The sequence below is a fragment of the Cornus florida genome, unplaced genomic scaffold (assembly GCF_030987335.1).
Source record: "Cornus florida cultivar Cherokee Brave unplaced genomic scaffold, ASM3098733v1 CherokeeBrave_3.0.0_Hap2_Chr10, whole genome shotgun sequence".
Taxonomy (NCBI): domain Eukaryota; kingdom Viridiplantae; phylum Streptophyta; class Magnoliopsida; order Cornales; family Cornaceae; genus Cornus; species Cornus florida.
Genome location: NW_026775580.1, coordinates 106,656,388 through 106,714,168, shown reverse-complemented (window position 1 = coordinate 106,714,168; position 57,781 = coordinate 106,656,388). Strand labels below are relative to the sequence as shown.

The 57,781-nt window shown below is 35.2% G+C and overlaps 6 protein-coding genes and 1 non-coding gene across 8 annotated transcripts; 3 read left to right on the top strand and 4 right to left on the bottom strand.

Annotated features, from left to right (window-relative positions):
• Positions 1 to 7,613: 7,613 nt before the first annotated feature.
• On the top strand, positions 7,614 to 13,704 carry LOC132276789 (E3 ubiquitin-protein ligase SINAT5-like). Its single transcript, XM_059778400.1, has 3 exons — positions 7,614 to 8,142; positions 12,126 to 12,512; positions 13,162 to 13,704. The coding sequence occupies exons 1-3, from the start codon at positions 7,942 to 7,944 to the stop codon at positions 13,522 to 13,524; spliced, it is 951 nt and encodes a 316-aa protein (XP_059634383.1). The 5' UTR covers positions 7,614 to 7,941; the 3' UTR covers positions 13,525 to 13,704.
• Positions 13,705 to 15,505: 1,801 nt separating this feature from the next.
• Positions 15,506 to 16,383, bottom strand: LOC132276788 (uncharacterized). Its single transcript, XM_059778399.1, has one exon. It carries the CDS (start codon positions 16,245 to 16,247, stop codon positions 15,651 to 15,653), a length of 597 nt encoding a protein of 198 aa, XP_059634382.1. The 5' UTR covers positions 16,248 to 16,383; the 3' UTR covers positions 15,506 to 15,650.
• A 1,365-nt stretch (positions 16,384 to 17,748) lies between these two features.
• On the bottom strand, positions 17,749 to 24,030 carry LOC132276787 (phosphatidylinositol 4-kinase gamma 4-like). Of its 2 annotated transcripts, XM_059778398.1 has the most exons (3): positions 23,860 to 24,030; positions 22,144 to 23,609; positions 17,749 to 18,501 (listed from the first exon to the last, which is right to left on the bottom strand). In XM_059778398.1, the coding sequence occupies exons 2-3, from the start codon at positions 23,518 to 23,520 to the stop codon at positions 18,124 to 18,126; spliced, it is 1,755 nt and encodes a 584-aa protein (XP_059634381.1). In that variant the 5' UTR covers positions 23,521 to 23,609; positions 23,860 to 24,030; the 3' UTR covers positions 17,749 to 18,123. The 2 variants fall into 2 exon arrangements, with proteins under 2 accessions (XP_059634381.1, XP_059634380.1); XM_059778397.1 differs by having other exon boundaries at positions 22,144 to 24,030.
• A 986-nt stretch (positions 24,031 to 25,016) lies between these two features.
• LOC132276786 (uncharacterized) lies at positions 25,017 to 30,212 on the bottom strand. The gene is made up of 2 exons (XM_059778396.1): positions 29,291 to 30,212; positions 25,017 to 25,332 (listed from the first exon to the last, which is right to left on the bottom strand). The coding sequence occupies exons 1-2, from the start codon at positions 29,972 to 29,974 to the stop codon at positions 25,171 to 25,173; spliced, it is 846 nt and encodes a 281-aa protein (XP_059634379.1). The 5' UTR covers positions 29,975 to 30,212; the 3' UTR covers positions 25,017 to 25,170.
• A 4,587-nt stretch (positions 30,213 to 34,799) lies between these two features.
• LOC132276785 (dynamin-related protein 5A) lies at positions 34,800 to 48,467 on the top strand. The gene is made up of 16 exons (XM_059778395.1): positions 34,800 to 35,219; positions 37,407 to 37,470; positions 37,603 to 37,707; positions 37,989 to 38,090; positions 40,217 to 40,267; positions 40,398 to 40,459; positions 40,761 to 40,851; positions 42,799 to 42,863; positions 43,889 to 44,083; positions 44,254 to 44,373; positions 44,654 to 44,724; positions 44,834 to 45,059; positions 46,842 to 46,892; positions 47,477 to 47,705; positions 47,884 to 48,023; positions 48,125 to 48,467. Exons 1-16 carry the CDS (start codon positions 35,091 to 35,093, stop codon positions 48,251 to 48,253), a joined length of 1,830 nt encoding a protein of 609 aa, XP_059634378.1. The 5' UTR covers positions 34,800 to 35,090; the 3' UTR covers positions 48,254 to 48,467.
• Positions 48,468 to 49,719: 1,252 nt separating this feature from the next.
• On the bottom strand, positions 49,720 to 49,792 carry TRNAA-CGC (transfer RNA alanine (anticodon CGC)). Its single transcript has one exon. It is a non-coding gene; the product is annotated as a tRNA-Ala (tRNA).
• A 727-nt stretch (positions 49,793 to 50,519) lies between these two features.
• Positions 50,520 to 55,617, top strand: LOC132278340 (wax ester synthase/diacylglycerol acyltransferase 11-like). Its single transcript, XM_059780131.1, has 7 exons — positions 50,520 to 50,774; positions 51,759 to 52,337; positions 52,896 to 52,962; positions 53,118 to 53,230; positions 53,331 to 53,540; positions 55,076 to 55,213; positions 55,450 to 55,617. Exons 1-7 carry the CDS (start codon positions 50,520 to 50,522, stop codon positions 55,615 to 55,617), a joined length of 1,530 nt encoding a protein of 509 aa, XP_059636114.1.
• The last annotated feature ends 2,164 nt before the right edge of the window (positions 55,618 to 57,781 follow it).

The window sequence follows — 57,781 nt, the reverse complement described above, 5'->3', positions numbered from 1 at the left end:
CTATCTTGGAGAACCCCTGGATGAATCTCCTGTAATATCCTGCCAGACCGAGAAAACTCCGAATCTCAGTAGGTGATGTAGGCTGTCCCCACTCAACCACCGCTGAAACCTTGGCCGGATCCACTGCTATCCCCTTTTCTGACACCACGTGACCCAGAAATTTCACCTCCCGCTGCCAAAATTCACACTTCTCGAACTTGGCATATAACTGGTGCTCACGAAGCGTCTGCAAGATTATGCGAAGATGTCTAGCATGATCGTCCTCCGACCGAGAATAGATCAAGATGTCATCAATAAAGACAATAACAAACTAATCCAAATAAGCCCGGGAGACTCTATTCATTAAGCCCATGAATACTGCAGGTGCATTAGTCGTCCCAAACGGCATAACTCGAAACTCATAAGAACCATATCGCGTGAGAAATGCTGTCTTAGGAATATCCTGCTCCCTGACCCTCAGCTGATGATACCCAGAACGCAGATCAATTTTGGAGAAATATGTGGCTCCCCTTAACTGATCAAACAAGTCATCAATCCTGGGCAAATGATACTTGTTACGAATCGTAACCTTGTTCAACTCCTTGTAATCTATACACAGACGAAGCGAACTATCCTTCTTCTTTACAAACAGAACTGATGCTCCCCAAGGTGATGTACTCCTACGAATAAAACCCTGGCTGAGTAACTGCTGAATCTGATCCCTCAGCTCTCTCATCTCTACCGGTGCCATCCTATAGGGTGCCCTAGCAATAGGCGCAGTGCCTAGAGCTAAGTCTATCACAAAATCGATTTCGCGACTAGGTGGCAACCCTGGAATCTCCTGAAATACATCCGGGAAATCCTGTACAATCGGTATGTTATCCAATGACACAGTAATCCCCTCCTCATTTTCCTCCTCCACATGGAACAAATAGGTGCTACCGCCTCCTTTAGAACGTGGCATAGCTACTACATACATATCCTGACCAGGTATGGTAAAAATAATAGATCTATCAAAACAAACAACTTGGGTATGGTAGTGAGACAACCAATCCATCCCAAGTATCACATCATAAGTGTGCATGTCCAGGACCAATAGATTGGCTAGAAATCTGAGTCTGCCAATATCTAGTGTCACAGGCCCATCACTCTCATGTATAATAGCTGTATCACCCAATGGTGTAGAAATACCCTGAGGTCTAGTGCATACCCTCGTCCTCATCCCAGACAAAGCAACAAAAGTCCTAGCTACAAATGAGTGTGTAGCACCCGTATCAAATAAAACACGTCCATGCAAACCATGAATAAGAAACTTACCCTCAATAGTCTGAGGTGCCTGAACATCCTGTGGCATGGGGTTATACACCCTGCCATAGTGCAACTGCTGTGGTGTCTGTCCCTGAGTCTGCGGCGGTGCCGATAAAGCCAGATGTGTCTGTCCCTGAATCCGTGGAACCTGTGGAGCTGGCAGAGGCACTGGCGCCCTCTGTCCCTGCTGCACATACTGTCTCTGTCCCTGTCCTTGTCCTGCTTTAGGACACTGCCTGGTGGTATGACCATACTCTCCACAAGTGTAACAACTACCCTGGAAAGTACCAAATGGCCTCCTCTGTCGGTTAGCCTGTGGCTGACCATGTCCTGCCTGTGGTCCCCCATTCTGTTGCCTCTGAATAGGTGCCCCATTCCAGTGAGCATCTGAACCACCTTTGTGCTTCTTCCAAGGTTGTTGTCCTTGGAACTTGCCTTTGTCATTCTGCCGGTGACCATTGCCATTCCCCTTTTCAGCTGACTGACTAGTAGAGTCTTTATCTCCCCGCTTCTCACCACGAGCCTGTCTGATGTCCACAGTCAACTAATACTGTTGTAGAGCGGCGTCTACCACCTGAACATAGGTAGTATAGGCTGGACTACCTGTAATAGCTCTCTTGATAGACCACATCAGTCCCTTGACAAAACTGTTGCGCTTCTTCTCCTCTGTATCCACCTCCTCCGGTGCAAAGAGAGACAAGCGTGTAAACTGCTGCTCATACTCCGCCACTGTCATGTTTCCCTGCTGCAGACTTAGAAACTCGGTCTTCATAGCTGCCCTGACTGCATAGGGAAAATATTTCTCATCAAAGCGAGCACTGAACTCATCATAAGACAATGTCATCCTCTCCTCTGAGGTGGTAACTGACTCCCACCACTTTAGTGCATCCCCAACTAGCTTGAAAGTAGCAAGCATCTGCTTCTGAACCTCCGTGCACTGAACCAAACGAAGATGACGCTCAATGTCCTGTTTCCACTGGTGAGCTGCTCTCGCATCGGTTAAGCCTGATAAGACAGGTGGACTCCCCTTTGTGAAAGAGCTCTTAGCCTTTCCCCAAGAATCCGTCTGAACCACTGGTGCTGGTACAGGTGCCGGCTGTACCTGAGGCTGATTCCGAAGTGCAGCTGTTACCCCAGCCTCTATAGCCCGAGCAACGAGGTCATTGAGGTGAGAAGGAATCTCTGGATCTCTGACCTGGTCCAGAGTCTGTTGAACATTCTCCTGTTCCTCCTGAAACTGATCCATGTCATCTTGAAACCCAAGCCTTTGCTGCTCTTCCTCCATTTGCTGACGCCGTAGGAGATATTGTTGCCTACGTGCCGTTCTCCTTTTGTTCCTAGTTCCTTGCATGTTCTGTCCATTTCTAGCGTTAACCATCTGTTAACACGAAAAGACAGACGTTAGTACCCTTTCTATACGAACCATAAGGAATACAATGAATCCTAACTTAAGTTCTATTCAAGAGAAAACGCTACGCGGAAGACTTAATATGAAAACATCCTAGAGACACTTGAACCTGGAGTGCTCTGATACCAACTGAGATACCCCTCGGATCCGAGACACGAGTTGATCAGGCCCAGGCCCAAACCCGAGGGAATATCAAACAATTAATATTTTATAATGAACACGGAATACAAAATAAATTAAGAAATGAAATTAAAGCTGGAAGGAACTAAAAATAGAATCCGCAAAATATTATAATTATTAAAATCCATCAAACCCAAACTCCAAAACTTCATCAGTTTACAACTTGGGAATCCATCTCTAGTGGACCCCTATTAAACATCTAAACGAAAGATAGAACAATTATAATAAACGTCCAGAAATAAAACTATAGAGAGAGCCCTACATCGTCGGAAGAGTGAATAGAGATCTCTGCTCAGCACGAACATGTCTAAGCCTGGAACTGTCGTGTACCTGAAAAATAGAAGTGGGTCAGGCCCACGCGCAAGTTCTATACTACTACAATCCAAACAGAGGCCCGATACGCATGTACATCCTAAACAATTCAACAATAGCTAATAGTCCGTAAATATATATATAGTCACACTAAAGGACTCTCACTGGATTACAGGCCGGTCTCAACCTGAATAGAGGTAACATGCTAAAACGCACACGAAGTGGGCATATGTACCTATACCTAAACAGGGTACACCTCCAACCATCGTAGCCAGCTACACATCCCGATGCATATACGCTTCCTAGCCATCGGTCCTGAGACTCAAGCTCATACCGAGGCACCATAACAGTACATATATAAAATCCATCCAAAATCTCTGGTATTGCCGCTCAACAAGTAGTTGCCATGACAATACAAATCTACGGGACTTAACTTTTAGTTAATCCCATCCTTATTCCAAGTAGGTGGGTAATGGTATTGTTTTAAAAACCAAACCCATTCCTAGTATGCCACCGTCCCATACCGGTGCCTATTTTCCAATCATCCTGTAGTCAATAATACCAATAAATCAAGTATATATCAACTAAATTCCAACATCCAACATTCAATGTTAGCAGTAATAAAATAAGCATTGATAAACAGGGTCACAACAACAACATATACATGCCCAATTTAAGTTGTTCCCTTTAGTCTGATATAAAGACAGAATTAATTAAAACTTCCATTTAACACCTTACAAATGACATACAGATATGTAGGGTATGTATCACAAAATCCTAACCTCCACAGTTGATACTAACTGTGATAATGTAAGCATCAGAACAATATTTACAGTATGTATGTAGACATGCTCAAATTATAGTGTTCCACAAAACCGATCTAGTGTTAAACTTAAATCCTCCTAGTATCTAAGTTCCAACAGTTGCTATTACAGAAGTTAAGATAGCTATCATCTAGACCCATCCTTCCAATAATTTATACTAGCAGTGGTAAGGAAAAACGTGAACCACAGAACCACAATGCATCCACAAACATGCTTAGTCTAGGTTGAACAAGCATACAACACTATTGTAACTACCAGTTTCATAGCAAAACAGATATCATTTTAGTTTGGTTTAATCTTCATTAATCCTGAAATCATTTAAGAGTGCAAAGAGTATGAAGCCTAAGGGAAAGAGTAAGGATAGAATCTTGCCTCAGAAACTTTTGTTCAAAGTTTCAACGTCGTCTTCTTAAAAAAAAATCCCGGCGAGTTCCAAAACCCGGTTACTATTCATGAGTACGAAACACTATTCTCAAACTCAAAATCTGATCTCCACCGTTCAGATTGTGCGACACTGAGTCATGAACCTATCCTCCAAATTTCAGCTCGATCGGACCACGGATGAAGCGGGATCGGATGTTTGATGAAATCCGGGCATAATGGGAAAAACCTGTGCGACCCAGTTACTGTTCACGAGTACGAATCACTGTTCCCGAGGTCAAACTCTGATCTCCACCGTTCAGATTGTGCGTCACTGAGTCATGAACCTCTCCTCTAAAATTCAGCTCGATCGGACCACGGACGAAGCGGGATCGGAGCTTTGATCAAACCTTGGCAGAATGTGAAAAACTGCGTTTTTCCTTCTCCACTTCCACAAAACGTGTGCTTTGTTTAAAAAAAACCCTACACAGACGTCTACCTTATACTTATAGAGTTTTCCTAAACCCTAAGTTCATTTAAGTCCAACTCACAATCCTAATCGGCCCATCTAATTAACGTAGAAACCTACGACGGCTATAATATAAAACCCTAATTTATACTGTAATTAAAACCCTAGTTAGATGTATTTACCTAATTACCCTATTCACCATTAAATACTTAACAAATAATCTAATTGAACAAAATAATAATTAGTAAATCCAATTAAACCAAACAAGACACACATAAAATAAGACACACATAGAATAATTAAACCAATTACACTTAAACCATTAATGCCAATTAAATAATTAAAACACTAACAAGTAATTCCAATCAAATAACTAAACCAATTACACTTAAACCATTAATGCCAATTAAATAATTAAAACACTAACAAGTAATTCCAATCAAATAACTAAAAATAAATATCATTTAAATAAATTAAATCACCACAAAAGAAAACAATTAAGCACCTAATAAAAAAATAATAATGACACATAATCAAATAAAATGCACTTAAATAATAAATTAAATATCATTAAATACCAGGAATATCCTTTTTAAAATTAGGGGTATTACAGCATGCCAGCAGGGCAGCTTGCCAAATAAAGGCAGCATGCCAGCAGGGCAGCTTACCAAATAATGGGAGCATGCCAGCAGGGCAGCTTGCCAAATAAAGGCAACATGCCAGCAGGGCAGCTTGCCAAATAAAGGCAGTATGCCAGCAATGCAGCTTACCAAATAAAGGCAGCATGACAGCTTGCCAAATAAAGGCAGCATGTCAGCAGGGCAGCTTGCCAAATAACTGCAGCATGCTGGCAGGACAGCTTGCCAAATAACGGCAGCATACTGGCATAACAGCTTACCAAATAAAGACAGCATGCCAGCAGGGCAGCTTGCCAAATAACGACAGCATGCCAGCATGACAGCTTGCCAAATAAAGGTAGCATGTCAGCAGGGTAGCTTGCCAAATAACGACAGCATGCTGGCAAGGCAGCTTACCAAATAATGGGAGCATGCCAGCAGGGCAGCTTGCCAAATAAAGGCAGCATGCCAGCATGACAGCTTACCAAATAAAGGCAGCATGTTAGTAGGGCAGCTTACCAAATAACAGCAGCATGCTAGCATAACAGCTTGCCAAATAAAGGCAGCATGCCAGCAGGGCAGCTTGCCAAATAAAAGTAGCATGCCTGCCAAATAAAGGCAGCAGGGCAGCTTGCCAAATAACGTCAGCATGGCAGCTTGCCAAATAAAGGCAGTATGTCAGCAGGGCAGCTTGCCAAATAACGGCAGCATGCTGGCAGGGCAGCTTGCCAAATAACGGCAGCATGCTGGCAGGGTAGCTTGCCAAATAACGGCAGCATGTTAGCATAACAGCTTGCCAAATAAAGGCAGCATGCCAGTAGGGCAACCTGTCAAATAATGGCAGCATGCCAGCAGGACAGCTTGCCACGGCAGCATGGCATGGCAGCTTGCCACATAACGGTAGACTACCAGCATGGCAGCTTGCCACATATACGAGCTGCCAATGTGGCACTACGACAAATATACAAACTTGCCAATATACGACAAATATACGAGCTTACCACATATACGAGCTGCCAATGTGATACTATGATCCCCGACTGTATTCGCGAAATGACAATATAAGTCAGGCTAATGGACAAGGCTCTGCAATTTTAACTATATATTATTATGTAATATTTTGGAATTAACGTTCCGGTGGTTTGACAAGCAATCCTCCGAAACGAGGGGCAACTGATGGATGTATAATTTAAATATTCATAATTAAGGGAAGATTGCTAAATTAACGCACTATTGAGATAAGATCTGTAGATTACGATAAGGATTACAGATTGAGATAGGCTTTACAGATTACGATAAGGATTAAAGATTACGATGAGGATTAAGTCTACAGATTACAATAAGGTAATTTTACGTGACATCTTAACCTAAGCCCTATAAAAAAGGGGGGTAATCAACGTTTGGAGGTACGCAAAAAACCCTAACTCAAGTTCTTGATTTCTCTTAAGAGATTAGTTCGCACACTGACTTATTCGTCGGAACCTACTCCACCGGTAACACACCGGTACTTGTAGGATCACCTTTTCTTCTCTCTGTCCAGGAAATTAGATCATATCCGAGTTGCACAGAATCTATCATCAACAATCTCCTTTTTCTTTTCTAAAGGACAAAATTTTTCTCTTTAAATTTCATAGCATATTTACATCTTTAAGAATTTAAAGGATAACTTGTTCATTCAATCAACAAATTTATTGAAAAAAAAGAGAATTATCTTGGAAGAAATAATATTAATAAGTAAATGAAGGAAAATTTTATATTCTTCTACCTATTTGATTAGGATGAAAATTTTCAAGAAAATAAAATTTCCATTACTTGAAAAAAGAGAGCATAATTTCTTGGGTTTTCTACCCGATAAATTTGGAAGAAAATTAAATAGTTATCCGGATGACATTGTCAAAAATAAAAAATTCTTTTCGCTTTCCAAACTCTTAAAAAGGAATCTTTTATTTCTTAATTTTCTTTTTATAACTTTCCATATGAGCTTTTAAACAAGTTTCCTAAAAGAAATCATTAAACTTTTTATTGTCACTACTAATAAATCATAAGATAATTAATAAGTAATCATACCAATGGTATGCAAGAGAAATAGATACCATACATGTCAACATAGTCCAGAGTAATAGGAAGACAAAGTAAGTAGTAACAGCTATCAATTCCTAAGAAAAATTAAGTTCCATAAAAAGTGAATCGAGATCAAAACCACCCTTGCATAGTTGTATATACCTAATCCATCTAACCTCCTATTTAACACACTTATTTATTTATTTTTAATCTCTCTCTCCCCTCTCCTCTCGTCTGTCTCAATTAGGGCAATATAAGAAAAGGGCATCAAAAAGAGCATCTCTCTGGTTTCATTCGAGAAATCTGAACAGTTGAGTGAAAATTACAGCTAAAAGAATCAGACCCAACACAGAATCAACCCATAATGTGATATAATTATCTCTTTTTGCTTGTATAAACATATAGATTTTATATATTGTATGAATGGACATGGATAACATTGAATGCATATCATCCTCGGATGGTTTGGATGAGGATGAGATCCATCAACATCATCACCCTCAGTTTTCGTCCTTGAAGCCTCACAATAACGTTGTCTCTTCCACGATCCATCCAACCACAAGCGTTCATGAGCTTCTCGAATGCCCAGTTTGTACCAATTCAATGTACCCTCCAATACATCAGGTTTGTTCTATATTGAATGTAAATTAATGGGTTCTTGTTTTTCTTTATCCTTAATTGTGCCTTTTCGATTGTTTGCGGTTGGATTTTTCATGAATTGGTTTCATTTGATGTGGAGGTTCTCGGGAACCCTATTTTGATGTATCATGTGATGCAAGTTTGCATTTTTAAAAAATTGTTTACTATAGTTCTTTAATTTCCTCAGGTTGATGATTGGTTGGTTGGGGTTTTGAAATTTTTTGTAAAAAATTAGTTAGTGTCTTGGGGGTCAATTTTATGGAGAATGCTGCATTCTGTTTGAAGACTGTTGTTGCATGAATTCATTTGTGGGACTTTTGTTGATTGGTTGATTTAATTGAGTTAGATTGTTCGGGGTTTGGTTATTTGATCTTATGGTTGGCAGGAAGAGGGCACCATGAGGTAAAGGTTAAGTACTGTACATATGCCCATAGGTAGGGTGAATGAGGATGTTTGGGGGCTTCTTTTTTTTTTAATAGTTTTTTTGGTTTTTTGTGCTGGACCATGTTACATCTTCTTTTAATTACTGGGATAGATCTGATCGCAAACTATGATGATGAATTTCAAAATGGATCTTCTATAAGTGGGAAAATTAGGAAGTAACAATTTGAGTAAGGAGCATATAGGACATCAAATGGGAACCTCACTAATGCAACATAAATTTTGTGTGAGAGGGATTATGAGTTTACATACTCCCCCAAAGAAAGAGAGATGGACTGCCCAACTATCTAATTGTTGTCATGGTTTCTTGAATCCTGACACCAAGAAGAGGCATTTCCAAGTATACAAGGGGAGCAATTGGACCCGACTATATAGGAAGACAAGATTGAGAGTTTGGAGAGAGTGAGAACTCAATTGTAAGATTTGTGGGTACAATTTGATAGTTTGGCATTAAGTCACATAATTCATTTGACAGAGTGGCGATTCTGCCCCCTGCGCACATATTTATGAATTGGGAGTGAATCCGTGGCAAATTTGCGGAATCAATATTTAGAATCCAGAGATTCACTTTTTTAGTACGCACTTCAAAACGATTTCCATCCAGTAGCTGCCACATGAGCATCTTTTAATGGAGCTCTCACCTTTTCAATGCAAGAGGCTCGTTATCCAATTGCCGCGTGTGCGCTTTAGGTTATAAATTGATACATTAAAAGAAAATTAATGATTGAAGTCTTGAAACTGACCACTTTGACAACTCTCCCTTCTGATATGTATTATACTATGACAAATGTTAACTACATTATATATATTAACAAAAACATTATCAAAAATATATTATATTAATTAAAAAATATGCACCAAAAATAAAATTTAATAAATTAATATAATTATATTTCATCTAAGATATGTACACATACATATGATATATAATATACAAGCGCTCTCGAGGCGATCCCACTCTCATTAATTTTGGACTTTGGTGCTATCTTGTTCTCGCTTCGGCTATGTGTGATTACACATAGCTTTTGCAGCCACATTATAGTTTTCTGCAATTGTACAGTGAACTTTATTGATCATCTTTGCTTGTGGATGTAGGCCTTAGTGCTAGTATTTTTTTTAACGATCCTTTGTGAACTGGCCTCATTGACATTACTTCTGAATAACATACTCAATGACTGTGCAAGTGTCATTTATTGCATAAGCCTTAATTACAGTGATTGAATCATATGTTAACATTACTATCATGGCGAGGACTACTTTCTTTTCTTTTGGGGTAAGCTTCAAGGACTATTTTTGCTTTCCAACATCTACAATTACACCTTATGAAGTCACATAACTAGCTGGTGAGAAAGGCCATTGCAATGCAGTGTCGTGTAATCTGTTGGTAGTTGGCACTGCTAATGGGTCTGAGAGACTCTCGCTTGTATATTTTATAGAACAATATCTTCTGCTGCTTTAATATTTGAAGAACAACGGCAAACTTTCTTTTTCCGTTATTTTTCTTCTATTTTATCTTATTGAAAGGGTTGGGGGTGTTCAGGAAAGGATACTAAATAATTGCTTCTTTTTGTGAGAATAAACCGTGAATTGCTTGTGCCTTTTTGTGTGGTGATTTTGTGGTGAAAAGGTTGGACTTAGACCAGCATTACAACAATTTTTCACTTGTTGAAAATTGGCCTCAGTAAATTTGTGACCTTAAAGCACATTGCTGATTCACAACCTCTGATAAAGTTTGATTGCTTTCATCATCCAAAAGCTTCTTTTTTTTTTCTTTTTCCCTCTCAAGATAAGGAATTTGGAGTCTGTTGGTACTTCATAAGGATTATGCTAATGGGAGTTTTGAAGGAGTAGTGATGGGTGTCTGGGGTATTGGGAGGTCATTTCTGTGTTTCCTTTACAATTGAGCAGTTTGTTCTTAGTTTTCTAGTGAGATGATGTGGAATAAATTCTGTGTATAAATGTCACAGTAAGAGTTCGTCCTGCATTTTATTGCTTCCATTCCTTATATTGTACAAAGTTATATTTTATCATTGCTGGTGTTTGATACTCTGATTTTGATATGGCTTCCCAAAGCTGTGAACGAGTGGCTGGGCTGAACTGGACAAAATTATGTGGCCTTTAATCTTTTGACAATATAGGTGAAGGAACAAAAATTTTAGTGCTGCAATACGTTTCATATGCATGTTCATAACCATCTATATGTTACTCTTCATTGTTGCTCCATTTTCTATTTTTCGTTCATCTCTTAATGTAATTTATGGTCTTCTCTGCCATTACAGAATTTGCATGTTGGCTTTATAGGCTTTCCCTTTGATTATTTGTATCTTCTGGTCAAACTGAAGGTTTGAAGAAGAACTCAACTTCAACTTCAGGTTACCTCCTAGCTCCAGTTAGAATTATCGCCAATTCATCATTTCAACTCTGTATAATTGCAGATTTGTCCATGAATTGGGGTCTCTTTTGTATTCTGTAAAGTTCCCTCAATTTTTATGGTTTTTGACTACACGAAAGCTTAAACTTAATATTTAATCTCCATGGGATAGCTGAGTTGGCATAAGGTCTCTGGGCATGACCCAGAGGTCTTGTATTCAGTTCTGGAGGCGTCAAAAACTTCCTCTCTGATCTTAATCCAATATACGTGGTTTAGGGGTGATTTTGGGTATCCGAAGGGATTAGCCCCACCCTCAGAAGAGGTGGGGATGCCCTCCGTTATCTAACAAAGAGAGCTTAAACCAAAGATTCACTCGTTTATTCTCCCTTTGGCAATAGTGAGTTTTTTTTTTTTCCTAAATGGAGGAAATTTTTATGGATATGAACAATATGATACATAAGAAAAGTAGGGGCATACCCCCCACACCAAACAAAACCCTTATAGGGAACACCAAGGATAAAACCTTGAATAAGACTTGGGTAGCTAAGAAAACATTGAAATTACATCTTGCAGGAAAATACCCAATATTACTAACACTTCCCATGTTATACATTTGGTTATCTCCTTTGGACAAGAAAACTTGTTGCTGTGCAATCTATCATTCCTTTTCTTCCAAATGAAATATAGAGCATCCCTAAGTTGTCTTTAATAACTGTTGAGTTACATGCATAAATACATATACGCATTTATATACTTAAGCTCCTGCATATATAAGTACATTGGTGCTCTGAAACACTCTGGACCTGTGGTTTTCCCATGGTATTTGCTTTACAGTGTCGTTTTTTATTTTTAGATTTCCTTTCACGCAAAAACAGCAGCTTTCTTCCTTTGGATGCTGTTCTTCGAGGACTTTTTTTTGGCTTGCAATTGGCCTTAAATAGTGGTGCCTAAACCACTGTCCTTTTCTCTCATATTAACTATATAGTTAAAACAGTTACTGGGTAAATCTAATTAAGGAATCCTTTGTACCTGTGTTCTTAAATGGAAAGTCCTTTTGCGATTCCATTAATAAGTGCATATATTACCTTATGGTTGATTATATTATTCCAGCTTAAAGATTTTAGATGATTGCTCTAACAAGTTTTGATTAATGCAGTGTCACAATGGGCACACACTCTGTTCTACCTGTAAAACAAGGGTACACAACCGGTGTCCCACCTGTAGACAGGAACTTGGCGATATAAGGTGTCTGGCATTGGAAAAAGTGGCTGAATCACTTGAACTGCCTTGCAAGTATTGCGCCCTCGGATGCCCTGAGATATTTCCCTACTACAGCAAGCTCAAGCACGAGACTTTGTGTAACTTTAGGCCATATAACTGCCCATATGCCGGATCGGAATGCTCAGTTGTTGGGGATATTCCATGCTTGGTTACTCATTTGAAGGACGATCACAAGGTAGACATGCACTCTGGATGCACATTCAACCATCGTTATGTCAAATCTAATCCACGTGAAGTAGAAAATGCCACATGGATGCTCACTGTAAGTTTTTTTTTTTTCCTTGTAATATATTATTGTCTTATTTTATAAATGATGCTAATATATGACTATGATGGTCCTCAATAATAAAGTACTCATCTTTTTGGTCATCGCGCAAACCGTAATATAGATTATATGAGCCAAATTCTCTTTGTTAGGTCACAGCCTCCCCAATGCTAATGTAAACTGTGAAGGCATCCTGAAATTTGGTCCATGCATTAAATAGTGTACACATTCATAATTATTTACTGCTCAAGTAATAATAATAGTAGTAGTAATAGTTACCAAAATATTTTTAATCATAATTGTAGTAATAATGATAATAGCAATAACTAGAGTGATAATAATAGCAATACAACTACAACAACAGTAATTATTAATAGCTCTTTCTCATTTTTTATATCTTTAATACTACTAATAACTAAAATCCCAAACTTTGTTATTAAATATTATGAATGATGGAGAAATTAACTAAAATTATAAATTTGTAATCCTGATATGGACATTGGAGCCAATTAAAAACCACATAATCCCTGCAAGATACTGACTTTATTGTGGTTTATTGAAAATCTCTTTACTGCTCTAGAGTTCAAATCTTGAGCATCACAGACGAATACATCGCACATCTTTTTTGATTCTGTCTCTCTTTCAGGTCTTCAATTGTTTTGGACACTACTTCTGTCTTCATTTTGAAGCTTTTCAGCTCGGAATGGCTCCTGTTTATATGGCATTTTTGAGATTCATGGGTGATGAGACAGAGGCTCGAAACTATAGCTACAGTTTGGAAGTTGGGGGAAATGGGCGGAAACTCATATGGGAGGGCACCCCACGAAGCATCAGGGATAGCCACAGGAAAGTTAGGGACAGCCACGATGGGCTGATTATACAGCGTAACATGGCACTTTTTTTCTCTGGGGGGGACAGGAAAGAGCTAAAGCTTCGAGTAACAGGGCGGATATGGAAGGAACAGCAGAACCCAGATGGCGGGGCATGTATACCTAACCTCTGTAGTTAAGGCTGCTGGTTGGTTCTTTCTGGATTGCTCTATGTTGTGTGGAATTTATCTGCTAATATTATCAGTGGATAGAGATGTTGATATTTTTTGAAATATGTATGAAACTTGCTGCAAGTTTCAGCTTTTATACATTGTTTCTGAAGGTTCTTTCCTTGTTAATATCATCAGTGGTTGGCTCTACGTTTTATCTGGAGCCATCTCTCTCCCTCTCTCTCTCAGATGGAATTCTGGCCACGATGTATTTCACTTCATGCTGCTAAGTCTCTTAAACAACAAATAATACAGAATACGATTTGACAGTTGGAAGTGCATTATGTTGTAAAATTGTGGGTCATGCAAAGGGTACAATCTTTTAAATGCAATAATTTTCGGTGGTTGTGAATGCAAATGATCAAGTTTGTTGGAAGTTGCAATTGACTTTTAAATTCGAGACCCATTGCGAGCTTGAACTTTGATATCACGAATTTTGGAATCTGAAGATTGATTTCACCTAAATCTAATGGGATAATACTTGGGTCCTACTAGTGAGATCTACAACATATTCACCGCTGATGTGGATCAATAGTAAATTGACACGTCCTATTTAATTAATAAATAATAAATAATGAGTAGACATTGTCCAATCTAATGATAATATATATAGTCCTTCCAAATATGGACAAGGGTTGGGATCTAGCTCTCAATCACCACATTCACTGAGTTAGACGAAAATTCAAGTTATACGAAATAAGAATAAGAGCAAAAGCGTCCTTGGAGCATGAAAATTTCATCCGTTAAGAATAATTATGTGACTTAGGGTTTGACCTAATTTAAAATTGTACTATGTATTAGGAAAGATTCCAATTTCTCTCCTCCCACACTGACCCATCTTCTCAAAAACGTAATAAGTCCGTTAATAATAATAATTATACTCTGAATTAGAAAGACTTGAACTTCTCTAACAACTTCTATCTGTTGATATCTTCTCCTCCCACGTCGACCCATCTTCTTAAAAACATAATATGTTGTGGAAAGATGAAAGGTATTGATAATTTTAAGTTAAATAATTTTTGACAAATTATGTGTCAGTATCACCAATGCGAGAAATATATTTATAATTTTAAAAAATAAATTTAAACAGGTATATAATTATTAGATATTTCAAAACATTTTTTTAACATAATTTTTTCAAATATTATATCATATTATAAATTTAAAGAAAAATAAAAATTTCTCCCTGAAGAGTGGTGAGAATAATAAAGAATGTTTTATGATTAATTTAGTCCAAAATTTGTCAACTTATATACCTCTCAATGCTTAGTTTATTTGTCATAATCTTCCTGACAAATTTAGTCCAAAATTCAACAACCTTACATACCTCTCAATTTTTAGTTAATTTGCCATAATCTTCGGGACTAATTTAGTCCAAAATTCATTAACCTCGTGTACCTCTCAAATTTTAGTTTATTTGTCATAATCTTTTTCATAAAAGAAATGTTAGTAACTTTATTACTCCTCTGTCTCAATTTAGAAGTCGCTTTTGGTGAGTAAGAATTTTTAAAAAAACACGTAAGACATGTCTTATCTTTTTAAAAAGTTACTAATTTACGCTTCTAAGTTTTAAATATTTAAGTTTAAAATTTTAAACTCAAAAGGCATATATAAAAAAATTAAAATATATTATTTGAAAAAAAAAAAATGATAAATATTTGAGGACAAACCAAAAAGAAACCATGACATTTTTTTTTTTAGGACTGAAAGGAGTATTATTTTCACGGCATACTATTATTGTTTTATATTTACACAGATAAGGACACATATTTTAACTTTTACAAAGTACTTAACAAAATTATTAAAAGTAGAGAGCGTCCTATATGGTTTTTTTTTTTTTTTTTTTTTTTTTTTTTAAATGATTTAAATAAGTTGTTTAGTTTGGAAGAAGGGATTAAAATCCGGACCAGGCAACGATAATGATGATTAACCATTAAACAGTGATGGTTGATTTTTAACAAAACACAACGAAGTACAGTAACAGCGCAACAGTTCTATGCACTTTCTCGATCCAATCCACAGTTCATACCGATCCAATCTCAGAACCGAATATATATATATTTTCAATTATAATTACAATTCAGCACACATAATTCTCAGCAATGGAATCCCAACACAGACCCATCACTCACTTCAATCGCCACACTGCATCTCATCCTCGTCTCCACCCTGTGCGTGAAAACCTTCAAAACCCTAACCCTACCCACCAATTCCATCCTCGACTCTATCTCCATCGTCGGTCCCACAACACCCATCCCCACCCCACCGTCGCCGATCGCCGACGTCGTTACGCCGGACACCGCAGACTTCAACGGGAACGACTCGACGGCGAACTTGGCCGACATTCGCTGTGTGTGTCCGGCGTCGATCTTGCCGGAGGGGATGAAGGCGAACCCGACTTCGCTCCCTGAGTAGACGAGCTGGAGCGAGCTGTCGTAATGCGTGAAGGCGTCGCGGTTAGGGTTTCTGACGGTGACGTTCTGGAAGAAGGTGAAGTTGACGGTGCCGTTGGCGACGGAGAAGGTCGGGAATCGTACAGCTTCGACGGTTATGTTTGGTTCCTTGGGTTTGAAGAAGAAGAAGAAGACGATAACAATAGCGGCGACTACGATGAGCAAGAAAACCGTCGCTACTATACATGAAGCTAGGTTTGTTCGACCCTTTGTGGATCTATGTCTATAAGGGTCGTACATGGTTAAATTCCACTGTTTTTCACCTGTAGAGAGAGAAAGGGGAGAGAGAGGACCAGCACACACAGTGGGCTGAAATGAGAGAGACAAAGGAAAGGTAAAAGACTGAGTGAGAAAGGAAAGGGATATAATGACTATTGGTTGGATCTGCACATCATACTTTTGTCTGCAATAATACCAAGAGCAGTTATGATTTTGCCACGTCATGATGCGTTCTTAATTTTGAGCCTAACCACCTTAATTAAAGGGTCAGATGTTTTTAGAAAGCAGTCAAAAGTATTCCGCCTAAGTTTGGTGTGAGTGAATGAAATCAAATGAAAGTAGTGTGAGTGAATGAAATCAAATGAAAGTAGAATGGAATGTATTTATTTCCATTTTCTTGTTTAGTGGGTTATATTAAAAGTGAAATGGCCATTTGAGGGAATGCTTATTCTATCAAAAAGGTGGAATGCCCATTCCACTTCTTAAGAGGTGAAATGACCATTCTATTCCCACTAAGAATTAATAAAGTAATAAAATAATTTAAAGAGATAATTTACGCATACACACAACAATAAAAGGGAAAGAGATAATAGAGAGAGAAAAATAAACGAGATAGAGAGAGGGGAACAAACAACATATATCTATTATCTCTTTCCCTTTTATTTTTGCAAATTAATTTTTTTAGTTAATTTTTTTTATTAATAATAAAATGTAATTTAAAGAAACAATATAAATTCATTTTATTCTAACTTCCTTTCCAAACATAGGAATTAGAATAAGATTTCATTTTTACACATTCCATGTCTCATTCCATTCTCACCCCATTCTCATTCTATTCCAATACATTTCACCACCCCCAAATATGCCCTCAATGTTACAAAGAGGAATGCTTTGTGCAACTGTGATCTTACAGTAAAGACCATCTCAATCTCGTTAATAGCATGAGTTTAGATTTTAGATATTACCATTCAACTATATAAATTTCTTCTCTTTGTTTTGGCAACGGAGACCTCTATTCATAGGAAGATATTGGGTGAGCCGGAGCGTACCTCAATAAATGAACATGCACCATTTTGATTAGTCAAGAGCAGTTTTTGAGTGAGACTAATTTGATTGAATTGTGTTGAAACTGAATTTAAACTAGTGAGAATCCGAATTCCATCCGCATAGGTTAAACAATTGGGACGGGGACTGTGTTTTGAGTACACACAAAACTTTGCTTTGATGCCTTGTTTTGGTGTAGAAAGCTGAAGCTTTGAGTAAGAGATACGTTTGGCATAATCGCATGAATTAAGCTCCAAGTCAGGATTAGAGAAACAGAATGTGTGACCCACAACACAACTACCCACCATATGGTAGGTCCAGTTCAATCCAAGTACATTCACGTGACCAAATAATTCTTCTTCTTTTTCCAAGACTTTCAGGTCACAACGTTGCGAGAACAAAAGATTAACATTAGGAAGCAATAATATTATAGATAATATTACTACAAACCAACTTGTGTCCAACGGAAAATTCAATGTAGAAAACAGCAGGTTTATATATCTCACTAATGCTTGTTTATAGGATATGAATGTTCCTATCAGTCTAGAACAACAATGAAGGATAAAAACACAAGAATTAGCAGAATCCCATATACCGTACAAGTTGTGTTATTCCTGTAACCCTTAAAATTGAAAGAGCATGTTATTCTATATATTATTATGTAAATCCATAATTCCCAAAGTCGATTTCAGCCAACTGTTAAAAGACTTGGGAATGACAGAATCAAATAAATTGTTCTTGGAGTTGAAGTACGCGAATAGAAACTCACATTTGCCAATTGCCTCACATTCGCATATAATACGACATTATGTGCATATAGACACTTTTTGTGTACCAAGCTTCTCCATAGACCTTATTTGGTCATCTCATCAAGACGGCGATCCATGATCTCTGAGACCGATTCAAGGAATGCATCTTCACTTGTGCCAGGGAGCATTGAGTCCAGTGCTGCTTTGACAATCTCTTCAATCACCGATTCCTTCTTCAAGGTCTCTCTGCACATTATGCTTCCAATGGCAAAAGGAGTAAGTCTTCTCTCTGCCCCTTTCTTCAGAAGCATGGTGGAGATGCGGAGTATACGGGCACATTCAAGTGGCAATTCCCATCCATAGAATTTCAGAAGGGTAATGTCTGCTTCAGCATCCAACGACTTTATGTACTCAATGGTGTCTGGGCTGTAAGGCTGGCGAGCTTGTGGCCAGTATAGCCAGTCAAATGTGCAATCTTCAAACTGCAGTGATGACAAAAAGTGAGACATCAATCAAAATACCGAACATTTTACTGACAAAGCAAAAAGCGGAATGCTCAAATTATAGGCAGAGAGATGAAAGTAATAATTAAAAGGCTTTCAATGACGCAACTCTATCATGTATCTTAGATAAATCTCATAAAATATAGAATTCAACCACCATCCCAGTAGGTCAGGTGGTAACTAGTTGATTCTATTTCTCACAACCTTTAATGTCAGGCAATATGAAATTGATCTCACAACCTTTTAATGTCAGGCAATTTGAAATTGATCTCTGAATCTTTCCATCTAAAAGAAGTGGCCTATGCAATAACCCAGGACCTCAACATAAATTTACGAAAATGGGTGCTGCATTTTGGTTTGGACCCTAATTATGACAGCAAGAGCTAGATTAATTGGACCTTGTTCTCGTAACTTAAAAGGACCACAATATAATCCCCACCAATAACCTGTTAAGACTTCTTAAAAAAATTCTTCTCTACAACTAAGATGCTTAATTGTCTATAACATTTTTTTTTATAATTCCTGTTAAGTACTCGTCTATAACATGTTAAGATTTACAAGTATCCTTTTTTGTAGTTATATGTATTTCTTATAACTGTAACACTTATTATACTTGCATATATATACTAATATTGCGTTTGGTATACAAGAGCAGAATGGAATGGAATGCCCATTCCAACTATTCTTTTGTTTGGTAGGAAAATTAAAGTGGGAATGAGAAGAAATATAATAAAAAGAGCACATGTTAATATTACAATAAAGGAAACTAAATAAAATCAGTGCATATTCTATGTCTAGACATATGCGTAAATAAAGTCAAATCCATGATTTGTGGCGATCATATGATTCATATCTCAGATAATATCACATCCCATGATTTGCGTCTATCATATCTCGGCTATCACTCCCCCTCAAGTTGGTGCATGGATGTCTGAGACGCCCAACTTGGACAATGCATCCTTAAACCCGGTCTTGCCAACACGTGCAAATCTGCAAATATGATTAGCGATGCTTTTAAAGTGCCAATCAACAAATCAAAGTGTCCCAAAACAACCAACCATGTCTCCTCAAACCCAAAACAACCAACCATATCTCCTTAGGCCCAAAACAACCAACAATGTCTCCTCAAACCCAAAACAACCAACAATGTCTTCTCAAACCCAAAACAACCAACAATGTCTCCTCGTACCGTTTCCCTTCATACATATGTAGATAAAATCATAGAAGAATCAACAATGTTTCCTCAAACCATCCCCTTCATACATATGTTTAAACAATGTAGATGAAAGAATCAACAATGTCCATCTCAAACCATTTCCGAATGGGTGGTTTCGAACTTACAATGCCCTCATTAAGGTCGGACAACCCTGCCAACTCGACACCTCCCGGATGGGGGATGTCTCCTTAGAGCATTCTCGAATGGGTGGTGCCGAACTTGCAATACCCTCATTGCAGTCAGACCACCCTGGTTCTGATACCAAGAAGAAATATAATATATACATCTCATTCAAACCTTTTACATATTTCTCCTCTTTCATCATATACTTGTATAAATCTAAATAATATATAAAAAAATATATATATAGCTCGTATGCAGATTATATGATGAGACTTAAAGAAATTGTGATGAAAATTGCTCCAAGATTTACTGAACTAGATCAAGCTCGTGAACATGTTTGCTAGAACTCGAACTCGATTATAATATATATCTATATATCATATGTCTTACATGTTATATATAGATAGTGTCAAAGATTCAAAATATCTAAGCAATTGAATTATTAAAATTATTTAGTGGTGGCTTCCCAAGTAAGCTTCACGCCACTCAAAGACTTCAATCTTCCACTTTTGAGCCTAGTCGTTAGAGTCTACTCATAGGAGTACTATTCTGTTTTGCCTTTCTCACACACTCCTCTCAACTCTTCAAGCTTGCGGTCTCTAGAATTCACACGACACCAACCACTTTCTAGTTTCAACAAGTGAGTTTCTCTCTCCTTTTTCTCTTTAAATCTCTCAATCTCTCTCTCTCTCTCTCTCTCTCTCCAAATTTTCTATGCTATTTTAGGGTTTTTATTTCCTCCTACAAGTTTTACTAAAATCAATTGAATGGGGTTCTCTTTTAAACTTCGCAAGTTGAAGTTTATGCTATGATCCTTTGCGCTCTCATCTTTCAATGACACCTTTAACGTTCACCGATCAACAATTGGCAGTAGTCTTTCTTGCTAAGTTTCAAACTCCTCTCTCTCTCTCTCTCTCTCAATTTCATCTCTCAAAATTGTCCGTAAATTATGGTTTCACTCACTAATTTCTGTTAATTCATATCTCTTTGTTGAATAGTTGGTTGTGACATACATCATGTATATCATATTCAAAAAAGGAATATATGTATGTAAATTATATGCTATGAGACAGACTTGAAGAAAGTTTGATAAAGATTGCCTAATATTTATTAGACTAGACAGAGGAACCCTAATAATCAAAATAAGTTACAAAAACCTATGCATGATACCTAATATATACAACAAAAAAATAAAAAGTATGTAAATATAAACACATTTTTCATTAATTTGAATTTTATATAAAATCTTTGGGTTAAAGTACTGCAAATGATACCAATACTATACACTTTAATTTGAGGATTATGGTAAATAAGTATGTAAAGTGTTATAGTTATAAGTGATGTATAACTATACAACTCGTAGTATTATTCTTACAACTTATGAATTATAAATTTCATCATAAAAATGGCTATCATAAATGATAGAGATTGTAGATATTTTACTCTTTATGTCTCAATTTCTCAAAGACACTTCATAACGGTTCCATTATAATGTAATAAATAAACAAATAACAACTAAAAGTAAGATATCCAGCTATTATTGTAAATAATGATTTTTGTAAAAACAATACCCAAAACAAATTAAAAATGGAGTGTCAGAGATCTTTCGAAATTTTGAGAGACCAAATTCTCGAAAATTCTTCAATCATGTTCCATATCATAAATAATTAGTATACAATAAATAGCTAAAAGAGATAGATTTGAGCACTTGAGAGTTAAGAACAATGAGAGCTTGGATATGGAGTAATGAGCAAGAGAAGAGAAACTAAGTGAGTTGTAATGTGAAATAAACCACTTGATCCTATTTATAGGTTTTTTCTCCAATGCCATTTTTGATAAATTTTGGCTTAAAAAGGTCAAATGACCAATAGGAACAGTGAACCAAACAGTCAAACGATCCTTATTCACATTTACATGGTTCAACCCCTTCTTTAATGCCTTTTTATATAATTTACTAATAACAGAAGTTAATCCTAAACAACTGCAAAAAAACAAAATGAAGTTTGCACCATGTCACCAATCAAAGTACATTCCCAGATATTCCACTCCATGAAACTTCATCCCATTTCAAAAGGATCGTTAAAATGATTTTAGTGCAGAGAAGATGGATCACTTAACCCTAAAAACTTATGCATGGCAATAAATGAAAGAAAGTAGTCAAAATAACAACATTACTCTAAGAAAAAAGCAACCAAGTACAAATATAACAGCATTTATGCAATACATAAGGTTGCAATTAATGCAGCAGTTCAGCAAAAGTGTAAAATAAGAAGAACACTTACACTCTCAGGCAAGCAGTACCCATGATCAATCGGAACCAGCACAGTCCGGCCATCTGCCCCATCTTTGCTAACCAAAATATTCCCTGCATGCCTGTCTGCATTTGCAATTCTTATATCCAAGACAGAAATTTTGTGTACCTCCTCCATGGGGAAAGTGCTAGGCCCCATATCCTCGCAACTTCCATTGTTTTCCATGAACATCTGCAAGGATCCAATCTTGAAATTCAAACCCTCTGAATGATTAAATCCTCTGTGCAAGCACTTGACCATCACTGTAGGGGGGACCCCAGCAAAGCCCTTCTCCTCACCTGAAAATGAACGGTGACCACTCTTTGGATGATCCAAAATGTAAGCAGCAACTTCCCTTAGTGCACCTTCTCCAACTCTGGTACCCTTCTTCAATCCTTCACCATCAACTGACAAGGGCAACCCCCGAGGGTTGTTCACAGCCATAGGTTCCTCATCAATGGGCTTAAAAACAGAGATATACTTGCTCCCTGATGCATCCAGCATTAGATATGCTCCTCCTGTACCCTCGGAGGACCTGATTGGATACTTCAATCTATCTAACCCTTTAGAGGTAGAGTTAATCAAATCCCAAATAGCCAAAGGTATTTCGATTTTTGGATTAACAATCACAGGTTTTATCCAAAAATTTATATCAGGAGGCTTTCTAGGTACAACAATATTGTTGTCAGTTTCAGACTCACTCTCAATTCCTCTATTCACTTCATTAACTATTGGATCATTCAACTGTGATGAGTCTGATGCCACAATAGACAACTGGAAGTTTTTGTCAACAGGTTTAGCCCTAATTTTAGCAGATTTCTGGACAAAAAAGTGAATCACAGCATCATTGTTTTTACAAATATCATTAATCAATCTCTGATCCTCCAGCTGCTCACCATTGCATAATACCTCTTGATCATCAAGATCAACCAAACCATTCTTCTTTTTAGCAATCTGACGTTTGACGTACCTAACGTCTCGGCACCGTTCAACATGAAATGTGAATTCTTTTCCACAAGATGTCCTCACATTGATGACACGAAGATCAGAGAGACGGAGAACCAAATGCAAAACATTCCCATCAGTGACCCCATAATCCCGAACGAGAGAATTGCTCCGTGACAGTTCTCGTCCTCCACAAACCAACTTCTGATTTTTCACAACAAATCCTTTATAGGACTGAATCTGAAGCTTCACTGACTCGACCGAATCAGACTCCAATACCCGCATTGGAATCATATTACCCGACACAGCCACATAAATTAAAATGGATTCCCTTGAGGGATGGTTATGTATGTAATCAGGAGAAACCACAGATTCATTTTGAATGGGAGTAATTGCAACACCAGAAGACGACATTTTGACCATCGAAATTCAAAGAAATTCTTAAGCCTAAAATTTCAATAACCCAATTGACGAACTATCAGATTTCAGCCATGATTGAACGGACAACGGTTCTGAAATCCAATACCCAATTAACAATTAATATGCACAAATAATTTCAAACGGACCAACAAATGCAAACCCTAGAGATTCATATCGTTCAACAACAATTACGGTTTAAAAATATAACCCGAAACGTTTCGGAAAAGCTACGTCTTTTGGAGATTGAGCACTAATCACAATAAAATCATGAATGTGAATGCAATAATTACGGTTTGCAATGAGGTTAAAGTGTGGGAGAGAGAGAGAGTAGGGGATTCTTACCAGGTTACATGAGAGCAAGAACCGGAGAAAGAAGATAAGATGGAGAGCAAATATATTAGCGATGAATGATTAATCGGCGATGAGGTGAACAATGTACACGCTTTTAACGGGTTGGACCGTTGGAATTTTTTTTGCTCTGGTATCATAATGGCAGATGCAGAGAGAGAAGTGTTGAAGAAGACACGCTTGCATGCAATATTTCAATTTTTTAAAAGGGGGAAATTATTACATCATTCGGCCAATTACAAGTCGCCACGGAAGCGAAACTATTGTGTAAATTTCCACCTATTTTGTTCTTAATTTGATAATCGAGTATGAGAGACATTTTTTTGCGAAAATAAAAAAGAATAAAAATAAATTTTACTAAAAAGGGGTGCCACTTCAACACCAATCCTTTATTTAAGAGTAATAAGTGTGTCACGTGACCACGTCATTATTTTATAATTATTCATTGTGTTCTTATAAGCAAATTAATCCAAACAACAGAGTAACTATAATTATCCATCGTGCTCTTGTAAGCAAATTAATCCAAACAAAATAGTAACTGGTGTTAATCCAAATAAGATAATGACAGTGGTGTTTTTTATATCCTTAGATATAGGCCAGTAAAATTATTTTATTATTTTTAATGCACTAAAATTCATTTCCCATTAAAAAAGGCAATGTCAAAAGACTATTATATATTTCCTAGAACATCTTTGAAAAAAAAAAAAAAAACTAATTAACTTAACTGTTAAATTTCAAATAAATAATTTAGAAATTTTAAAGGCTAGGTGGTGAACTCCGCCAACCGCGCCGAACAATGACTAATTGCTGCTGGAAATAATCTTGATTTTATTTGCCAAAAACATTGTTATTTGCCAAGCCTCAAAACTCATTATTAAATTTCTCAAAAGCACCTTAAAAATAGAACAAAGAATTTGTTACAGAGTTTACAAGAAGAAGAATTGTAAGAAAAAAACATAAAACAAAGAAAAAAACATAAAACAATGAAAGAATATTAACGAAGCTCACCTATATCCCTCTCATGTTATTACGATTCACGAGTGGGGTTTTTTTTTTTTTTTTTTTTTTGAAACTGCAGTAGACGTTGTCAAATTAATTTATTATTGTAAAATTGGTTCCGATTGAAATATATCAGTCTGAGTTGGTGAAAGTATCAGAAAAGGGTTAGAGATCATGAAATCCCATAACTTTCATTCACATTATAGAGTTTTGGGGGGTAAGAATACAATCCAATAATTCATCAGTTCAAATGTGAGACTCAAGTATCGTTCACATGGGCTTGGTAAAATTATCTTCAGAAGCGGATTACATAGCAACCAACGAACCCTGACAACAAATACAAGCAACCACCATGCCGAGCAAAGCTCCGGCAAAAACCTGGGATGGAGTGTGGCCAAGAAGTTCCTTGAGCTTTCTTTGACTGATAGGATGCCCTTGAAACAGGTCCTCAACGATCTTATTAAGAACCTGAGTTCATCAGCACAATTTTAGGAAGCAGAAATACCACAATTCAACAAAAATAACACAATATTTATACATATATGAGATAAGCCATGTACCAAGCTGGCTAATGTAATTTCAAATAACTAAAACTCGCTATCAGATATAATGTTGCATGAGTTGTAACGAATTAGGGAGTAGGAACCAGATAGTTTGTAGATCCCACCCACAGTACCCTGTGGCAACATATTTGCATTGGGAAACTAGAAAGACCAGTTCAAGAGATAAGCATGTGAAGCAAGGATATAAGCCCTAAGCCCCCATAAGTGACTTATAATTCAAAGCTGTGAAGCTTTGGCACAATGGTAAGGTTGCTTCATTGTGACTTGGAGGTCACAGGTTCACAACCGGAAGTAGCTTTCTCCATGCAGAGGTAAGGCTGTGTACATTTGACCCTTGCCAAACCCTATAATGATGGGAGCCTTATAAGACAATAGCAACTAAAAAAGATTCATGAAATTAGTAAACACATATTTTTTTTTTTGATTAGTATGAAATTAGTAAACACATTTACACACATAAAAATAATAAAATCAAGACCGATTCACTATTACAAGGTCTAAACAAATTAACAATGATGTAACAAGCAACCAATAAGATTAGCCTTTAATTCACATACTGTAAAGTCTGTAAGTGAAAATTGACATTCACAACTTAGATTGCAATAAATAGACACAAGGCAGTTGGAGATATAAATTGTATATGATCTAAAAACAATTAAAATATCAAAAGAGCACTTCATGTGAGGTAAAACCAATTTTAACTTTCCTTTCCAGCTAACACATTAAAAATAGTAAATTTTTATCTCAAAATTTCAAAGCAGAAGAAAGGAGGGGAAGCTGCACCAAAATGTCATTCCCCAAAACTTCGCCTAGATGCAAGTGTCAAGGTTAAAGCCAAACACACCTTTAAACACTACAATTTAAACCATAAGGCAATCACTTTGTTCTGGACATTCTAAACCTCATAAGACAGCAGAACAAATGGGTCAAAGAAACAAAAAACCCCTAATGTTTGCACCGTAATTACCACTACACAACCATCTAACCCACTCATTGGGCCATATGATTCCTCCACAAGCAAAACACCATAAACAAAGATGCATACATATTTTTTATAAATGAAATAATTAAAATGAAAAAGAACTAAACAAAGGATTTCAACTAACAAATATTTATGCATCATGCAACATACCGGGATCTCATGCAACTCAGATTTATCTTGTTGATTCTAAACTACAGAAACTTGGCAATTGAATCATATGGGTTTAAGCAAGTAAAAATCATTTCATCTGACCCTGTACTCTATAACACTAAGGTATGCCTATAGAGTATAGACTGATTGAATTTGACAGGATGTGGTGATCCAATGATCCTAATTTGAATCAAAATCAATCTTTGCTACAAAGCGTACAAACTAAGAGCATCCATATTAATAGATAATCAATCAAATTGAAACTTGCCTTAGATGATAATAAAGACAATATGATTTACAAATAGATAACAAACATATGGTTTTTGGCAAAAGAGGGAAAAAGATTTTGATAAAGTAGGATGCAAGAAAGGAGAGATAAGTATGAAAATCCAAAAGAGATAGGCTGTCCTTGAGAAAGCTTAATTCAGCATGAGAGAGAGAGAGAGAGTGCGATGGAAAATCCAAGTAATTGGTTTTATGTATATCAAATGAAAAGTCAGATTGTTAAAGATTTAACAGCAAATATAAAAAGCTAAAAATATAATGTTAAAATATAATTACTTGTAGTTGAATCAGATTCTTATCAGATCATATTATACCCCATCACTGATTTCTACACTATCAGATCACTAGGTTCATAGTCAGATAACTAAATTCTGTAGGGAACAAAAACCTACCTATTGATTGGCTAGAGCAAGGTAAAGCAAATCACTTGTTGAAAATTGTGCAGGTTAGAATCATTTTTGACCTTGTACCTCAAAATAGTAACCATATTCCATATTTAACGGCCGACCCCATTCGTTTGGGATAGAGGCAAGGTTGAACCCTCATCCTCGCGTATGGGGGGAGGAAGAGGAGATATCACTTGAGGTAAAAGCTCGGTATTTATTTGTACATCATACCTAGTTTTGAAACCAACACATTTCCCTCATTACAGGACAATACACACACACACACACACACACACACACATATAAAGAAGAAGAAGAACAACAAGTCATTTAAGGTGAAGCCAATGACAAATTTGTTTCACCTCTATTTAAAGCTTCTTATGAACATGAGGTTATATAAATAACGGAACATCTAAAGCAAAGTGACCAAAATATTCAAAACTAACATCAAAGCTCTTACAACCAACTTCAACAATTTTGAAAGCTTGGAGATGGTGCAATTTAAGAATTTATGTTTACCAAAACTACCCACCATATATGTGCTAGACGCGAGAATCTATTATAATTAGGGGTAGATTACACTAACCCCCCTTCATCTATATACACTGACCTCCCCCTTATTTGCCAAATTACACTTACCTCCCTTCAGATTTGTATGTAAATAATACATACATGCCCTTCGTTAACTGTCAACGACGAAAACTGTTGCTGTCAACAATTTTGTAACTTTCAAAATCCAATTCTGTCATTGGAAGACATGTTTATTCAATATATATATATATGGATAGAAACGTAATTACAAAGCTGACAAGTCTGATTTGGCAAACAAGATGAGAGGTCAGTGTATATTGACGAAACCTCAGAGAAGTCGGTGGATATTACCATTATAATTATTGTGGAAGTGTTGTTATTCAAAAACATAACCTGCAACCAAACATTATGTTGACGACGGACGACTCTAATAAATAAAGCTGTTGGAAAGTGCAACTTTTATAATATACCATCAACAACTAATCTACTCAAAGTTAAGAAGTCGTTATATAGGAAAAACACAATATTGAACCTGAACTCGTAAGCAAATGCTGAAACCTTAAATAGCACACCATGTCATCAGCATACTCCCATCAGTACACTGAATCGCAGTGACCCAACAACAGATAGGCATAATAGCATAAAATGAAATCTTACTGATAAATGAAGATTTCTAACATTACCAAGGATATGGGTTAAAGTCTCCATAAGGGACAAATGCGGGTGCATGCATGTCCCCCCCCCCCCCCCCCCCCCCACCCCCCCCCCCACCCACAAACATCTCTTTTTATTGAGAAGGCTACTGAGAATTTATTCAGCTTATACAGTGGATTATATTTACAAAATCCACGCAAAAATGCAAACCTAAAATTTGCATACCCCAACTTTGCCCCTGACACATTTGGTCCGGCAGTGAACGGTTCTTGTTTAATTCATCAACAAAATTTAGGAACTCCGCGAGATAAACTAAAATGACATGCCATCAAATCGCCAACATCTAAAAGCATGTACTGAGTAGCGAAAGAGTTTCAATTTATCATAGCCCCACAAAAATGTTTGTGCTTTTTCCTTGAATGGAAGAAATATAATTTGGTTACCAAACATCCCCCAAGTCTTGCCACTTAATTAATACTGCATTGATCACAATTGAACACTGGGTTTCAGACTTCCAGGTTATTAAGAGGGGCAGTCGAGCTGCACTAAGGTTACCTAAACTACAGAAGCAACTACGATTGTAGCCTAATAGTTGACACCAACCATCTGATTAACCCATGTTCAAACCATTGAATCAGTAACTTCAATAGGTATGGAAACAATAAAATAAATACCCATATTTCTTCATCTAAGGTTCAACAAACCTACTAAGAAAAGAATCATCTAATGTTCGACCAATCTACTCTACCCAATAGTCATAATTATGTGTTTCAACAGGTTAATTTGGTGTGCTAGCTGTAAATGCACATTCATAAACGAAATCAAACATTACTGAAAATAAAATAATAAAATAAGAAGAATAAGCAACCAATTACCTCTGCTTGCATCCCAGCATGCCGACGAACACCGATAGCATCATACATGACAATTGAACTAAATCCCAAACAAACAGGGAATAAAGAATCAGCCACTCCATGACAGATTGCAACAGAAGTTGTCAAAGCTGTACATAGTGCCGAATGCGAAGAAGGCATTCCTCCAGAGGCACATATGATCCTCAAGTCCCATTTTTTCTCTACAAAGAAATTCAAAACCACCTTCAACGACTGTGCAATCAACCAAGCCAACATTCCAGACACAAAAGTCGGGTTTGAGGCCAATGTCGCTACGAATGGGCTGATTCGGTCCTTAGACGTCGATGTCACCGTCAAAAGTGCGACTCCAAACCCTCCATTTTTCATATAATCACCATTGACATCTTCTTCAACAGTCTCTGAATCTCTAAATCCTCGAATTACAGATACCCATTTGTTCACTGCAACTTTCGCAGCTAAAAGTTTGATGCTCTGTAGAAGTGGAACCAAGATTGAAAAAGAACTGACGGGTTGATCGTAATTTTTGAATTTTGATTCGGGGTTTTGGCGATTTGAACGAGGTCGGTAAGAGACAGAGATCGAAGAGCGTTTGAGTTTACTTAAATGGGTGAATTTGAAAAAAGAGGTTTTAGGGTTTAAGAGGTTGAGACTGATGAATGACGATTTTATTACAACAGATTCCATGAGAGCAGGACTCTATTATTGAATTCAATCTGCATCGGAACAGAGGAAGGAGAGAGAAAAGCAGTCTTCGAAGTTTCTGGGGTTTGGGAGAAAGACGAACTTTTGTGAAAGCTTAGAGTCGTAAAAGTTTATATCGAATATGCTTGAGACCTCCTGTCCTAAACTCCTAAATCCTAATTCCTAATCCTAAGGAATATGCCATTTTGAGACCTCCCGGTCCAGTTCCGGAGAATGTCTTTTATTTATCAAAAAAAATCTAGTCATTAGATTCCCCCAACGCATACCAGCGCAAGACTCCGAAATTGCGGCTCCACCAGTTCATTCGTTTCTTCGAACTCTATCTTACTATACACCATCGAGTAGGCTCGTCTTATACGTAGCTATTGGCGTTATGAAATATGTGGGATTTAAATTATGGAGCTGCGGCATTTTTATTTATTTATTTATTTAAATTGTGGAAGATATATGAATCCGCAGAATATATAGGTTCTAAGTTGTAACACTCCGGGCAATGTCAAATCAAAATTTTGAGAAATTTATTGTATTTCAATTTCCTTCGTACACACAAGGCCGAGTTAGAATTTTAGTTTAAGAGCACAATATCAAGTGTGTGTATATATATATATATATAAATATAGATATAGATATTTAAAGGAGTAGAAGGGAAAAAAAAAAAAAAAAAATTAAAAAAAAAGGTAAGAAAAATGCCTACTTAAAAAGGAAATAATTAATTTGTATAGGTGTGTGACTTGAACAAAACACAAGTTCTGAGCTGTAACACTTCAGGCAATGTCAAATCAAAATTTTGAGAAAGTTATTGTATTTCAATTCCTGTCATACATACGGAGTCAGAATTTTAATTTAGGCGACACAATGTTAAGAAGAAAAAAAATTATTTAAAAGAGTAGAAGGGAAAAAAAATAAAATAAAATAAAATAAAGTAAGAAAAATGCCAACTTAAAAAGGAAATAATTACAAAGAAACTTTAACCTTTTTAAGGAATTTGAAGAGTAAATTAGTAAAAAAATTGAAAAAATAAGAGATGATTTTAAAAACTAATAATTTTATGGGGTCATTATATACAAAAATTCCATATATATTGGGAAAAAAATAATAATAATCAAATATACTTACAAATACAATAATTAAAATATTAATTAATAATATTTTAATTAAAGAAGTGGAAAAAAATGGAACAAAGGCAGGTGCACGTGCCCCTGAACTTTAATTGACTCCGCTCTTGCACGTATACACATATAAAATATATAAAAAAATTCTTTATATATAATGGGCAGGGCCAGGCTAGGGACACTTCGCCCACAAGTTTTGTGAAATTTTCAAATCTATTGGGTCATCCAAAATTTTATCCTATTAATAAATAAATATTTAAAATATTAAATATTAAAATATACGTGACATGAAACAAAACCACTAATATAGTGTACAAATAAGATATTTTTTAGACTTTAAATGATTAAATTTGTTGGATTAATAATATTATTTCGTATTAAAATTTTGCAAAAACTCAAAAATCTTATATATATATATCCTTTAACTAAAATTTAATTATTATAATTTTTTATTTTAAATTTTAAAGCAAGCATGTCAAAATTAAGTCAATACCTATGATACAATAAATCATATAGTTTAATTTTACATAAACAACGTGTAGACCTAAAAAAATATAAAAATGTTAAAATTTCTTATATTTCTGGTTGCTCAAATTAGTAAACCTTAATCAAAATCGAGTCTAAAATAAATTAAGGCTCCAATTTTAATCCAGTCCTAATCTTATGCTCTTGGTAGCAATTCGTGTTTGTGGATCGTGTCAATGTAAGAGTATTATACTAAATAGGTAAACCCAAATCTAACTCATTTAATAATTGTGTCAAAAATTCTCAACATTAACTCAACCCGTTTATTGAATAGGTAAACGTGTTAACCTGTTTAATGACCTGTTTATCAAAACGAGACATTTAATATTTAATCAAATAATAAATAATAAAAAAAATTTACCATAATTAACCAAAATATATATATTTTTTTCATAATTGAACCAAAATATTCAAAATAAAAAAAAAAATCATAAAACATAGACAATGTTTATGTTGAAATGACTTAACTATCTATAATAATTAGGTTTAAACATGTAACACGTTACTTATGTCATATTCACGATTATAACATATTGAGTTAAATGGTCATAAACAGGTTACACAGGTTAAACCCTTCAACCCTAACCCGACACGGTTAAGTAAATGAGTTAATCGTGTCGATCATTTTATGACCTAAACCCATTTATGCCAAACTTAAACTCTTTTAACTCATGTCGTGTCGTAATTTGTCACTCATACTCTTAAGTACCGAGGCAAATAATTTCGGACAAACTTATTTCTAATTTGTAATATAAATACAAAATTATTTTCTTTACTTTATATTTTCTATACAATAATGGTATCGTTTACATTTAGATCTATATTTTAATTATCAATATTATTATTATTTCCTCGTAACTAATATTATTGTTTATTTTTTCTCATAAAGAAAGAGTGTAAGGTTGGAATAGAAGGTGTGAGTACGGGGTGGAAGAGCCACATACCCTCTGGCCTGGCCCCGCCCTATCTATATATATGATTTTTATTTTATTAAATATATATATATTTGTATATTATGCTCTTCCTAAAATTATTAGTTTTCAAATTTTTTTAAAACTTTTTCTCTTTTACTCTTTAAATTTCTTTAATTACTTTTTTAAAAAGGTTAAATTTCCCTTATTTAATCATGATTTAATTTGTTTCCTTCAAAATTCATTTTTCTTTCATTTTTTCTTCTTCTTGTATTTTTGTTTTTAAAAAATTTCCACTATATTCCCTGAATTCAAATTCTTGCCCTAGTGAGTACTACCACATGAGCAAAACCTTATTGCAAATTCTTTATTTCCTGTACACATTACAAGGGATTAACCCACGTGATAGTCATGGACAAATAATCATCCATATTACTTTTATGATGTGAATAAATCACCACATATGTGGAGATATGAAACATGAACTTGTAGCCAATTTCAAAAAAAAAAAAAAAAAAAAAAATCTATATTAGGTTTGGCCCAATTCACTCGGTTGAGTCTTTTGCATGGTTGACGGACTGAGGTATGGTTGGGAACGATGGGCTTGGTTCACTTCTTTATTGGGCCCTTTTGACAATTCACAAACTCTATGTTAGGTCAGGCCCGATTCACTCGGTTGCTTGTGGGCTTTGCACATAGTAGTTGTAAATCGTTTGGGTTTGTTTGATTAAACAGAAAATTTTATAAAGAGTGAAAGTGAAAGAAAGTGAAGTGAAATAAAGAAAAATCAAGTTTTCATTTTGCATTTGGTTAGCATGAAATATTTTGAAGAAAGTTATGAGAAAATATTATTTTATTAATTTGGATAGCATGAAAATTAAAATAAAATGATTATATTTATTGAAAATACCCTTATAATTTTAAATAGTAAAAAAATATATATATGTTAGATAAATATTATATATACTCAATTATTTATTTTAGTAAGGAAATAATGAAATATGGAATAGAATACTATTTGATATCATAATACATTTTTTTGCTTTCTCCTCCCTCTATATATTCACTTATTATTGTGTAAACTTGAATTATCGATCTTTTATTTTTTAAGGTAAGAAAAATAAGTTTTTGGTAAAGTGGACTATCAAAGTTTAAGTATTTATTTTCTTTTTATGTTAGTTTTAAATTTTATTATTTATTATTTATTTGTAAATGATGTAATTAGATACTATATATCTAATTACAACATTATCACTAAGAAAATAAAGTCATGGATTGATTATGTATATTATTTTAGAATCATCAATTATTTATTTCAAGATAATATTTGAAATTAAGTATAAAACAAATTCTATTAAAATAATGTAGACTAGTTTTCACCTAACACTATTGCTATCAACAAATTAGTTATTGATATATATAATAGCTCTTATTCATTATCAATTATAGAAAAAAATAAGACATTTAAAAAAACTGAAAAAAATAATTCAATAATAAATGAAAAAATTAATTAATTTTGGATGCACACATTAAAAAAAATACAAACAATTAAATTAGTAATACATGATTTTATAAAAAAGTAATTTACATAAGAAATAAACTATCCTTTTCAAGGAAATCTATCTAATTAAATAAAGAAGAAAAAAAGATAATTAAAATAACATAGGAAAGTAATATATAAAGTGTACAATTTTTGTGGAAAAGTGAATTTTTTTTCGTAATATATAAATTGCACAATTTTTGTGGAAAAGTGAATTTTTTTTTTGTACGAAAAATTTTAAGGAAAAATTTCAGATGCGAAAATCATACTTTTCCCGAAACTTTCACTTCACTTCTAACCAAACTTCTATAAAAAGTTTAAATATTTTATTTTTCTTCTCTTTTTTGATTATTTGACGAAAATACATTTACACTTTTATCCCAATTTGGACATAAACCCTCAACCACCTCCTTAGGACGTGGACAAAATACTAACCGAGCTAAAAGCCGGCTAGTTAAAAAAAGAGAATTGACTTCAGAAGACTTGTTATACTCCATTTACTTTTCTTTTTTTTTTTTTTTTTTTAATAAAAAAGAAACAAATGTTTTTCAAAAACATTATTAGTACACTTTACTACTCCTACTATTACTTTTAAAAAGAAATAATAGATTTTATATATATTTAAAAAGCAATACTAGATTTTATATATATTTAAAAAGCAACAGAGTAATTCTTGAAAATACAAATATAAAAAACCCATCATGTCTGATTTTGAATTTTGATTGATCACCGAACAAATGATTTTTTCTTTTTAATCACCCAAATCTTTACCTTGTCAGCCCATCAGTCCACACCGCACCGACGGCAACGCGGTTCTTTGTTTGAAACTTCGAGTAAACGATTTCTATCTCGGTTCTTTCGCTTGTCCTCTCCTCTCCTCTCTTTCTTTGTTTCTTCTTCTTTTCTCTCTCCAGCATCTGTGAGGAGATCTACTTCGCCAGCCAGAGATCGGTAGCTTCTGAAAACAATTGTTGCCGGTTTAACGCCGATCTAAGTCGGTCGTTACCGACATGGAGAGCCTGATATCTTTGGTCAACAAAATACAGAGAGCGTGTACGGCCCTCGGCGATCACGGCGATGAGAGCGCTCTGCCCACTCTCTGGGACGCCTTGCCTTCAATCGCCGTCGTCGGCGGTCAGGTCTGATATTAGATCTCTCTTCTTCTGTACTGTTTTAGTTTCTCGTTTCTTGCTCTTTTATCAAATTTATAGATCTTCGCTTATATTCGAATCAATACCTATCAGTCACCGATTTAATTTAATTTAATTTATTTTCAAAATTCGAATACTTTTAGCTTAATTTTTTTGGTGGTTCTTGAACTTGGTTTAACTTATGCCTTTATTGTGTTTTTTTCCACTCGTATGTGTGCAGTAAAACTTCGCTCATCTTTGAATGTTAATTTATTTTTTATTTTTTCAATTGATATCAAATTTTTTTATTTTTTCAATTGATATCGGATTTGTTTCATTGCATCTTCCATCTTCTTAACTCCAATTTGAGCTGAAAGTTACGCTTGAAATGAATATTATTAGCTTTTGTTTTTTTCGAATTTGATATTGAATTTAATTCTCATATTTTTTCTTTATACCTAAATATTAGCAGAAAATAATGGACTGGATCTGGAATATAAGGATTTATTTTAACTACATTTCCTCCTCCGATTTATCAGTATTGGTCCAACGAAATATTTGGTGGTTGATATTTGCGAGGCAAAATTTGTTGTTGATGGACTTAAAACTTTAAGATGATTTTATATATATATTTTTGTATTTGATGGTGGTGTGTGTGTGTTTGTGTATATATATATATATATATATATATATATATTTCCTAGTTGATACTCACCCACCCCCACCACCACCACAACACACAGACACCCAACCCCCCTAACAAGGAATTGTTTGCGCCCAAGAGCACTTGATGCTTCATGAGACCAGGGCCAAGTACCCACTTGAGCCAACCCCTTGGGGTTTAATAGTCCTCGATATTGTCATACTCTTCACTTCCAAATTGATTACTTCAATGTTTTCATTGCATTATTTGAATGGCAATGGGTAGCGGGTCTATTCTGTCACTGCTTCTTTCAAGCACTGTCTCTGCTCTCAAAGCTGGCAGTCACAAATTTATACTGATTGCTGTGTAAGAGAAATGTGTCATCAGTTCTTTTGAAGTAGCAGCATCGTAGAATACACACCAACGAAATATTTGGCGGTTGATATTTGCAAGGCAATATTTGTTGTTGATGGATTTAAAACTTTAAGATGATTATGTATATATTTTTTTTTGTATTTGATGGGTGTGTGTGTGTGTGTATATATATATTTCCTAGTTGATACTCACCCACCCCCACCACCACCACAACACACACAGACACCCAAACCCCCTAACAAGGAATTGTTTGCACCCAAGAGGACTCGATGCTTCATGAGATCAGGGCCAAGTACCCACTTGAACCAACCCCTTGGGGTTTAATAGTCCTCGGTATTGTCATACTTTTCGCTTCCAAGTTGATTACTTCAATTTTTTCATTGCATTGTTTGAATGGCAATGGGTAGTGTGTCTATTCTGTCACTGCTTCTTTCAAGCACTGTTTCTGCTTTCAAAGCTGGCTGTCACAAATTTATGCTGATTGCTGTGTAAGAGAAATGTGTCATCAGTTCTTTTGAAGTAGCAGTATCGTAGAATACACACCACAATCTTATTTTACAATATATCTTTTGGAATGTTAGATATGATTTTTCATGATTCAAGTCAATTGCATTTCTTTAACCCAACATTGTATGTAAAGTCGTAGATTTTTATTTATTTTAACTGTATTTAAATATCACTATCCATTTTGGACTCTTACATCATTAGTTTATTTGCTTTAGATTCATTGTGGATTTTCTAGCAATCTATGATTTTCTAGCAATCTATGTTGTTTTCTCAAGAAAGATTCTAAATGGAGTAGACAAGTGTTGAATTCACTTTCTCACCCTCTCTCTTCCATGTGAAGTTGTGTTCCCTGAGAAAGGTCTTTTTGTCATTAAAGCCGCAACATACCTCTTCTATATTAGTTAATATTAAATGTCTAGCTACCTTCCAAGATATTTATTTGCTATATGTCAAGGATTCTTTGGGAATTTAGAATCATCCCACTTGTCAATGCTTTGCTGATCTATAGTGGAATTAGAAAAATTGACATTCTTGAGGGTCTATACAGTGTAATTTGTTCATTTATTGTTCTTTCCTGATAGTTTATGTGGTGCAACTCTCAGGGTACTCTTTCTTTTTATCTTCCATGCTTAATACATATCATCATCCTATTTTATTCTAATGGTTTGTAGAGCTCTGGTAAGTCTTCAGTGTTGGAAAGCATCGTAGGAAAGGACTTTTTACCTCGTGGATCAGGTAATCAATGCTGTTAATACGTTAACTCTACATGTCTAATTTTACTGCATGTTGATGTTATAATAATTTGCCATACTTATTCACATAGAAAGCTCGTGAACTTTAGAGATGATCTGAAAATCTCATATGCAGGGATTGTTACCCGACGTCCTCTTGTCCTACAGCTTCATAAGATTGATGAAGGAAGGGAATATGCGGAGTTCATGCATCTCCCAAGAAAGAGGTTCACTGATTTTGGTATATTTCTTGTCAAAGAAATATATATTTTAAATTATTATTTGGCATTAATTCACTGTTCTTTTGGTGCTCAGTAACATGTAATTTGACTATTTCCTCTAATGCTAGTTAGTATTTGCTATATGACTGTGATTAGTCCCAGTGTAATGCTGCTTATTTTTCTAAACTAGCTCCCTGTTACCATATCTGTTTGTTTAAGCCTTAAATTTTCCTTTTTTTTTAAATTATATATTTTTATTTTTTAATCTCTGATGCTGAAATCTAGACTGAATTTTGTGCAGCTGCTGTGAGGAAGGAGATTGCTGATGAGACTGACCGAGAGACAGGGCGCACAAAACAAATCTCCAGCGTACCAATTCATCTCAGTATCTATTCCCCTAATGGTGAGATATGATTGTGTTTGTGGATCATGTTTCATGTATTCCACTCACCTCCTTCTATTACGTAATGTTATTGTTTTTGTGTACTGAATTGTTATCTATGAAGGCCAGAATCTTTATATGCCACTGGTTATGTTATTTTATGAGTTATATTGCACTACTGCATTTGAGCATTAAGAATTGCATTTGAGTCATGGTGCTTGGTAACAGCCGTGCAGTTGTTAAGGGACTTTATGATACTTCATGGGACTGTTTCATTTTATCTTTAAATATGTACATTTTCTCCTCATATAAGTTAACACTTTCATTTCCTGTCAAAATAGGAAAAAAATCTGTGTGCTCAAAAGAAATTTTATCTTTGTGCAAAATGTTTTGGTAACATCTAAATTTTCCGTCTGTTTATTCCCAATTTGAACCTATTGGTTCCCCATTTATTGCCTCTGGTTACCATTACTCCGTCTCTCTCTATCCGACAAGTGTTCACTCCACTTCACTTTTAGTGTTTAATTTTAATTTTAAGTTCATATCTAGCAGACAACAAGAAATAAGTTTTGGAAGGCATGATGGATGGGGTTTACAAAAGGGTGAGGATAAAATGTTCTGTAGATAATTGGTTATGTAGGAAAATATAGTAAATATTACAAATGGGTGGATGGGCTTTATAGACTTTAAATCTCAATGGGGAATGATTTTCAGAATATAAAATGTGGGATGATCTTCTTGCAACAAAAGATTGCTTTAAAAACAAAGATATCGATAATTAATAAGTTTTAAAACGGGTGAAACAACAGTCAGTAATGGACAAAATAGAGTAAGAAACGTGTAAGGACCATAATCATGCAAGTATGGATTTCCTGACCATGCAACATAGGATGGTATTATCTGGTACATGTATTAAGAGAATACACAAGGCATAGAACCAAGAGGTGAAAATTGGTGGTGGGGACTTTCCCAGAATTAAAAAAAAAATTAGTGGTGGAGTGATGATACCTAATGAGTACACGTCTCCATTCCTTGAGGACCTTGACCTAACAACCGAGCTTTCCCCCGTGTGGAACCACCATTGCAGTTTAGGTTAAGCTTTCCTTTTGCTCCCCACCATTTCTGTAGAGGAGTTATGTCTACAGTCTACTGACTAAGAGGCGACCACTTCAGTATCGGCTCTCGGACCCTCCCCGGTAGGGTAGGGCATGTGCAAAAAAGAACCTATTCTTGGCACTGATATGGCAAGAGTTGTAAAACATACGTGTGCATCCACACATGTATATACCTAAAAAGGAAGACAAAGGATGCACTTACTGGGCCTAGTTCTACGGCATATCATGTTTATGTCATCAATCAGGCACAAAAAGATTGGAAGGAAGATGCATACAACTTTTAGGAGAAGAGGAATGAAACTAAAGCTTTGAATTTGTCGTAATGGCATGAAGGTGTCAAGAAGATAGGATGGTTGAAAGATTACTCACATTTATTTGTATTATATAGATCGGTATGACATAGTATTTTTTTTGATAAGCAAATTTCATTAAAGGTGCTCAAACTCAGTATGACATAGTATTTTAGCATGGTTAGAGATTAAAGGTAGTTCTTGATCATAAGGTGATCTTCTTCATGATTTAATTGTACAACATAGTTATCTTTCTTGGGGATTGAGAGATAGATTGTATTAGAAAGCATTCAAACGGGGAACGAAACCCACGAAGCTACACAAGGAGGACCAAATAGGCCCCCTAAACTCTCCCCCATGGATTTGCAATTTCTCCCCAGAACCCAACACAAAAGATATCGGGCATTGCTAGATTATTTATATATATTTATTTTTGTGTGTGTAGATGCCCTTTGGACGTAGCAGGAGTTGTTTATTGATAAATGCTGTGCTTCACTTTCAAAGTCGCTCTATAATTAAAGTAGTTGTTATGACTAGTTATTTTATCATTTGGAAGTTATTGTCTCGGTTCTAAGCTGTCAAATTGTCGCGCTGTGTGTATTTTTACCCTCCCTATAATTTCTTGTTCTCTTACCCATTGGCACATGCCAAGCATTTGACCTTAATCTTGAATTTCTACTAATTGCTAGATGTAGAAATTTCTAGTTACTATCTCACTATTATAATTGTTTGACTTCTGCAGTTGTGAACTTGACACTGATTGATCTTCCTGGACTTACAAAAGTAGCTGTTGGTGAGTGAAGCATTGCTTGTCTTCTGCCTCTCTCTCTCTCTCTCCCTCTTGAATAAATTTGGTTGCCTTCTTGTCTCTTTTGAATAAAAAATATAATACTGATGAATGGGTACTATTTTAACTGGAATAGAGGGTCAGCCCGACAGCATTGTGCTAGACATTGAGAATATGGTTCGGTCCTATATTGAGAAGGTAAATTTATTTTCACAATTCTGAATGCTTTCGTTTTCTCTGGAGTTCAAATCTAAATTGATGAAAAATCCTTTTGATGTCCATTAAATATTTTCAGAAATTGTGAGATTTATTTATTTATTTATAAATATGTGAATTTTAGAAGTCAGGGCAGAGATGTCAAGAAAATTGTCTAGGATCTTGTTGTTTGAATAAATGCACAGATGTACTTTTCTTGTTGCTTTTTGGTGATGCTTTGCTTGGAATCAGGTTTTACGAAGTGGCATATTTTATTGGCTTGTCTTTACCTTTTACTTTACAGCCCAACTGTCTGATTCTGGCAATTTCTCCTGCAAATCAAGATCTTGCTACCTCTGATGCAATTAAAATTTCTCGTGAAGTAGACCCCAAAGGTAAGATTTTCAAACACCCTTCCCCCCCCCCACAAAAAAAAAAAAAAAAAAAAAAATTATTATTATTATTATTCTTTGGGTTCCTGTTCTTTTAAAAGATGCTTAAGCAGGTAAAATAATACAAGAAGTTTGAGAAACAATAATATAAAGTAACTAAGTCCCCATTTTTCTGCGAGATGTTTGTGTCTTAATTTGAGCAAGCCACTTTCTGTGATGGTGTAGTCTTGTCTATAATGTGCGACACACTGTAGGAGAAAGCCCGTTTGCAGATAGTTTGGTAGTAAACTCTATCAGGCTTCCAAGTCTTGGAAATATTTAGGAAAAAATTATGTAGGAAATTACCATAGCAACTTTTTACTTAATTTGTTGGAAGATCGTAAAGGAATGGGTGTATTAGAATTTGGTTTAGGAGGCAAACACCTTTCAGCACTTGCTTACCAATATATGGGAGCAAAAGGTATTCCTAAACCTTGCTTAAGATGTGGATACTTACAATATGTTCAATTTCAATGTAGTGTTCTAAGTAGCATAGTCACGGACACGATACGACATGGATACGTCAACACGTTGAATCCTAAAAAGTACAGACACAGAAACGGCGTGGACACGGCTATACACACACACACACACACACACACTGACATTATAGAACTTCAATTTATTTCTAATTTATATAGGGTTACTCATGACATGATTTAGAAGATAAAGAAGTTCAATTATTGTAATATTTGTTATATCATCTATGCTACAATTTCACTACTTTGTCATTACAATTACATTTTTGTTCTATATGAATAAGTGTCATTATGTGCTTCACTTGTGACTGCTTTTTTTAATGCAATTTTTCTTAAAGAAAAAAGTCGGATACTTCAAAATGTGTTAATATTTTTACCAAGATTACTGAACACTTCACTTGTGTTAGGTATGTGCGGGTAGTGTCCGTAAGTGTTTTACCATGTGTGTGAAATAATTCAATTTATTTTTAAATTATGGACACATACATGAATTGTTGGATACATGGCGCAGTGTCCATGAAGCGTCGGTGTCTAACACGGATACTACACAATACGATACCTTTGTTGAAGTGTCTGTGCTTCCTAGGTAGTGTTCTTGTATCTCTACATGTACTAGGGTTTGCTCCCATGGCTCTTTTAATAGAATTTTAATTTATAAAAGATTATCATAAAACAAGCTCAATTATTAACAAAAAAAATTATTACAACTTGATGTTGGCAAGTCACTGACAGATTTTCATGATAAAGTGTAGGCAATATTATGCAAGTTTTTATTTACAGTATTATTTGCTACTTACTGGAAGATTCATCACTTACACTTTCATATGTAGTGTATATGTGCTAATGCATGCATGTGTGCTATAAAAGGTTTCTTGACTGTTTGTATAACTTTAGATACTTTCCTTTTTCTTTTCTTTTCTTTCTCACCCCCTCCTCTCCTCCTCTCCTTTTGTTTTGTTAACATTGACCTTTGACCCCTAATTTACGGATTATATAGCAGACAGATTGGTGTTCTTTCAGACAGCATCCTTGAGTTTCAAATTTCCATCTATTGCTTGTAATAATACAAGCTAGTTTATTTGTTCAGTAGAGTTTTAATTTCTCTTTTCGAATATCAAACTCATTGACACTTTATTTTTGGGGCGGTGGTTTGGGGTGTTTTAAATATGATGAAGAAAGGTCTTCTGTAGATTTTGAGATTGAAAACTTTTAGGTTTTCTAATTTAATATATTATTTGGCAAAATGATTGTTGGGTGGGGGTGGGGGGTGATATGATGAAGAACAGAACTTCTTAAGCTTTTGGAATTTAGAACTTTTAGATATTCTGATTTAATATATTTGTCCATTTGACAAATATATTGACGATTACATGATCACAGGTGCCTTGTTCCTTGAGATATTCTGATATTAATTTTGTTGTCACATTCTCAGGGGAGAGGACATTTGGAGTTTTGACGAAGATTGATCTTATGGACAAGGGTACTGATGCAGTTGAAGTAAGTTTGCATTTGAATATATCCAACATAATAATTTGATAAGATCCCATTTATTTTATTTCTTAATCTTCTATGATCATATCAATAGATGTATGTAAATTGATTTAAGCAGCCTTCTATTTTGAGTAAATTGTATTTGAAACATTCCTTTCTCAGCATTGCACTAGCACTTGAAGTGTATTAAATACTAATATTACATGTGTGTGTGTGTATAATATAAATATAAGAAGCCTGTGGAGATTACTTTCAGTAAATCGAGTGAGGACTAAGTTCGATCTGTAGCTTGATTCTCCAGTTAAACACTGAATATGACCATGTCATGATCTGTGATTAAAAAAAGGTACAAGGACATGATAATAAAACACTACTCCATTTCAAACTTCTTCCATCAGTATGACTACATCCTGAAGTTCTCTTTATAACTACTCCATTTCAAACTTCTTCCATCAGTATGACTACATCTTGAAGTTCTCTTTATAACTACTACATTTCAACCTGCTTCACCTCTATAATTGCTACTAAAAATTATCTAGCAATTAATTGGTTTTGAAATTTTGGAGAAGTTCACATGCACTCATTTACCATAACTTTGGTACATTTCTCGGTGATTTGATCAGGCATAATTTCACCATCATCCCATTGATCAAATCTTATTAGGTGAACCTTCTAGAGGTGTGAGCATTAGATCCTCAAAAATATTTGCGATAATTTGGCCTTCGTTTCTCAAATAGAACCTAAAAATATAAATGAGGTAGAATATGATGAGTTTTGGATCTTAGCTATGCAAGTGGAACTAAGTCAATTTTATCAGTTATAATTTTACTCGGTGATTCTCCTTTTTTCTTTTTAGGTTTATTTGCTACTTTATTTATTTTAAAATATGGCAACATTCAATGCTTACTCATGCATGGAAATAATCTTATAATGTAAATTAGGTTTAAGAAAAGTGAATGTGAAGGCCCGTTCGGGATTATATTATAAATACTGAAGGACTTCACCTTAATTTGTTTTTCTGGGTTTCTCAGATCTTGGAAGGGCGGGCTTTTAAGCTACAGTTCCCTTGGATTGGGGTCGTGAATCGCTCCCAAGCTGATATTAACAAAAGTGTTGACATGATTGCTGCTCGGCGTAGAGAGCGGGAGTATTTTGCCAATTCCCCAGAGTACAAGCATCTTGCACACAGGATGGGTTCTGAGCATTTAGGAAAGATGCTTTCCAGAGTAAGCATATGTTTTTGCTGGGGATATTTGCATTATTCATGGTTTTTAACAGAATTTTTCCACATTAGAGTTTTTGTTGATCTTTGATCTTGTTGACATTTTTGTCAGACTAATTATTCTAATGTGGTGATTGATTTCATATTGGCACCCTATATGGTTAATTTTTTCAGCATTTGGAAACTGTCATCAAGTCTCGAATCCCGGGCCTTCAGTCTCTTATTAGCAAGACTATCATTGAACTTGAGTCAGAGTTGAGTCGTCTTGGGAAGCCTGTTGCGACTGATGCTGGAGTAAGTATTGGTGCTTTTTGTTTTGTTTTTCCTTTTTCTGACTTATAATTCTTCAGCTTAATGTACCTGGTGAGACCCTCCTACATTTATTTGGACTAAGTGGTTCATTTATCAGACTAGAATTATTTAGGCCTTTTCATGCTTTGAATTGGCACGGTACACTCGGGCTTTTTTTTAACTCAGTTGTGTTTATCCAGAAGTTAAAAGTGCTTCATCCGTACTAGCAGTCTGAGCACATTTAATATTCTTAAATTTTTTTTTTGTTTTGTTTGATATGCAGGGAAAATTGTACATGATTATGGAAATCTGCCGTGGTTTTGATCAAAATTTTAAAGAACATCTTGATGGCATGTATGTATAGTAAAGTAGTTCTATTTATTATCGCGCTGTAGTTCTTTTATGTCTTCAATGTTAAGTTACGGATCTAACTTTGTGTTTTGATGGTGATTAATTTCTGCAGACGCCCAGGTGGTGATAAAATATACAATGTATTTGATAATCAACTTCCTTCTGCTTTGAAGAGGTTGCAATTTGACAGGCAGCTTTCAATGGAGAATGTACGAAAGCTAATTACTGAAGCTGATGGATATCAACCTCATCTAATAGCTCCTGAGCAAGGATATCGTCGTCTAATTGAATCTTCACTAGTTACGATTAAGGGCCCTGCTGAGGCAGCTGTAGATGCAGTACGTGTTCATCTTTACAACTGTTATGACATCAACATTTATATGCACTTGCTGATTGCACCATGCTGACTGTTCAACTTTTACTGAAATTTATCTTTTGGTCTACCCCCCGTTTTACCCCCTTATATCATTTTTTTAAAAATTATTTTGCTTGGGGCTTCGAGGAGGGATAGAGATGTAAATGGGTCAAGCTGAGCCAAGTAGTGAGCTTTTTAAGCTAAGTTTGGTTGAGATTTGGAGGTGCTCAAGCATGACTTGAAAATTGGCCTCAATTGAACCAGTGCTGAAGGCACATTTATGGCTTGCCTCAGCTCACATTACTTGGTAATGGGTCGTGATCTACTGTTTACTTTCTAGTATCAAGTCTTTTCGAATAACTCTTTACTTCCTAGGAAGATGTTTCTCAATGCTTTTGACTGCATGGATTACTCTATTTTAGTTCTGATAAAAGTAAATATTTTAAAAGTTGGTTGTGATGATGCTCCTGCGTGATCTCACATGTCTCCGTGACATATAAGATTTCTTATTTGGGTAGAATTGAATGCTAGAATTGAATGCAGGATCGAACATGGCAACTTGAATTTTATGATCTTATCATTACTATGTCTTTGGATGTTCATGAGCGTGCCACTGCAGGCCTATGGGTGCTCAAATTTGGTTTGAATACCAAGAACAAAGGCAAGGCCAAGATGGTCTGCTATACAATTATAGTGTCCACAAAAGAGACTATATTCCCCACTGATTTACAATTCCTTCCCTGAAGCCAAAATAAATAGAGTAGAGAATAGAGAACTGAAGCATGCATGTCGGAATCTCAACTCCATCCAGGGACCGCCTATTCTGCTCGCCCCACGACCCCCACCATAAACAAATGGGCGCCACCCTCCATGCATCTCGAGCTTGCCTCCTCACCGCACACCCTCTCCAGGCCTCGAGCATACTCTGTGGGAACTCCAACATGACCCAATGGACGCCAAAAATAGCAAACAGCATGGCCCAGGTGTGTCGAGCTACTGGGCAATGCAAGAGAAGATGAGAAACTGACTCTTCATCTCTGTTGGATAAACAACCCCAATTGACAAATCTTAGGTTTTTTTCCTAGCCTTGGGGGTAGATGTTACTGATTTCAGTTTCCAGTTAGCCAGTAACTGTTATGTTCTAGTAAGCTTTAGGTGTTTATTATTTGCAACTTACACACATGATCATCACGGCCTTTAATATGAAGGGACTGTAGATAGATGCAGCCTTTGCATTATTTTGTGTAAAACGACTAATCTTTGATTGACTACTCATTCTCATGGTTGTTATCCTGAGTTTTTACCATTGCGCTGAGTAATGACCCCTAAGCGTGATTGACTTTTTTCTTTGTGGTTGTGCACCCAAGAGTTTCTAACTTGAATTTTTTTTTTAGCATGTATGTGTATGTTGTGTCATATGCACGTGTATTACATGCTTTCAGTGAAGGGATAAGAACCTCACAGGAATTTTTAACAATAGGGAATAATAGATGGGTTTTTCGTTTCCTTTCTGATTGCTAGTTTTGATGCAAACATATCTTGTAATTTGCTTTCATAATTTACCCTGATTTGGCCATCATGATAACACTGCGTAGAAGTTTATTGGAGAAAAACTCTGTTTCACACAGATAGCGGTGAGTGTTTGTTAAAATTTCTAGTAGACAATTTTCAAGGGATGATATAAGATGAATTTTGTGTTTGTCTTACATTCTTCTTATACTTCAAATTCTTTACTTGATATATAATACTTTTGCAATGATTTCAGGTTCATGGCATACTGAAAGAACTGGTTCACAAGGCAATGAGTGAGACTATGGCAAGTTTTCGGACCACCTCTGTTAAATTATATTTATGAATTTCACATTTGGTTGTTGGTATTGTCAGAGCACTTTTGGCTGCTCCAGAGCAAGCAACATTACTCTAGAAGCAGCCAAGGTGATCTGGCTATAGGGTCAGCCTTGATTTTAAAATATATGTGGTAATGCAGTAATTTGGGACACAACTTTACAACAATACTTGCCTCCACACCAGTGAGGATCTTCTCCAAAACACTGGTGTGGCATAATGATAGGATGACACGGAAAAAGGGTACTAAAAGAAGCATTACTTTACCATTTTTTTTAATAAATATAAAAATAACACGTGTCGTCCACCACACCTGTGGTTTGGAGGATGTTCCTCCTTACAAATATGGAGGCAAGTATTGGCCTTTTCTAAAATTAGTTATATGGCCATAAATTGTAATGAGAAATAACTGCAAACTGCCGAAAAATTGTAGAAATAGTTTCATTCCTTTTATTTTATGTGGTGCTTAAATTGTGCTTTGCCTCAATAGTAATGCATAAATTGATAGATACTGGACTTACAGTTGGGGATGCCTTTACTTATTTATGCTTGCAGGAGCTAAAACAATATCCCACTCTTAGAGTGGAGGTCGGGAATGCAGCTATTGAGTCATTGGACAGGATGAAGGATGAAAGCCGAAAAGCAACTCTACAGCTAGTAGAAATGGAATGTAGTTACTTGACAGTCGATTTCTTCCGGAAGCTTCCTCAAGATGTTGAGAAGGGTGGAAATCCAACACATTCCATTTTTGATAGATATAATGATTCATATCTTCGGCGAATTGGTAAGTAGCAAGGATTATTTTTATAATTACAATTAATTGAAGCATGCAATGCAAAACTTGGAGAAAATTTGATTTATTTGCAACTTGTTCACTTGAAGCAGTTTTTGTTCTGTTTTAATTCGTCCAATTTTAATTAATGTTGTTCGCTCTCTCTTTCTCTCTCTCTCATGATAAACAGGAACAACTGTCTTGTCTTACGTCAACATGGTTTGTGGAAGTTTGAGGAACTCTATCCCCAAGTCCATTGTTTATTGTCAAGTGCGTGAGGCCAAACGCAGCTTACTCGATCATTTCTTCACTGAGTTGGGTAAAAAGGAGGTTAGCATTCTATTCAAACCCCCCAAGCTTACAGCAAAACAAAAAACCTAGATAAGGGGGATGGTGATAATGCTTATCTACCTCGTCAAATTGTTTTGCAGGGTAGACAGTTAGGGTCATTGTTGGATGAGGATCCATCGGTAATGCAGCGGCGCATCTCTCTTGCACAGAGGCTGGAGTTATACAGAAGTGCACAAGCAGAGATTGATGCTGTTGCGTGGGCCAAGTAGAAGGGTTTACGTTTTTGTTTTCTCTTTTCCTTTTAGTATAGCCATGGGAGGGATGTGATTCTTTGATTTATGACGACGATAAATACTTTATATGTCAGTGAGGGAGGGGGTTGATGTATTAATTGTTTAGTATACTTTTGAGAGATTTCTATGATATGCTCTATTGTATCCACGGTTTTATTTTATTTACAATTTGGGACCAATTTGTCATTAATTGTCTCTCATCTATCATTTATATTGATATATATATATATATGTATATATACACACACACACACACACACACGCTTCCAAAATTCCAAAACTAGGGCTTGTTCTGTTTACAAAAATTGGAATTCCTTAAAGTAACTCTTTTATGCTGTTCATGAACTACTGAAAGGCTAAAGCCTGTGTGTGGAATCTGAGTTTCGGCAGGGTGTGCCTATTGTAAAAGGCATTTCCTGGGAAAACAGCGAGAACTTACACTTGTGAGGTTCCCATGTGTTAGAGCATTATACAGTCTTATGTCGGTTTTGAAATACTGCATCTCTGTAAATTTTTTTTGTTTTTTACTTCGGTATGGGGTGGGGTTTTTTGTCCTGAATAAAAAGAACTTTAATTGAACAACCACTAAATTCGTTACTTTATTCTACTTATCAAGTATATTTAGTATCTGGGGAATTGTTGTCTGTTGATTGGTTTGTGTGACTCTCACATTGAACCTGTTAAATTGAACAGCCACCAAATTTAATGTTGATTGGTTTACCCATGGTATAAGTTGTTTCCCATGGTATTAAGAGGATGATTTCTGTAAATCTTAAGCTAAAAAAATGTGTTCAATTGTGGAAAAAATTGTGTTCAATTATGGAAGAATATTATGAAAAATGTGTTCTAGGATATTTTTTATGAATAATGATAGGGCAACCGAATACTAGTCAATAGGTGTTTTTGGCTCTTACCATAACCATTTATCTCTCTATATATATACACATAAAATTATACTCATGAAAGTTCTCCATCTTCATGTTTAGGGAGAGAAAAAGTAATTTCAGAGAGATAGAGAAAAGGAAATTTAGACCCAAATCTTAGAGGGAGAAAGTGAAATAAGAGAGAGGTTAATTTTTAAAGAGAAAAGATACGAGAATTTCATATAGAGATGGAGGAGAGAAATTTTTAGGGAATTTCAGATAGTGGAGAGAGAGAGTGACCGAGAATTTCAGATCTAAATCTTAGAGAGAACAAGAAGAGAATGACATATAGAGAGAGTGGTAAACTCTAATAAATTTTTAGAGAGAAAAAGTTAATGAAAATTTTAGAAAGAGAAATATCTTTTTCAAAGAGAGATTAGTGAATCTAAAGGAGAGAAACGTGAAGGATATAAAATGAAAATAAGTAATTGACCTGCAAAATCACATCAGGATACCTATATTACTCGTTTTGAATAATTTGATGATCGGTTTCTCTAAAAAGAGATTTAAAGAAAAGAATGGAGGTGCGGGGAATCGGACCCCGTGCCTCTCGCATGCGAAGCGAGCGCTCTACCATATGAGCTACACCCCCTTTTGTTGTTGTTAGTCGCACAATTCATTAATACTTAGTATATATCTTTACTCCACGCAACAAATTTACTCCACTAAGAGTATTTGTGCCAGTTGTCGAATCTGAAAGCTGACAATGCTTGAGAAGAGGACATTGGGGTTCACACGGAAGAAATTGAAGAATTGCTTCTCCCTATGATATGATATGATATGATCAGACGGTTATTGTAATGTAGCGGAGGATTAATAAGCTAACATGTCCTCTTCTCCCAATAATGACAAAAACTAGTTGGGACTGCAGGCTTTGCTAAACATCAGTAAATGCATGTGATTTGGATCCATACAGCTCCGCCGAATTAGACTTGTTCTGGAAAAACCCTAAATTCTTAACAGAAATTATTAGGCAATACAGTGTTTAACAACAATATTCATTCCATTTTTTAAACTAAAATGTATATTAAATGGCCTAACACATCAAGTGGATTGTTAGATACATTATTTTTTCTTCATATTTTTTTGGACATGGGGGTTCGGTCTTCTGCTAAGAAATCCCACTAATATTAGTAATTTCTACTAAATCCAGGGGTAATTCTGCAAGTCCTTTCTATAAAACAGAACATAACTTCATAACTCCTACTTTCCACACCCAACCCTGCATTTCTCTCTTCCTTTTGGCTCACTCCATTTAAGCACCCTTCTTTTACCACTTTTACGGATTTGCCCCTTCTTTGAAACAGCTCGAGTGTAAGATGGAGACTATAGGAGGTGTGAGATGGAGAAAGAAAGCTCTTAAGCCTATTGAAACAAAGAGAAAAGCCGGAGATGAGAGTGAAATTGCAGCGGAGGAAGAGCCGTTAAGTCCGGCGGCGCGTTTGTTTCACGAACCAAGTTTCAATGTACACATCATAGCAATCATGGGTTGCAAGACCCGAATCTATCCTCAAGTTGTTAAAGACAAGTTGGTGCACACTCTACTTAAGCACCCTCGTTTCTCTAGTTTGCAGGTACCTATATATATATATATCCACACACACTGACACACACATACACACAAACACACGTATATATGTGTGTGTTTATTTATAAGGCTATAAATCAATTATTTGATGCCTATGACAAATTTCTATAGAGCCGAAATGGAGTGAAGAAAGAGATGAGATCGATGATACTACATGCATCACTAAAAATCCAATATTTTGCTCAACCACATATAAATCGAGTAGTTTACACGTGATGCTTGGCATAACATGCCAAATTTATTTTAAACCGAATTTGAGTGAAGAAAGACAGCAGAGGATGTTTGCATGCATCATATCCAATTCCCTAAGGGGGATCCAGATCCTCTCCAGTTTTTCATCATCGGTCCTCCACACTATTAAATCAACAATGCATCACATGTAATGCTTAGCACTATTTCACAATGCAACACATTTATTGCATTTTCAATCTAAAGTTGTGTGGTGAATTTAAATGTATTTAGACTACACAAGACCTTAATTTACAATATGAGGATCTGATACCCTAATCATATATCCAACATGGTGAACTCAATAGTATGTATATATACTTAATTCGTGTGTGTATATATATATATACACATATATAAACACACAAAATGTTTTTACTGAAATTTGTATCAATAAATTTAGTTACTATTAAGGAGTAATAATACCCAAATATATATATATATATAATTATTAATTTTTTTTAAAGATTCTTGTAAAATTAAATAAGAATTGAATCTCTTTTCCAGGTGTGTATTGTAACCAACAAAAACTCCTTAGCTATGTTCGGTTGTATAAAATTGGAGTATTGAAATTGGTGAAATTGAAGAAAAATATCTCACAAAATTGATCTAAATTTTTTTTCAATTTCATTAATTCTAAATCCAAAACTTAATTTCATGTGATCCAATATAGATTTCTACAAGTTTTTCATTTTCCTATTCACAATTGCCCAAAAATTATAAGTCTCGTTTCTGGGCACAGGTAGTGGATGAGAAAAATGGCGGGATAATGAAATGGGTTCAAACAGAAGTGAACTTAGACCACCACGTTATAGTGCCAGACCTTGACCCTAACATGGAGTCGCCAGACAAGTTCGTGGAAGACTACATTTCCAACCTCAGCAAATCCACCATTGACAAATCCAAACCCCTATGGGATCTCCACCTTCTCAACGTCAAAACCTCCGAATCCGAGGCGGTCGGCATTTTCAGAATTCACCATTCCCTCGGCGACGGCACGTCCCTCATGTCTCTTTTACTCGCTTGTACGCGCAAAATGTCCGATCCCGAGGCATTGCCGACTATTCCGGTGAAGAAGAATTCGGGTTCTGATCATAGCTCAGGAGGATTGTGGCACTACTTGATTGGGGTTTGGTCTGTTCTTGGGTTGGTTTGGAATACTTTAGTTGATGTTGTGATGTTTATAGCGACCGCATTGTTCTTGAAGGACTCGCCGACACCGCTGAAGGGTCGGCCGGGTCTTGAGTTCACTCCTCGGCGATTTGTTTTCCGGACAATAAGTTTGGATGATATGAAGTTGGTGAAGAATGCAATGAACATGGTAAGTCAATTTTCAATTTTAAAGTTGTTTATGCATTAATTGTTATTATTTTTTTTATGGGGTAAATTTTATGCACACTAAGAATTCATAGAATTAATCAAATTAGAATTTGATTTTATTCGGTGTAGATTTCATTAAGAACATTTAAAAAATTAGTCATTAGTTCGGACAGTCAAAAATTTTGAACTAATTAATGCCACTCACTTGCCCTTCAAAGATGATAAAGTATATAATACCAAGGGTTATGTTATACGTGGTATCTCACTTAATGCATAATTATGTTTTCTTTTGAAAACTATCAATTTCTCATATATGAAGAAAAATTAAAAATTTTCATGACTATGAATTTGGCAGGGTAACATGTATATAAGATGATATATATACATAATTAGAATCAGTGCTTAATTTAATATGTGGTCAGAATTAGCTGCATGCCATTTGAATTGTAATTATGTTGTGTTTCATCTCATCACTTTCAATATATATATATATGATTTATAAATAATGCACACGTACATATGAACTAATAATATTGTGGTTCTTATATATGATTGGTAGACTATCAATGATGTTGCCCTGGGAATTACACAAGCTGGTCTGTCTAAGTACCTTAACAGGAAATATGGTAATTATTCTCAAACTATACCATCTACTCCTATCATTCAAATATAGTTACAGGGGTGTCTTTCTTATAATTATCAATTTGTATGTGTATATATATATATATATATATATATATATATAGCACGTACACCAATTATTCTTGCATAAATTTGGCAGCTGAGTTGGGTAAGAAAGATGAGGGAACAACAGAGAAGAGAAATAATCTCCCAAAAGATATTCGGTTACGATCCACTCTTCTTATTAACATAAGACCATCGTCTGGAATTCAGGTGAGTAGTGCTTCTCAATCTACATTCCAAATGTACGTCTCTCAATTAATGTGTTCATATTACTACATAATTAATCAAATTTGGTGAAATGAATGAACAGGGTCTAGCTGATATGATGGAGAAGGACGCAGAAGCAAAATGGGGGAACTGGATTGGTTATGTGCTGCTCCCCTTCACCGTTGCATTAAGAGATGACCCATTGGATTATGTTCGAGTAGCCAAGGCCACTGTTGATCGGAAAAAGCGCACTCTTGAAGCTATTTACACTTTTTCAATTGCTGAGATTGTTCTCAACTTTTTTGGCATTAAGGTATATATTTCACTTTTCTGCAACTCTTTTTACACACTCTATATTGGCAACGAGTCAATGACAAGCAAGGGCGACACTAGTTATGGGGGCAAAATTAAGTAAAATCCTAAAAGAATAGGTTTCTATAAATAGTAAGTTTGAAAAATACAAACAAGATTCAACATGTATCCCTTTCCAAAATTTATTGAGAATCTCAGGTTCAGGGTGTTCAAAAAATTCGGTAAACCGAAAAATCGGACCGAAGCGTACTGAATTGGGCGGTTTGGACTAGTTGTATAGCGGTTTGGTCCGGTTCTGGGCCCAAAATTATGGAACCGTAATTTTTCGGTCCGGTCCTGATTTAGGGTTATGTTAGACCGGACCGAACCATTACTATATTATAATATATATATATATATATATATATATTTATATATGTATATCATATTCTAAACTTAAATCAAGTAAAGTTCTCCCGTGCTCCCTTTCTTTCTTTTGTTTTTTAAATTCCTTAAATTTCTTTTAAAAAAAGTCAAATTTCCCTTTTCAAATATATTCCAATTTTCTTTCCTTTCAAATATATCTCATTTTTCTTTCCTTTATTTCTTCTTAAAATTCTTTTTATTGCGTCTTATATCAATGTTAGCTGATTTATTATTTTTATTTATTACTTTTTATTTTACTTTACCCCCTTTAAATTAAAATAAAATAAAAAGAAAATTAACTGAAACCGACAAACCGAACCGAACCAAATTGGTTTTTCGTGGTTTGGTTTTATGGACATTATGGTTCGGTCTGGTTTCAAAAATAGTAGAACCGTTATAAAATATTTGGTCTCAAAATACTCCCAATCAGGTCCAAACCAGACCGTGTGCACCCTTACTCAGGTTAAGTCTTTTTTTTTTTTTTTTTTTAGTTCACATTTTGAAGGGAAATTCAAAAAATTTCAAATACAACCCCCTATCTCTATTATTTTTCTCATTTACACTCTTGGTGAAATTCTCTTACATTATGAATAATCTTCTTATACTTGCTTTCTGAAAATTCTATTGTAAAAAGATATATATATATATACACACACACACACACACATACATTCATATATTCACTATTTTGTTTATTTATTTATTTTTGGAAATTTAAGCAAATGTGTATATATATTGTGCAAGTTTTTACAACTTTGGGCTTTACCCGAGACAGGTACAAGCCCAAACATACAATATCAAGGCTATAAAGCCTTCTATCCAAATGGGCCTTGGAACAGCCCAGTACAATCAGTCCACTATTTTAAACTTTTTATTTATTTATTTATTTTTTCATTTTTTATAAGTATTCACAGACACTGCCAACGAACCCCTCTCATCTCTTGAGAATAGAGAAATTATACTAATAATTCATTAGTCACTATTTTAAACTTGCGAATTTTCTGGCTAATGATCCTACGAGGACACTGGCAAACAATACAAACTGCTAATATATATATATTTTCGAAAAATTAGTAGTAAATGAGTTGTTTCAGAGTTTATAAATTTGATTTTTTTTTGCATGGTTAATAGGCAGCAAGTGCTTTATCGCACAAAGTAATCACTCACACGACAATGTGCTTCTCAAATTTAGTCGGTCCACTCGAAGAAATTGGGTTTTATGGCCATCCAATGGCTTACCTTGCTCCAAGCTCTTATGGCCAACCACACGTAAGTATATATCATGCATTAATAACCACAAACTATATATTATGATATTCTAAATATTGTGATGTGTGTGTGTGTGTGTATATATATATATCAAACTGCAATATTCAGTATATGTCTATTTACTACATGGTTTCAGAGGAAAAATTGAAAATTAACTTTAGTCAACCTCACGTGGTTTATTTATTTATTTATTTTTAACCATTTTAACTTAATATATAATTAATTTAATTTTGTAGGCATTGATGATTAACTTCCAAAGTTATGGGAAGAAGATGACCATTGTTCTATCTGTTGATGAGAGTACTATTCCTGATCCCCACCAGCTCTGTGATGATATTGTAGAATCACTGAAACTCATCAAAGCTGCTGTTCTAGCAAAAGGGCTTGTCAAGGATGATCATTAGAAGGGGTTGAATTTAATTAATTACATGCATAAAAAACAATTTAATACACACACACATATATATATGTGGATGCTCGAATACAAACATAATGTTAATTAAAATATAATTCGAAGTTAGTATGGTCTGCATCGTGCATAGTTAGTACGTGTTTCATGTTTTATTAAGTTGCCTATTTACTTCTTTTTTTTTTTTTTTTTTTTTTTTGGTCCAAGTAAAATAAATTTCAAATACTAATATTTGCCTTTTGTGTTTCATTTTACTTGTACACCGAATGTTTAATCAGATGACTCCCTTTCAAATTCCCAATCTAAATGAAAAAAATGTAAATTCTCTCTCAATTCTATTTGAGTGTTTCTCAAGTTCATCCTAGTGCTTTATTTGAGGTGGAGAAATTTTCAGATGAGGTAGAGCTATGAAGAGCTTGAGGTGGAGCTACGAAGAGATCCTTATTTGAGATGGAATCTAAGTTACTAGTATGTTTGAATTGGTTCAAGAACTTTGAACCAATTTAACTAGAGTGATGAGTTGGACTTTGACTACTGCCTTAGTTGAACTAGTTCAAGTGAGGCAGTGAGTGACAACACTTTTGGGCAACAAAGTTGAACTAGTTCAAGTGTTGCTGAATCGGTTCAACTCCCTTTGGAAGCGTGAAATAGTTTCCTAATCAATTTTGGAAGCCAAGACTTAGGGAAAAGGTTGAAGATTTGGAGAAGAAGTTGTACCTGCTATTTTAGAGTTGAAGACGGATATGATAACTCTTTGTAGGCAAGTTGATCATTGTCTAATAAGGAATTGAGTTTGAAGACTCTATAAATATATATGGGTACGAGAGGTTTAGAGAGAGAGAAGAGAGATTAAATGTAAGGGATTTAAGAGTGAGTGTTGTGAGGAGAGAAGTGAATATATATAATTCTTGAGTGTATACATGTAGCTCATAAGAGATGATGAGTGAGTGAGTGAGGTTTTGACATGTGGTTGTATATTCTCTTTCTTGATTCATAATAGTGAAAATTTTCTTTCCCATGGGTGTAACCCTAGAGTTGGGTGAACCATGTAAAATATTGTATTATATGTAGATGTGTGTAATTATTATCTTCATATATACTTGTGTTGATGTGATTTGATAATACTTCTGTTGTGTATGATGAAGGAAGAATTCAACTCTTAACAACAACTTGAAAAAAAAAAAAAAAAAATCAACTATCTTGCGATCCCCAATAGAATTTATCCTAATGCAGTTTTAACATAAATTATCCTTAATTATTTATTTTACGGTAATGATACACCTTCAAAAATACGCAAGCATACGATAGAGCACACAATTCACTCACACAACACTCGTTATCTTTAAATTCAAAAAATGTATTATTATTATTTTTTACTTTAATTTAAAATTCCTTAGGTGGGATCGATATATCCATCCTCCTACTTTAACAATGTCCTCTCATTATTAATTTCAAGTCGCTATCAAGCATGCTAATTTAAGTATTTAAATTCAGTTAATCTGGACACAAAATATATGATGTTAAAAATACAACGTTAAAAATGTGTGAAGTCCGAGACAACTTAGTACGTACTCTTTACGAAACTTGAAGAGAGCTAGCCCACCACAATGAGCTTGTTAATAACATTAATTATTTAAATTAGGCATGTTATGTTTCACAAGACACTCAATTATTTAATCTCATCAATGATGCTACACATTACATGAGGAGAGCTAATCCACCACAATGAGCTTGTTAATAGCATTAATTATTGTGGGTCGTGTGACGCTTGTGGACCAAAATCTCACTGCTGGTAAAGTGTCAATCAATGTGAATTGAATATGAAATTTAATTAGAACATGAAATCTGTTACACCTTGTAACATTTCCCCTTAATTTTTTATTTATTTATTTTTAATCATGGTAGGAAATTCACATACTAATTTTGATAGTAGGAGAATTTAAACTCTTGACATTTTATTTTAAAAGATGTGAAAATATCATTAGTTTACAACTCTTGATCTATTATTAAAAAATTTAAACTTCAAATATTTTGACAAAGAATAGTGTTATACTTTCTAAATTATTCTCTGTTAATAAATGAAAATAGAGGTCACATGAAAAATGTAATCATAGATAAAATAAGAAAGTAGTGATCCTATTAATCCAGTGAGTAGTGAT

Coding starts and splice junctions, on each gene's coding strand:
- LOC132276789 (XM_059778400.1), top strand. CDS start 7,942: ATGGACATGGATAACATTGAATGCATATCATCCTCGGATGGTTTGGAT. Junction 8,143..12,125: donor TGTACCCTCCAATACATCAG/GTTTGTTCTATA, acceptor TGATTAATGCAG/TGTCACAATGGGCACACACT. Junction 12,513..13,161: donor ATGCCACATGGATGCTCACT/GTAAGTTTTTTT, acceptor TCTCTCTTTCAG/GTCTTCAATTGTTTTGGACA.
- LOC132276788 (XM_059778399.1), bottom strand. CDS start 16,247: ATGTACGACCCTTATAGACATAGATCCACAAAGGGTCGAACAAACCTA.
- LOC132276787 (XM_059778397.1), bottom strand. CDS start 23,520: ATGGTCAAAATGTCGTCTTCTGGTGTTGCAATTACTCCCATTCAAAAT. Junction 18,502..22,143: donor GGTACTGCTTGCCTGAGAGT/GTAAGTGTTCTT, acceptor TCATCACTGCAG/TTTGAAGATTGCACATTTGA.
- LOC132276786 (XM_059778396.1), bottom strand. CDS start 29,974: ATGGAATCTGTTGTAATAAAATCGTCATTCATCAGTCTCAACCTCTTA. Junction 25,333..29,290: donor ATGCTGGGATGCAAGCAGAG/GTAATTGGTTGC, acceptor TGATGAACTCAG/GTTCTTAATAAGATCGTTGA.
- LOC132276785 (XM_059778395.1), top strand. CDS start 35,091: ATGGAGAGCCTGATATCTTTGGTCAACAAAATACAGAGAGCGTGTACG. Junction 35,220..37,406: donor TCGCCGTCGTCGGCGGTCAG/GTCTGATATTAG, acceptor AATGGTTTGTAG/AGCTCTGGTAAGTCTTCAGT. Junction 40,460..40,760: donor TTCGGTCCTATATTGAGAAG/GTAAATTTATTT, acceptor TTTACTTTACAG/CCCAACTGTCTGATTCTGGC.
- LOC132278340 (XM_059780131.1), top strand. CDS start 50,520: ATGGAGACTATAGGAGGTGTGAGATGGAGAAAGAAAGCTCTTAAGCCT. Junction 53,231..53,330: donor GACCATCGTCTGGAATTCAG/GTGAGTAGTGCT, acceptor ATGAATGAACAG/GGTCTAGCTGATATGATGGA. Junction 55,214..55,449: donor GCTCTTATGGCCAACCACAC/GTAAGTATATAT, acceptor TTAATTTTGTAG/GCATTGATGATTAACTTCCA.